Raw genomic sequence first — 72,089 nt, 5'->3', positions numbered from 1 at the left:
ACAGCGTTAGTGCTGCAACTAGCTCCTTGCACGCCAATATATCCCTCTGATCGGCAGTGTCCCTTACTAGCCAGGAGTGTGTCTACCAAGCGGACTGTTATTGGGACATTCACTCTCTGCATCTCCGCTATTTCAACTGCTTCCAAGTGAGATAAGTGTACCTTACTTACATCATAAAGTATTATTGCTGCAGTGATTTTTCTGCATGCTAAACTTACCTCAGTGGTTGGTGGCGTTCTCCGGAAGCCAGGAGATTGTTTATATACATTCCAGTGATCCAGTGTTCTTATTTACTTGTTTATATTGAGTCCATGTTATTACTGTGCCCATTATATGTATAACTGATGTTTATTCAGATTTTTTCTGACTGATTTTAGCAATATAGACTAATTTGATTTTTAATATAATAAATATTAAATTGGTGGATACAGGGCTCTCCTATTTCTTTCCCTTATCTATTTGTTGTCATATAAAGATATCTGTATATAGGGAGCTGCGGTCCATTATTAATTACTATACCATATATGGTCTTTTAACGCCTGAGACTCTGTATTTGTTTGGTTACTTTCAAACAAAGACTACAGCAGATTTAGAAGACTAAGCCTGCCAGACCTATTATTTGTATATCCGCAATAACAATTAGCAATGGAGCTCTCCTCTTTGTGTGTTACCTATATAACACAGTACAATGTGACTACAGATTTACACCAAGCCTGCCAGCCTAGTATTTGTATTTCAACAATGACAATTAGCAATGGAGCAATGGAGCTCTCCTCTTTGTGTGTTACCTATATAACACTGTACATTATGGGATTGCAGATTTAGAAGACCAAGCCTGCCAGACCTATTATTACATCTATTTCAGCAATGACACTGTAGACTTTGAAGAACACTGCAACCCCTCCTCTTTCTATTCTACCTATGATGCTGCCCAACTGCTCTACAGACTGTGCTACCCCTTCTGTGTCCCTCTGTGAAATAGCGCTAGATCGCCGTGGAGGGCTGTACTTATAGAATCCAAAACTTCCAAGATCCGACAACGCAACGATGACGTTTTGCCTCGTCTTCAATTCCGAAATTGCGGAAAGTACCTACCGACTCGGCTCAGTACTCAGATCTGCTAAGTTTGGGTGTGTTCGGTTCTCGAGGTACCGAGCCTCTACTTAATACCCACTACACCTATACATAATTATAAATATGTTCTCTATGTTGATGATGACACAAAACAGGAAAGAGAAAACTCTGGACACTTATTGGATAGAAAATCTGTTAATATATAGATTCAAATTGACAGTTCTAATACTATGATTAGATATAACACAGATAATAAGCTGAATAAATTGCCCATAAAAGATATCTCTAATTTAACCATTAAGGAAACCCCTGCTAAAAACGCATATGAATGCCTAAGCAAAATACCTACACTGGGCCTGATCTATGCTCGGACGCACTTCGCTTTGTGCAGCGTATCTTGTGTGAAATAGCTCTGTGCATGCTCAGAAACAGACATCACACCAATGATCGCAATTGCATGCTGTTCATGCCTGAACACAAATGACACTTATAACTTACTACAACTTGAGAGACAGAATTGGGGATGGAAGGGACAGACTAATGTAGGCCATGTACATTAACGGTGTTCCAATGTAGATGTGGCTGATTCAAGTCCGGTGTTTGTCATAAGTGTGCTTGTTTTCACCCACATCATGTACACCCACTACGGGACAAATACGAGCTCCTACAGACAGGAGCTGTCCAATGTCGGACTGGGGCACAGGGGGAATACAAAGGTAGGGGCCCACAAGAGGGGGTGTGACCAGTCACTAGAGAGGCAGAACCAAACTAGGGTGTGATAACCCGACGAAGGACAGCTAGCACCATAGTGTAGTATATAAAGAATACATAGTCTTCATCTGCCCCTTAGATTAAGCAGAAGAGTCACCAAAGTTCAGGATTGTCCCACTAGAATCAGAACATATGACTATCTTACTCTCTCCTACCTGTTCTTGTAACTTTCACCACCTGTGGTTGCTGGTTTCTTTAGTTGCAGCTTGTCTGGATCCTGGAATGTTGGGAGCCCTGTTTGAAAAAAAAAAAATGAGGTACATTTAGAAAATTCCAACCAGCCCTGGTGTTAAATCAATAGGACTCACGATTAATACTTAGGCCTTCTTCCAGCCCCAACATTAAAACAATAGTATTCACATTTAATAAATAGATCTGTATCCCTCCAACCAACTCCAACATTAAAGTAATAGTATTCCCATTTAATAAATATATCTATTTCCCTCCCTCCACACAGCCCCAGGAATAAATTAATAGCGTTTACGTATTATAAATATACCTATTTCCCACAACCGCCACTACCATTAAATAATTCATATTCACATTTAATAAATAGACCTCATGATCCTCAAACTCAACCCCACATTCAATTAATAGACCCTAAAGCACCTCATCTTAAATTAATAGTCCCCACTATAAAATGTTACTGTGCCTCTATATCACCATGCTGTGCCCCCTTATGATCACACTGTGCCCTCCATGCTGCTTTTGATCCCCCCTTCACCTGCCCCCTTCATCACCCTGTGCCATGCTGCTTTTGCTCCCCCCTTCTCCTGGCCTCCCTTCATCACCATTTGCCATGCTGCTTTTGCTCCCCCCTTCATCACCCTGTGCCATGCTGCTTTTGCTCCCCCTTTTATCACACTGTGCCATCCTACCCCCTTCATCACACTGTGTGATCCTGCTCCCCCTTCACTCTGTGCCATGCTGCCCCCCTTTCATCACTCTGTGTCATGCTGTTCCCCCCCCTTTCATCATGCTGTCATGCTGCTCCCCCTTTCATCACTCTGTGTCATGCTGCTCCCCCCTTCATCGATCTATGTCATGCTGCTCCCCCTCCCTTTCATCACTCTGTGTCATGCTGCTTCCCCCCTTTCATCACTCTGTGTCATGCTGCTTCTCACCCCTTTCATCACTCTGTGTCATGCTGCTCCCCCCCCATTTTCATCACTCTGTGCCATGCTGCTTCTCCCCCCCTTTCATCACTCTGTGTCATACAGCTCCCCCCCCTCCCTTCATCACTCTGCACCATCCTGCTTCCCTCCTCATGCCTCCATTCCTTTTCTTACCTTCTTATTTGCTTTTCCCTTCCCTTCCCTTCTCTTCTCTCCTGTCTTCTTTCATCTTTCTTGCTTCTCTCTGCCCAGCTACTCACCAAATGTCGGACGTGGCGTGATGACATCACGCCCAGCATTCAGTGAAAACAGAGCAGAGAGGAAGGAAGAGGGCGCCGCGATCACATGAGTTTTTTTGAGTTTTTTTTTAAAAGTACCCACTCCCCCCACCAACAAAGAGGGGAGTCATCAGGGGTCGGGGCCTATTGGGGGATACAATTTTGTGTTGGTGCACTATAGGGCACAGCAGGCTCTGGGTGCATGCTGGCACCTGTGATTCCCCAAAGTACAAGCATGCTATGGCAGCCATGTGTATGCTGGTGCTTTTAGTACTACAAGCATCAGCATGACCAAACTGTTAATGGCAGCTTGGCTTGCTGTGTTACCTGTAGTGCACCAACACAAAATGGTGTCTTTATTATTAAAATCTATTTTATTACCCCACACCCACTGCTCAGAGGTGTGGAAAGAGCCCTAGTGCCTTCAGCGCAGGGCTGGATATCCCTATGGAGGGGCATATTTCTTTTTGTGGACCACATCTCCCTAGGGAATCCAGCCTCATGTTATAGTGCCACTAGCCCTGACTGGCTTATCCTTGTGCTGGTTCTAGTATTAACAATTTTGATTGCACCAGCACTAGGCTCTCAGGAATAGGGTTAATCTTAGTGGGGAGGGGGGCATGCTCTTATTTTTTATTAAATTTAAAAAATTCTGGCTGAGAAGAAACTTTCATGTGTTTTGTGAGGGGTGAGGGTAATTTGCAGTTTTAATAATGGTTTGCTTTATTCGTTATAACTGTTTTGTATATTCTTCATTTAATGTAGACATTGTTACTGTCCATAATCGCAGTATCTATATTGTAAGTACATAGACAGAATTAATCTATCAACAGGTAGACTGTCAACATTTTGTTATTGACAGCCTAACTGTTGACTGATTCAATGTTAGAAATTCGGACCCAACCTTTTTATAAAGCCTTTTGTAACAATAACAGCATTGAGGCTTAGGTGGCAACACTATAATAGACTTCATCATTTGTTTCTTTTATCTAAAATGTCCGGGTGCCAACAACTTTCTTAAACTAGTGTTTAATTTTTAAAGACATATATCAGGTTTATCTGCAATTATAGGTCTTAGAATGAATTATTGTACATGTTTTTCAAATTATGTTTTACTAGTTTGTTAATTATTAATCTAAATGTAATCACAGATAAAGGGGATCAGACAAAAAAATCTACCATTTTTTGGTTCAAGTAAAGATTTCCTATCGAGGGTCTTGGTAGGTTTTTGTGCTAAATTATTTTTAGGAAATTATTAATCATATGCTGTTCTTATAAACATTGTTTTTAAGGTACAGTTACTCTTCAATGTGTTCAATAAGCCTTACTGTATTTTATTGATCCAGGATTTATAATGACTACTAGGAAAATGTAAATACATATTATTGTATTTGGGTTTACAATACTTTGAAGGGACGCTATTGGGAGATGAAGAAAAAAGACAGGGGGGTTGGTGTGATGGTTTACTTTTGGGTAGTGGCTTACCATTGGGGTGTACTTTACCTGTATTTCCTTGCCCCTCTATGGTGGGTGATATAAATGCAATAAGAGTTTTTGTGCTTTCTTGAAGTTGATGAAAGTGATGGAGTTATCAATTTTCTTTTTTGGTATGTATCAGTTATACTTGTAGTTTGGCTCTGTTTTCCTTGAAGTTTTCTTTTTTTTTCTTATTTCCCAGTTTTTCTTTCTCTCTATTTAAGGCGCCTCCTTAAATTATCCCTTTAACACCAGAAATAATACAGTTGCCTTTAAAAGTGATGCATTTACAGCTGCCGTCATGTTATGTCATCGGAATTCTTGCAAATCACTTTAATAAACATTCGGCTTTACAACTATGTAGGAAAACAGATGGTCGGGTAATGCATTTCGGGGTAAGTCTTATCGGGTTTTTGGTAGTTGGTATAATCTACCCAACCTGCTTAATTTATATCAGTGGTTATAGCTATATCAGTAAGTGTATAGCAGTGTTATGATCATAGCTCTAACCAAGGAGTGAATAAAGCTTCCAACTACAGTATTTGTATAGCTCTTGAAATAGGTTAAAGAAGGGAAGATGGGAGAATGATTTTGCTCTCTGCATAATAATGTATACTGCTTTTATATATGCTTAGCATTGGTATGTTTATAGCTCTGAAATGTGGCAAAGTAGGGATGGGGAGGGAATGTGTAGTGTGATGGGAAAGCTTTGCTCTTCACTTTCGGGCTTGTGTGGGGTGAGTAGTTGAAAAATGTTTATATGCTGCACTCTGAATAGAGCAGGAGGTTTATTTTGCTAACTTGCTCATAAGAAAAGCAGTTAGTTTATTTCTAGAAGAGCTATTGGTAGTGTTAAATGGCTTATATTGCATGTAAGGCTCTGGGATCCAAGATGGCCCACAGTGGAATGCAGATCAGCTGCAGTGGAGCGCATGAGCTGTCTCATTCTTTTCTTTAGCAGTTTTCTTGTCTGCTCATGTCTAAAGGACCAGTTGGTTAGTACAGTAGTTGTGAGGCATATGTGTCCTTAATCCAATGCATTTCATCCAGTACTGTTATGAACTTCTTCTAGGATTACCGTCTGTGTGGCTATTAAGCCTTCTCGTGGGTTGGCTGGTGGGAGGGGCGAAGGATGGGGAGTGGCAATGTGATTGGATGAGCAAAAAGATTGGGTTTTATTGATGGAGTGGAGGGACTATTGATATAGGATATACTAAAGTAATGGTAGTATTATGTAACACAGATAATAATCTGGTGCTAATCTAGGTTGGCGCTGGCCGACCAGAGGTGCAGAGTCTAATGAGCTCCCCGGTGTTCACCAAGAACTGCCGCAAGGCGAGATGAACTAAGCTGCCGAGAGCTCGCTGGTCGCGGTCCACTTGCATACCCCAAGAAGTAGTACTAGTGGAATGATTGCATGTGGTAGTAGAAGGAAGTGGAATAGAAATCTCATAGTCAGACAAGCCGGATCTGGTACACAATCGGCAGACGCTGTACAGAATCAGTAGGCGGTCTCCGAGTGGGTAGGATCCGGGTTTGGTACACAATTGGGTGGCAAAGGCATAATCAGAAGTAGGAGTATAGGGTCAGGACAGCCGGGTCTGGTACACCAGGAGTCAGCAGCGGGTAGTCAACAAGCTGGATCGGTACACAAACGCATGAGAACAAGAATGGTCAGACAGTCAGCACTGGTACACCGGAGTCAGGCAAAGAACCAAGTAACACAAGGAATCCACCAAGAGAATGGAGCCAGGAAGCATACACGTTGATCTGAAACTAACCGAGTGCAAGAGTGAAGTTTAAATACACTAGCAAGTTTGAATTTCCTGCCGTGAGTTGCGGTCATGTGACCACTGATCCTCAGAAGCACGTCTCTGACAGCATAGAGACCGGCGCTAGAGCCTGGAGTGGTAAGTCTGTAACAGTACCCCTTCCATCCTAAAAAGGCTTGTTGGGAAATTTCCTATGAAATTGTCTAAGGAGACAGGGAGCGTGAAGATCAGTTACTCTAACCCAGGAAGGTTCCTCGGGCTCATAACTGTTCCAGTCCACAAGAAATTGTATGGAAACTCTGGAGACACGAGAGTCCAAGATTTGTTTCACTTCATATCCCAGTTGATCCTGATCCACAACTGGTGGTGGAGTTTTGGAGGTGGTAGAAAATTGATTAATGACCACAGGTTTCAAAATAGAGATGTGAAAGACATTGGTTTTATGCAGTGAGGGAAGAAGTTTCAATCTGAATACCACAGGATTGACAACTTCAGAGATCACAAAGGGTCCAATGAACTTTGGAGCTAGCTTCTTACTGGGAACCTTCAATCGGATGTTTTGGGTGGACAACCAATAACTAATCTAGCGCCTGCCCTTCTCTTCTTGTCATAAGTTTCCTTAGAACAAATAGCCGATTATGAATAATCATAAACAGCAGCTAAGGATCTACAGGTTAAAAAACAATAGCAGGATTGGGCACTGATGTTATCCACAAAGCTGCCCAAGATATACAAGAAAGGCCACCAAATTCCTAGTAGAGCAATGCACACAATAAAAATTGGTATACCTTATGATGCTAAGTGAGTCAAGAACAAACACGATCCCTCACAGTGGAAACATTTCTCAAGGAGGAGTACTAAAATAAAACTGAAAAAGTACATACATAGAGTAGTATTATAACAATAACAGGTAAATTCTATAGTGTCACGTAGGAATGGACCCTCTTCCAGGTGAATCCTATCCTAATGGCCTTCTAAAAATCATGAATCACGTGAAGGGGTCCCCTCAGGTAGTCTGCTTACAAGATTCCTCGTAGATAAGGCGCATAAATCACATCAAATCATGAATGCATGTCACTTGCTTCCAGAAATCTCCAACGATCATCACACATGAATGAAGAGATGAAACAGGCATAGCATAATACCATTTAATAAATGAAAAACACCAGAGATGTCCAAAACAAATAAAAGCAAGAGCTAGTGTACTCCTATATGCGTACCAGGAATTATCTTTAGTCCAATGCACATAACAAGGGAGCAAAGTAGATTACCCCGATCCACAATCCTCCCAATGGTTAGTAAAAATAGGTCCCAAAAGATAGCAGGTACTACCGCTCCAGCCTGCCAACGCGTTTCGATTAATTTGCAAAAAGAATTGGCCTTGGAACCAAAAACAGTTGTGTTTGATTATGAGTCTGATACTGTTTAGAATAAACCCAATTTGTTCCAAATTGTTGTCCTGATCTCGTCAAAGATAGTAATAAATACTAGCTAAGCCTTGGGAATGGTTCATTACTGTATACAGTGACACAATGTCCCTAGTGACTAAACAATAGTTGTCCTGCCAAGTTAAGTTCTGTAGAATCTGTAGTACTTGTGTGGGGTTTCAAAGGTACAAAAGTTGTACCTTCACATACTTTTGTAGGAAGAAATCTATATATTTGCGGTAAGTGAATTTATTCCCCAGATGATTGTTGGATTATGTACATCTTTATTTATCTTGGGCAAATGGTAAAAGACCGGAATTACCAGGGGCCTGATTCATTAAGGATCTTAACTTAAGAAACTTCTTATTTAAGTATCCTGGACAAAACCATGTTACAATGCAACGGGTGCAAATTAGTATTCTGTTTTGCACATAAGTTAAATACTGACTGTTTTTTCATTTAGCACACAAATACTTGATAGCTTATTTGTACACTGAAATTTAAAGTTGATATTTGTGTGCTACATAAAAAAACAGTCAGTATTTAACTTATGTGCAAAACAGAATATTAATTTGCAACCCTTGCATTTGTACCATTGTTTTGTCCAGGAGACTTAAATAAGATTTTTTTTAAAAAAAAGATCCTTAATGAATCAGGCCAGAGGTGTTTGGTGTATATGAAATCAAACCCCTTTTTTGGTGAGGATGCCTTTTTCAAGGCTACCTTTAAGGCGTTTACTCAGAAGATCCTAATAACCACTCGTGGGATCAGATTTGAGGTGTTGATAAGTGTATATGTCTCCTAGTAGATTCATGGCTGTGCAATGTAATCAATTTTGTTTAGCACCACAATTCCCCTCCCCCTTTATCTGAAGGTCTAATGACAAGGGACTCATCTTGCATAAACAGAGAGAATAGGACAACAAATTAAGCGCTATCCTTTTCACATAGATTAATAAGAGATAGAATAATTTTGTGGTGAGTTGGATGATTTCCACATATTTCTTATAAGCGATCAACACTATGTATGAGATGGTGTTGTAAGTTCCATAGGGCATCCCTTTCTTTCTAAGTCAAATTGGGTCATTTAGGTTTCTGTGTGATCTCTATTTTTATCAATTTCTTTCATGACCATTCTTTATGTTGCTGTTTCCCTGTGTGTGATAGCTCCCTGCTTTCAATTTGTTTGAGCTGCAATGCAGGGGTGCTACCTGCATGTGTTAGGGTTCTGCTATTAGATGTCAGGTTCCTGCCTGTGTATGAGAGCTCTCTGCTTTTATTTAGGCTGAGCTGCATTACAGGTGTGTTACCTGTATTATTCTGATTGGTTCCCTACACTATTTAAGACCTGTCCTATTACCCTTTTTGAGGTCCATGTTTGAGAATATATAAAAAAATGATTAATAACCAATGCATAGCTGTACTGTTGTCCTGCACAACCCCATTAGTATCAATATCAGAACTCTTTTATCAATTTTAAAGATCAACGAATCTAAGCCAGTCAATTTTAAAATCCAAATTCCAAATTCAGTCCACCTGGAATTTAAAAAATGAGATGTATATGACATTACAAAACCCCATTTTTTTATTAACCCCAAATCTTTAATCATCTGAAAATTTTCTTGTTGGACTATTAATGAATAGAATTGGTTTCTCTGTTGTTGCTCCCCCATCTTGTTAGTGGGAGATCTCCTCTCAAGTCCCCACTTGTTTTTTCTTCCCTTCAACGTGGACAGCTACAAGGATGTCTAGGCCTCCCTGCTACCCCTTATGCAGGTTGCGGCCCTCCATACAAGTACCAGATGTAACAGGCAGCTAAGTAGAGTCAAGAGTGACTTTTATAATTTAAGTTCCTTAGAGAGTTCAAGCATGTCCTCTTTAACTGTTTTAAGTAGAGATGGTCACTGACTCCCGTGTTTTGGTTTTGTATTCGGTTTTGGATCTGGATTACCGTCGTGTTTTGGTTTTGGTTTCGCAAAACTGCCATTGTGTTGTGGTATTGGTTTTGTTTGGTTTTGTTTTGCTATTTTGCTGGAAAATCAAAGTTTTTGGGCCTAAAATAACCAAATTTAGTGCTCCACTTGTTTCTTGGATAAGTAATGTAATTGTAAAGCTAATAAATTATCAAAAAAACTGTTTAATTCCTGGTCGGTAGGCCTTCATTAATTCTACACACAAAACAGATTGTCTTCCTCTCCATCTATGCATATTGGCAATGCAGCCATCATCTTTGGATGTATATTACACCCTACACTTATAGTTAAATATGTAAAGAAATGGACAAAGGTGGTTTGGTTTCTGTCTCTCTAGGCCCCACTCCACTTGTCGAAAATACCGAAAAATTCAGCCGTTATAGACTGTACAATATTAATTGAAATGGAGAAAGCCATTTTGGGGTTACTGTGTGTATGACACCCTACCCTTAAGGATAAATTGACCCAAACAGCAGCCTTTGAAGACGGTACATGATATGGAAATGCCCCAAGTCCCTTTCCTCTTTGGGGGTAGATTGCACCCTAGACTTAAATAGAAAGTTTTAAAAAGATGTTATCGTCATCATCTGGATCGTCATCCTCACCCTCATCAGTGTGTACGTCATCATCACAGACTATCGATTCATCGCTGCTTGAATCCGCCATTAGAGAACAGTCAGTGCTTGGATGTCTTTGATGGTGAAGGCCTTCCTCGTGGAAGATGTAGTTCATTTTTATAAACATCATTTTCTCCACATTTTTTGGAAGTAACCTTCGACGGTGATCACTGACTAAGTTCCCTGCTGTGCTGAATACTCATTCAGAGTACACACTGGAGGGTGGGCAGCTTAGGTATTGCAAAGCAAGTTTGTACATGGGTTTCCAAATGGCCTGCTTTTCCTCCCAGTAAGGAAAGGGACTGTCTGACATTTCCATATCAATTACCTCTTGAAAATAATCCTCCACCATCCTTTGCATGTTTATACTCGTATTGGATGGAGTTATGGGCAAGGTGACACATTTTTTTGAAAAATCCTTCAAACCAGCCCAGATGTTAAATTGTTCTGGTCTGCCCTTTGCATCTTCACTGCTTCTTTTTGGGAAATTACATTTTTTACGAGCAGCAGCAGCTTGAGAAAGTGAAGGAGGACACGTCGTCAAGCCGAGGCCCAAATCAGCGGCCAACTTGCTGAGCAATAGCTCCTTACAAAAGTTCACATATCGCTCATTTACAAGTAAAGACTCAATGTAGGTCTTAAACCTTGGATCAAGCACAGTGGCCAAAATGTACTGATATGAGTTCAAGATCCTAATAACTCGAGGATCATTGTGAAGCGAATGAAGTACTAGATCGACAAGGCCAACATACTTTGCTGAATTGCTTGCTTTCAGCTCCTCCTTCAGTTTCTCTAGCTGCTTTTCCAATAGTCTAATTAAAGGAATGACTTGGCTCATACTAGCAGAGTCTGCACTCACCTCACGCGTCACAACTTCAAATGGTTTCAGCACCTTGCACAGCACTGAAAGAATTCCCAACTGTGCAAAAATGAAATACATCCCTCCTTTCCCAATGTCATGGCTTGTGCAATATGCTTGGATGGCTTTGCGCTGTTCCTCCATCCTCTGAAGCATGTAGAGGGTGGAATTCCACCTAGTTACCACCTCTTGCTTAAGTTGGTGGCAGGGCAAGTTAAACTGCTCTTGGAACTGCTGTAATCTCCTACATGCTGTGGCTGAATGCCTGAAATGGCCTGAAATTTTACGGGCCATCGAAAGCATCTCCTGCACCTCACGGTTATTTTGTAGGAAGCTCTGCACCACCAAGTTGATGGTGTGAGCAAAACAGGGAATGTGTTGGAAATCACCCAGCTGTAATGCTCGCACTATATTGTTGGCATTATCAGAAATGACATATCCTGGGAAGAGTCCAAGTGGTATAAGCCATGTATCAATCACATCTCTTAGTTTGCGTAACAAATTGTCAGCTGTATGCCTGTTAGTGAAGCCGGTGATACAAAGAGTGGCCTGCTTGTGACAAATGTTACGTTGTGGTGTAAATACTGCTGCTGTTCCTGCTGGTGAAGGTGAATGACCAACCCAGTGGGCTGTCACAGTCATATAGTCTTTGGTTTGGCCACTTCCACTTGTCCACATATCTGTGGTTAAGTGGACAGTGGGCAGAATGGCATTTTTCAGTGCAATCTCTACATTTTTACACACTTTTTGGTATAGTTGTGGAATTGCTTTACAGGAGAAATGGTGTCGCGATGGAATTCTGTAATGCGGACACAAAACCTCAATTAACTGTGAAAACCAGCTGCGTTTATTGTGGAGATTGGATGCAGATCTAACACTAACATGGCAGCCATGGCGTCTGTGATTCGCTTGGCGACTGGGTGACTGATGTCATATTTGCTTCCCCTAGCAAATTATTTTTTCACAGTTAATTGCTGAAATGTAGGACTGCTCATTTTCTTGACCTGCCTCTGGGCTGACGAATCACCCCAAGCAGCAGTAACAGCAGCAGCAGTGGGACTAACGCTTTCTTTAGAGGAATCAATAATAGTGCAGGAGTCATCCAGCCTTAATAAGTGTGATGGTGGGCTATCTCCGAGCGCTACTGAGGATATTGATGAGAATGGTGTGGTGGGTGTATTTTATAGCCGTCGGGATGTCGGTGAGCGGAGGATCCTAGCTGATGATGGAGTGCTTGTAATTTTTTTGGAAGAACTTTCAGCTTTTCCCAACACTTTGCCATGAACTCTCGTCAAATGGCGTAACATAGACGAGGTTCCAAGATGGTTAAGGTCCCTCCCTCGACTGACTGTGGCTTGACATACACTACAAATGGCTATACAATTGTTGTCTGGATTTGGGTAGAAATAATTCCACACATAAGAAGTGGATTTTTTTGTTTTATGCCCAGGCATGACAATGGCCTTTTTCTTGTCACATGCCAGAACTGCTGCCACTGATGCAGGACTTACACAAACAACCTCATACTCATCAACATCCTCATTAGCGCCCTCGTCGCCTACACAAATCTCCCCCTCATCCTCTTTTAATTTAATAATTAAGTGGCATCCTCAATTTGGTTATCACCGGCTACACTTGGGCTGTTAAGGCACACATCAGCAGAACTGCTGAAAGGGCCCTTCTTTATGGGTACACTAACAGAATGCTCACAATTAGACATCCCACTGTTGGATGGACTCTCCACAGGGACTGGTGTCATTTGTGAATCAGAGCAAACATTATCCTCTAATCCCTTACTGTTATCTTGCAGCTCGGCTTTGACGCATAACAGTAGTTGTGCACCAATTGTAGGCTCAGTAACTTTTTTGGATCTGCCACTAATAGAGAAAGGTGAAGGCCTCATTCTCTCTTTGCCACTGCGTGTGTAGAATGGCGTGTTGGCAATTTTTTTTATCAGCACTTAACTTTTCCTCAGTTAGACTTCTTTTTTGCTTCAACACAGTAAATAATTATTTGGGGTGTGTTTTTTGGACTGATTTCGAAACACTGTGTAGTTTGACATCACCTTGCCCAGATGACGTACTGGGAACACAACCATCAGGACTGGTGACAGAACCTGGTTGCTCATTCTGATCATATGTGGACTGCTTTGAATCCATTCTGAGCCCAAAGCACTTGTAGTGCTACAAATTGTTTTAGATACTGCTGACAAATATGAGTTTTGACAGCCAGAAATATTTATGCACAATTATGGGGGACACCCCAAAAGCACTTGGGAGTGCTAAAAATTATTTGGTAGATACTGCTGACAAATATGACTTTTGACAGTCAGAAATATTTATGCACAATTATGGTGGACACCCCAAAAGCACTTGGGAGTGCTAAAAATTATTTGGTAGATACTTCTGACAAATATGAGTTTTGACAGCCAGAAATATTTATGCACAATAATGGGGGACGCCCCAAAAGCACTGGGGAGTGCTAAAAATTATTTTGTAAATCTGCTGGCAGATAGCAATTTTGACAGCCAGAAATATTTAGGCAAAATAATGGGGGACATCCAAAAAGCACTTTGAGTGCCAAATATTAAAAAAAAAAAAAAGACTCCTCTATCCTCCTCTCTTCTCTATCGATTGTTGTTATCAGAATTGGAATCAGAATATTGTATTGTCTGTCCCTGCTCTAATCAGCCTGTGGCTACACCCTGTTCTCTCCCTCTGTCAAATGGCGATGGATTGCTGTGGAGGCGTGTATTTATAATCTTCAAGTATCGCGAGAACCGAGCCCCGAGATCCGACGACGTCACAATGACGTTCGGCCTTGATTTAGATTCCGAGCGGGCGGGAGAGTACCGAGCCTTCTCGGCTCGGTACTCGGATAGGCAAAGTTCGGGTGGGTTCGGTTCTCGGGGAATCGAGCCCGCCCTTCTCTAGTTTTAAGTGCTGGTTGCAGATACTGTAAATATACCAATTAATGCTGTTCTTATTTCATATCTTTCTCCATAGGTCATTTAACTCCTCATTATTCGAACATAACAAAGGGACAAAAGACACTCACATTCCTCTAGAATTCTTTGGACCTTTAAATATTTAACAAGTGTAGAACTATGCAATGGCCACTGTAATTCTTTCTTAGACAGTGACTGCAACTGTTTAATTAAAACCACACAAATATAGAACTGTTTTACCCCCAAATATAAGATCCATTCAATTGCTGCACAGTTTGACAAGGTTCTTTATTTCTGAAGGTATAATTCTGCACATGATATAAACCCATTGCCCACAATTTTGAAAATAAGTAGCATAGCAATTTGTTTGTTTTTTTATTACATATTTGTAAGTTATGATAAAAAAAAAAAAAAAGCTTTGGGCATCTTAAAGGTACGTGTTTTTCTGTCTTATCACTTGCTCCAGCTACAGGTCAGGTGTAAGTACCAATTAATAATGATGATGGAAGTGTGTGCATGCTAGAACATGTGTTTGTAATCATAGGCTTTCTGAGGAGTATAACGGAAGAAAACACTAACCGGTATTAGCGCCACAGAACTAGCAGGTGCGGAGTCTAACGTACCCCTGGTGTTCACCAGGGACCCCCGCAAAGAGGTTTGGACTTCGCTGCACAGGATACGCAGGTCGTGGTCCTACTAGCCAGTTGCCGGTGTAGTGTAGAAGGGTCAGACGGTCCGGGTCAAGCAAATCAGGAATGTACGGTACCAGGGAGAATCCAAAAGGGTAGTCAACAAGCCGAGGTCGCAGTACAATATGAGTCACACAGATAATAGGATGGTTGCCAAGCTGGGTCACAACGGAGAGCAGGAACAGAGGAAGCACAATAGGGAACAAGGGAGCAGGAGAACCAGGATACTAGGTATAGAACCTGTTACTCTGGCACCCTAATGGCGCCAGAGCCAGGTTTAAATAGGACAGGTTAGGAGATGATTGGAGGAGCTAGGAGGCGGGTATCCCGCAGGACAGGTAGCGCCCCATTGGTAAGCAACGGGACGAGGCAGCGCGCATTCGCCCGACAGACCCCTGAAGCGGGCTATGGCCCGGAAGGAAGGAAGGCGTCCGTCCCTGACTGACAGGGGATCAGCGGGGACGGCGCCTGACACTATTTTTCTCTTCTGTTCGTTCTCTTGGGAAGATATGTATCCTGTAGTGTATTGTGTCTGTTAAAGCAAAGTGCAAGTAGACCTGTATTCAACAAAAGACATTTCTTCAGATCTGCTTGTAGCTGAATACGGATGCGTGTATACCTGATTTACATGCATTTTAAACAAATGCAATTTACGTTTGTTTTGTTTTCCTTATTGAATCAAGCCTAATATACTTTATCTAGAAAAGGTGTGCTTCAGACATGTAATCCCACTGCACAGGAGCACATGTTAGTCAAATGCAAATGTAGAGAACACAATATTATGATATTATGTGTCTGATTTAGAGTTGGATATAATTACATTTGAAGGGTATAAATATACACAATTCCATATCATGCATGCTTACGAAAATGTGTCCATGGTTAGACTTGAGAATATCGTAGACATGCGGCCACTTGCCCTATGGAAATACAACCTAATGAGACAATGGTCACATTTACACATATAAATCTTAATATCACAGTGCTGGTTTCTCTCAGGAGAGAATAACTTGGTTGGGGCAACTGTCAGAGACAAACCACATCTGGCCAAACCGCATAGACCTCAGAGGGTAGATTGTTAGGGACACAGTTGAATTTGATGTTTTGGAGAAGGAATAATTCTGAGGGATGAAGCTGAAGTTAATGTATTGGAGAAGGGAGAATCGTTAGGGACAAAGCTGAAGTCAATAAACAGGCAAACAAAACAAGACTTTTAGAAGCACTAACAGAGATGCGCAAATTCACATTTGCTCATACAAAGCTTTGCAGGAATGAGAGCTTTATAAAGGCTGCATACGGGTGAGGTTTCTTAGTCCTCAATGTCTTGACCAATAGCAGAAGTGCTGAGTGTATTGAATGTTATATAATAGTGCTGCAGTTGTCAGTGGTGACAATGCACTCCAATATGTCATCCATAGCTGATATTGCGGGGGATTCTCACACTTTGGAGGCATATATTTTGTAGCTAATGATGAAAAGTAGATGTTTTTGGATGTTGATACTATTGATGTATCTGCCAGTGATGTTGGAACAGAGCAGAGAATGTTTTGGATGTTAGGATAGGAGCTTGGACAGGCAGTGCTCCCAGTGTTCTTTTTGTAAGTTTGTTTTGTGCATAAGATAAAGCAAGATAAGATGCTTTGCATCAGACACTTTAACCCTTAGTCAAAAATATGGTGCAAGGTGAAAGGGCTTGAACACTTCAGTCATAACAGCAGATTTTGAAAGGATATAATGTTTTTCAAAGAGATTACATGCATCGTACTCCCCAGGGATCAGATGTACTTAATGAGAAGTTGAGAGGTTTGGGGTTATTTAAACTAGTTATGGATGGGTGGGGAGGCTATGAAATTCCTCTGCCCCTAAAGATGATAAAAAGTGTGTACAAATATAATCGTACAAATAAATGCAGTTTAGGAAATAAGCAACCTGAACTGATTTCAGTCATGTCAATGAATAGTTTAAATTTTTTAGCTATTTCTGAGTCGTGGTAAACTGATAATCATGACTAGGGCACAGTTATTCCCAGTTATAGATCATTTAGTAAAGATAGCCTAAAAAAAATTGGAAACAAAGTTGCTTTATTTAGAAATAATTACTTAAAAACAACTTTAATACAGGGCACTGACTTTAAGATCAAGATAGTAGTTTCAAATAGAAGCAATTTATAGATCACCAGGACAAGATGATGAATTGAAGATATATTAAGAGATGGAATCAATGATGTGTGAATGCAAGGTAATAGGATACTTATGGGAGATTGCAATATGCCTCATATGGACCAAAATCTGCCACTTACTAAATCAGCCAGATTCTAGTTTTCATTTATTTAGTACATTCTACAAAATGACAGCTAGAAGCTGATTGGTCGGATAGGCAACATCTCCACTTTTTCAAACCCGCAGTTTAGTAAATCTAGCCGTTTGAATTACTTGTGTGGTCCTTATCTCAAGTAACTAGTTAGGGAACCAACATGCAACAGAGAAAAAGAAATTAGGGCTCATGTAGAGTTGGTCTGTTTTACTTGTGTAAGATAAACATTTCTGTACTGCACATGGACACCAAAATTTCAGACTGGAGAATGACCATTTTAGTTCCACCACACAAAAATGCAGCATGGAATAATGTGAGTATTAAATCAAATGTGGGTAAATTAATGGAATAGACTTTAAAAAAGCAATTGTTGATTGTTTGGTGTCAAACAAATTAAAATGACTTTCCTCTAGTCTTCAAACCTTCAAGCATTCACTGAAAACCCACCTCTTTAGACAAGGTTATGATATTCCTCAACCATCATCTTAATTTCCCTAGATTACCCTATTACCATCCTCTACACTGCTAACGCAAGACAACAACCCTCTGACTAACATTGCAACACACACAGCCCACTTAATACTTTTACCTTTGCAGTCTAGCTGGTCCATTGTGCAATATGATGTAGCACATGCCATTGTGTTTCTAACTCCCATTGTCCTATAGATTGTAAGCTTTCGAGCAGGGTTCTCTTACCTCTCTGTCTGTATGTATTACCCAGTATTGTCTTATCAATGTTTGTTCCCAATTGTAAAGTGCTACGGAATTTGCTGGCGCTATATAAATAAATGTTGTTGATGATGATGATGAAGTACATGACTTTGCTGCAGAAAGATCATGTCAAATAAGGCTAGAGGACTTTTGTGACTCAATAGCAAAGTAATAGATTTGGGTGATCAGTGAACATAGCTTATTTAGAATTGTTACAGTATTGCACAGTAAATTATAGAACTGAAAATCCTTGGATTTGGCTAGAGGACAGGAGAAGGAGGGTTGTAGCAAATCGAGCATTCAAACATTGAATTCAACCCAAGAAATACACACCTAATTCTATTCTGCAATGTATACCTTTATACAGAGATGTAAAGTATGTGAACTTTGTTGGAGGTTAGGCATGTTTAAGGGCCATAACAAATGTATAGGCAAACACTATATATGTGTTAGGACATCTTACATAAATTCTCCAGGACTAGTGAGGGACACAGTTGTCCACACATCCTCTCTGATAAGAATAGGTGAAGTGTGTGCAGCAGAGCAGCGTCAGAAGGGCCCAGCAAGAGGTGAGTGGGACAGTAGGGCATGAGTGATATCAATGTATGAAAATGGCAATGAAGCGTGAGATGGGGCAGTTGGCTGGCATTATGACATCAAAAGTGGCAATGAGACATGTTAATAATAGATATAAGAAAGTGAAGTAAGGGTGGTAATGACAGTTATGAGAGGACACTGAGACAAATAAAAAGGGACAATGAAGGTGACAATTAAGTATTTTTCCTTCTTAGAGAAAAAGGTGAACATGGAAGAAATTAAACAAACAATGGCATTATCAGGGTGGGACACATTTGATCACTCTTTGGTGCAAAGGCCTGAAGTTCATACACTTTAAGCAATTATTCGACTACATAGAGGTTGACTGAGGGCTTACTAACACTGTATCCATGTACAATAACAGTAGTTATACAAAAAGTACAAATCTTCAATGCTTTCCCTTCTGCCTTCAATAATAGGTGTGACTTGAGTGAATGTGCTGGTAGGCATAGGTGCTTTCACAACTTCTATTGTATGCACAGGACTGCCAAGAGGAATTCAGGGATCTGGTACAACAACTTCATGGGGCCCCCCTTATAGCTACGTGGCCGCACAAAAATTTTTTGTACAGCCCAAAAAAATTTGTGTGGCACAAAAAAAATTGGTAAGACCCAAAAAAATTTATGCGCACAAAAAATTTGTATGACCCCACCCACAAAAATGTGGGTGTGGTCGTAAAATTGGGGACATGGCTATGAATCCCTTGGCATGCCCAGGAAACCATCTTACAGAAATAAACTTGCATTGTTGAGTACACCATTAAATGGTCACCAAAAATTGGGATTGTCGCACTAGAATCACAACATTTCACACTCTCCTGCTCTCTCCTACCTGTTCTTCTCATTTTCACCACATGTGGCTGCAGGTTTCCTTAGTTGTGGCTTGTCTGGATCCTGGAATGTTGGGGGCCCTATTTTGAAAAAAAATGGGTACATTTAGAAAATTACAGCCAGCGCATACGTTAAATCAATAGCACCCACAATTAATAATTAAGCCTTCCTCCAGCCCCAACAATAATAGTATTCACATTTAATAAATAAACCTATTTCCCTCTCTACAAACAGCCCCAGCAATAAATTAATAGTATTTACATTTCAGATATATACCTATTTCCCGCAACCATCACTGACATTAAATAATTCACTGGCACATTTAATAAAGAGACCTCATTCTCACCCACATTCAGTAGCCCCCAAACAACCCCATCTTAAATTAATAGTCAACACTTTAAAATTGCCCAACCATTACCCCACAAACAAAATTTCACCCATTAATTAGAAACCACCCACCTTACACTACATTCCCACAAGCCCCCTGTACCATCACACACATATTACTGTTCTCCTTCATCACCATGTTGTGCCCCCTTATGATCACACTGGGCCCTCCATGCTGCTTTCCTCCCTTCACCTGGCCCCCCATCATCACACTGTGCCATGCTGCTCCCCCTCTCCATCACTGTACCATCCTGCCCCCCCTTGTCTATCACTGTGCCATCCTGCCCCCCCCCCCTCTCCATCACTTGGTGCCTTTCTGCTCCCCTTTTTTTCCTCATACTGTGCCTCTCTCTCTCCCCTTTTTCCTCATACTGTACCTCTCTTTCCCCCCTTTTTCCATCTTTCCTCATACAGTGCCTCTTTCTCCCCTCCTTTTTCTTCATACTGTGCCTCTCTCTTTCCCCTTTTTCCTCATACTCTGCCTCTCTCTCTCCCCCTTTTTCTTCATACTGTGCTTCTCTTTCCCCCCCTTTTTCTTCATACTGTGCCCCTCTCTCCCCCCTTTTTCCTCATGGTGTGCCTCTCTCTCCACCCTTTATCCTCATGGTGTTCCTAGCCACCCCATTGTTCCTCTGTGCTTTTCTCCCTTTCTTTTTTACTTACCTAGCTGTTTTCCTCTCTTCTCTTTTCTTCTGTCTTCTCTCTTCTTGGTTCTCTCTTGGTCCTCTCTGTGCTGCTCCTCACTGACTGTCAGGCCTGACTTGATGACATCACACCCGGCAGTCAGTGTATACAGAGCAGAGAGGAAGAAGGAGGAACGCCGGTGCTGCGATCACGTGAGTGGAACCCCGAACCGCCGGCCCCCCCTCCTACACAAAAAAAAAAAGGAAAATAAAAAAGAGAGTACGTATAAAAAAAAAATGCCTGGGTAATTAGTACCCGCTCTCTCCCCTCTCGGCGGCCCTGTGCATGCATATGCAGGTCAGCCTAAACAACACCATGAAGTTTTGTTGCTTGTTGCATCTACACTAATTGCACATTATAGAGCTACATTTTCTGTTCTATACACCTTTCTAATATAACAATAAATCACTCTATTTAGTATCCTTCTGCCACTCTCACTAAGGGTCATTATATATTTTCAGTGTGAATATCCTGCCAGTGTTATGGTGACTTTGCAAAATCTATTCCAGGTCCACCTGGTCTATGATATTGTGACTGTGTATAGGGGAAAGAGAAGCAACAGGAAGCTATATTAGAAAGTCTCATATGCCTAATATACCATATGAAAGCCATAAACAAATATATTGGCATTTTGCTTTAATTGGGGACATATTGTTTACATTATATATGACTATATACTAGCATTCCTGTAGTGCACTGCTCTATAATCACTGTAAAAAAATCAAACTGGCCGTTGTGACTGAGGCAAAAATGGGGGTGTGCTGCAGTAGCCAGATATTCTGCTCCCCTTACATACTACTCTGTATGTACTGTATCTCTGCCTTAACATATTTAGTTGTTGAGGATAAAACCTGTCAATTCCAGGAGAACTTGACTGCTCCCATTATCTATCTTTAATTTTGTGCTTTCCTGCCTGCCTACACTATGACCCGAACCTGATTAAGGGTTGCAACCACCCTAGGCTAATGCACCAGTAGCCACACAGTGGTCAAAGTGGAAATTTAGAATAGTTTTACAATGAAGACAGTAGAAGTGGCAGCATGGCATGGCAACCATATATATATATATATATATATATATATATATATATATATATATATATAATGGTTTCTTTTATTTAAATAAATATACACAAATCCTTCATTGCTGTTATTCAGAAAAGTCTTAAATACTTTTCAGTACATTATACAAAAGAAACTACTAATAAGAACAGCGCTTTGAAAAAAATGTAGATGTTTCACTATACAATATATATAATATGCATTGGCAGAGTCTTATTTTTATTAAAATAATAATAATCTCCAGTCTTAATAAATTATATAGTATTAATTAATACATAAAACACATTTCATTCTGCAAACATATTAAAATCTCATACTGCACACAGGAAGCTACATGTTGACAAAACTCATTAGAGTAAAATTCAGCATTCAAATTTTAGGCAAATTGTGACTTTCTCTCTTACCTTATCTTGCAGCATTGACTACCTTATGTTCTCTCTTGCTTGTTCTTGGTGCTTTGTTGTCAGTAGGCTGGCTTCTGAAAACTTGTAGTCCTGTATTGAAAATGTGCAAAATTTGTATTATAATTCAAAATGTGAAGAAACCCTGACTGATTAGCCTGTTCAAAACAACACTCCATTATGGTGAAATAAAACAACCCCCTAATACAGGCATATATAGACATTAAAATATATGACAATTATTTATAATCACTTACTAACATCTACCAGCTCCATTTGTCTAGCATTTAGCACTCTAGTGACTGCTGAGACCACAGAGAGCATCCACATGAATGGCACACAATGCAGAGATCATGCCCACTCACCAGCCATTTCTTCACCCATTTCCACAGCCAATTCATCCCACCCCTCAGCCATCAGCCCCCAGCAGATAATTTATGACACCCTTAGCCATTTCATCAACCATCTCCACTCCACCAGTTAATTCATCACCCACACCCTCCAGTCAATTCATCTCCCCCTTCAGCTATCACAACCAGTGGCAAAATCATGACCCCACCCCATGAAAATGTATCACCTCATCCCTCCTGTTTTCTAAACAGAAGGTTAAACTTGGTGGACAAAGGGATTATATCTGCGCTAATACCCAGTTAAGTAGGAGGTGGCTGCCGAAAATGGGGACAGTGTAAAAGGGGGGACCCCTCCCCCTGGTTGGATATCAAAGGACCACAAGAAAAGACTTGAGGTAGTCCCTAGGCGCCTGTTTGTTGTAATAATTAAGGTATATGTAAGAGAACAATAGGTATTTAATTAGGTCCATACAAGAACACAAGGGTTGAATGGAGATGTATACTCCATCTTCCAATAGCATGGTACTGGTTAAATATATAATAATACATGCAGCAGGTAAGCTGACATTAAAAGTTTTGATTCTGAAAACGAACACAATCCGCTCGTTTTATAGTGATGGTATAAAGTATATAGTGATTTACAGCAATCTTGCTGATATAAAAGGTTCTGTTTATGAACACAAATTACTCACTTAAACGTGATAGTCCAGGTTGATAGTACAAGTAATAAAGTTCAGCCCGATGGTGTGCATCGATTGAAGCAGGTCCCGAAGGATAATGATTAATTGCAGTATCACACGCTGTGGGTAATATTCCCCGAACTAATCGCACAATAAAAAGTCAATAAGATGGATGCGAGTCATTGAATATCAAAGGTGTACAAAGCTCCGGTGTGTCACAGGAGGGTAAAGAAGGTGAACTTACCCCGCTCCTGGAGGGCCCGCTCTGCAGATGCCTGTTCCAGGAGGCCGCTCTGTGGTTCTCCGTCCGTGTTGCTCGGCATCCAGCTGTCAAGTGAAAGTACGTGATCCGTGCATGCGCATGCAGCAGTGTGTATCCAATCTGTACAGACGCGCGTTTCGCCCAATAATAGGCTTCCTCAGGGATGTGTCCACACATCCCTGAGGAAGCCTATTATTGGGCGAAACGCGTAGGTAAGGAATTCCAAACGGATTTACCAACATCAACTATCATCTACACTTTTGTATTGCCACATCAACTGCACGTCTGTGCGATTAGTTCGGGGAATATTACCCACAGCGTGTGATACTGCAATTAATCATTATCCTTCGGGACCTGCTTCAATCGATGCACACCATCGGGCTGAACTTTATTACTTGTACTCTCAACCTGGACTATCACGTTTAAGTGAGTAATTTGTGTTCATAAACAGAACCTTTTATATCAGCAAGATTGCTGTAAATCACTATATACTTTATACCATCACTATAAAACGAGCGGATTGTGTTCATTTTCAGAATCAAAACTTTTAATGTCAGCTTACCTGCTGCATGTATTATTATATATTTAACCAGTACCATGCTATTGGAAGATGGAGTATACATCTCCATTTAACCCTTGTGTTCTTGTATGGACCTAATTAAATACCTATTGTTCTCTTACATATACCTTAATTATTACAACAAACAGGCGCCTAGGGACTACATCAAGTCTTTTCTTGTGGTCCTTAGAAGGTTAAACTTACCTTCCTCTCTTCTGACCCTGCTCCTCTTCTTTTTTAGTCTTCAGCAAAAATTGTAAATGTTTTCTGTTAACAGACAGCCGGCAGCATATGCGCTTGTTGTTAGCTGCCCCATCAGTGCAGTTGTGCTCTGTACTTTGTCTGGTCTTGTAAATTGTGGTAATCTCATGAGACCAAACTAAGAGAACCGCAGCTGCACTGGAAGGGCAACTAACAGCATCATATTTGCTGTTAGCTGCCTCGCTGCAAAGTGACAGTTCGGGGCAGCCCCGTTGAGACTAGATACCATGACCTGACCAGCAACCACTGACAAAGGGAAAATAAAACACTTGGTAAAAGGATGTAATTTCTGCCATCGATGCACCCCACAGGACTCAGCATCCCAGGCTGCAGCTTGATCAGCCTATTGGTTGATCAAGCCCTGACTATGTCACTATCCCTGTTATCCCTGACTTCATAGCGTCCCATAATTATGTGAGTGTCCAGAATTCTAGAGGCCATTCTGGCAACATAAATCTTGAGCATATTAGTTGATTTGACAGATATAATAAAAAGTTAACATTCAATTAACACTTCTCTCCGGATACTCATTTATCTCAAAATAAAAACAAATTATTACGGTTTAGTTAAATTATTGTAAATCCATTTATGCTTTTGGTAACTTATCTGCAACAACCAATAAGCTAATAAGCTTATAAAAAATGTAATCCAATTTTATTATCTCTATAAATTTTGAAACCATCGTTAAAGTAAATTTCTGCAGTTTTCATATAATTTCCTACTTAGCCCTCTTGATCAAATGTAAGCTAACAACTTATTAGGATTTATAGTTTTAAAGGTGTATATTATACTTTCTGCACAGAATACTACTTGTTCAATCTGAATTCTATTCTTTAAAGATTAATTAAAAGCAACAAATACATTTTTTTATTTTTTTTGGCAGTATACACCATAGCTCACACAGAAAAAGTCTATGCAATGATTGATTCTGTATTTCATTAACCTAAGTGCCCAGAGAAAATTGGGTCATATATAAAGTGAAGCATGTTCTGTCATTAAAAAACAAGTTATTAATAAATAGTCAATTTATTTGTATACCTATTATAATGAACACACTCAAAATATTAGGTCAATGTAAATGCCATGTAATCGCCTGTTTTAATCTGGTTGTATAAATAATATCAGAGTATATGTGCTTCACACTTGGTCATAGATAACCTGTTGAGGCTTTTGAAGTATTAGGCCTTGATTATTTAGCTAAACGCTTGCTGACAGCATGCTGAGAATTGTAGTCCAACAAAAGCTTGTTTACTTCTGATCTAAGTTTAAATTCTATAAGCTTTTCTTAAAGTACACTGGATAGTTTGCATGATTAATTAAAGAATGGTTCATATATATTGAAGGGACTTCAGCTCATTACACATGGGTTAATCATATTTTCATTTATCCCAATTTCACAAAGCCCATCCACTCAATTCTCTAGATAATGTGTTTTTGTCTCTTTTATGAATAACTACCACTTAATTCTATAAGACAGATTGAAGGACAGGAGCACCTTCAATCATTGGATGAGTTTATTGTTGAAATTCATGAAATGTTCCTATTATTGACCCTGATAGCGAGTTGGACGTTTGCCCATATGTGTAGTGCACATATCCACACCTAATTATGACTGGGAGGTGGGATGGGGGAGGGACTGGTCAGTTTAATGTATACCAAGTACAGAAAGGGGCAGGTTCATGCAAATTCGGCTGAGATAGACCAGCGCAGAGACACATACATGCTTATCAGCAGCCGTATTGATATTCTGGTGGTGCCTTTGAAAAAGTCTCACTGAGTCAGAAAAAACGTATCAGAAATACCACTGTCATCGTCCACCTGATTTTCTAGAGCTATAATAAATCTGTATATTTAGATATACCTGTATAGTTCATGCTAGATTAATTTCCAAAAACTATGATTTACTCAGCAATGTAAAAGTCTGGCAAAAACTATTATGGCATCACACAGCTGTTTGAGGACTTTGTGCTGTTGTACATGGGGTTGCCCAGCAAAGTGTCAATTTTCATAGACAGTAATATTTTTGTTATATATTTCAGAAAGTAGACATTCTATAGGATTTACACACACAAACAGTGATTTGTGGAAAAAAAAAATATCCCTTACATGGCACTTAAATGAAACCCATCAAAAGATAAAGTTGTGAAGATTGTATACATACCTCACATGTACAGGACCTTACCATAATTTGGATTACAGAATTTGAAGTCATGTAACTGTAGCCCTTGTTCACTGGTTGTGTGAGGTAGGTGCAAGTGGGATGCATTGGGCACTAGCTCAGTTCTTCTCCTGTCATTTTCTGGTGGGTTCCAGTGAACAGGTGTTCATGCACAGGTACGCTTGTTGACAAATTAGTTGTTTAATATACAGACACAGGTGTAATAGTGCAGTACACACACAATTGTTAAAACGAATGGGCACCAGCCCATCTCTCTTCATCAATAAATGCACAGCTTAATTTCCTTGCCCCTTTCTCTCTCCAGCACATATTTTGGTTTACTACAGTTCACGGCATAAGGTGTAAAATCTAGTGAAGCCTCCTGATAACTTACACTCCTACAACCACTTTTAGGTATCAAGAAAAGGATGTCCCCCTCCCCCAAATCCCACACAAAGTAAATCCTGTTCTCTCAGCCTCACACTGTGTGCAGTTTACTGTTATATTAATACATCACTAATAGAAAAATGTATTGCTTGACTATTAAGATTTTTTTTCTATTGATGTTTATTTGTGTCTGTAATTGCTTTGTTTCTAGCCTTCATGAAGAAAGACAATGCTTAGTTAAGCACACAGATACAGAAGCTTGCCTTCTGCAAACAATTTGTAACCATTACATAGCATTTCCCATTTTGATTTTCTTTCATTAGTTCCAGCAGTTTGAGCATAAATCAAAATGACAATGATTGATTAATATTAAGACTCTGAAAAGGAAGTAGTTATTTTGAGTTCATTCGGAAACTTGAATAAGGGAAAAAATTGCTTTAGTACCAGAAATACAAATGTGAAAGTAATTTAAAAAAAATGTAAGTGTCAACAGTTTGTGACATAGATAAGGGAACACCAAGCTTTCAATTCTTAACAACATTTCAGCAGAGTACCTTTCATATCAACTACTGTATGTGCAGCAGAATAGCCTCTTGTGTTGTGGATTGGCATGCATTGTCATTGATAAAACACTGAAGTGATTCTTCATACAATTTTTCTTTAACTTGATTCTTGTCAGAAAATAGTCACCTTGTCCAATGTGACAAAAATGCAGAAAAATTAGAGCTTTTGGATAATGAAACAAAATGTTTTGACTGTCATTAATTAAATCTACCACAAAGTACTTATGCACACATTATCTATTAAAAATATTTGATTAAAACAATATGTAAACCACATAAAAGAATGGTAATGGATTCTAACCACATAAAAACATGTGAAATTGTATCGGTGCCACATAGGACAGATCACAACGTAGGAGCACCTACAAAAATGTCCAAAAATAAGTATACAAATATAGTGCAGTCCAGCTACTATTAATGATACACTCCCATTATTGGTGCATTATATCGCAGGAGGATTCTCCATCAACCAAGCTTTTCTCACACCGCATATACCACTGCAGTATAGAGCTGTTATTAAATGTTTCAGAGGAGAAAAAACTACAACGCTGTTGACGGATCTCACTTGATTCTATACGAGGTAAAAACAAGTCTCTTACCAGGTTCCTGGCGATATTGTAAAGAAAGACCGATACCTTTATTCGGTTGTGGATCCTGCAGTTAAATTATTCTCCTTGTTCTTAGTGAGTATGTCCAAGAAACCGGAGCTCCGTGGTATGCTCTTACTGCTCCACACTATTAGCGGTGGAGGGCGCTTGATTCCAGTGTGCAGCCAATGTCAGTTAGGTGCGCACCAATTGAAACGGGACATCACGATCCTCTGTTACGATTTCCACATCAAAGAGTGTAAGGTTATTATTGGAACAAAATCCTAATAAACTAATAAGCACTGAATGATGAATGGCAACTATGTTGCTACTTTGTATTTACTGACGCGTTTCATCCCCATAAAGGTGATTTCCTCAGAGATATGGTTAGCAATGAACTTAACAGTCCTTTATACACACCACAAATTGCAAACAATTACCACATGTTGGGAGTTAACCCTTTTCTCTCTGTGCACAAAAGTACTTTGCCCCTACTTCCCTAGAGGATATTACAACAACTTTTAAAACAACTTTAACACTTTATATTCTAACTTAACCTTTCCCAGAAGGGGAACTGAAATCATTCCAGCACATATAATTCAATACTTTAAAATCCCGTTTTGTTAATACCCTAATTATTACTTTTTTCTCTACTAGTCTAATAGTAAAGCATTAATCCATATTCTATTCATATTCATTCGAGAAACAAATAAACATTGTCTTAAACATATATAAACCCTCTTTAAGCTATGTAATGGATTCCGAAAAGAACCCACTATCTTATATCAAACATGTATATAGTGTGTGACCAATATCAAATGATCACTCATAAACAATTGTGGTCTATTATCACACTTTTAAATAATATCATTTAGCTCAAGTGACTCATTCAGACCCGCAGGATACAGTGTATCTAACAAATAAATCCAGTACACCTCTTGTTTGCATAGCCTCTTGAAACGATCCCCTCCCTCTTGCTGTGGGTTTTATAAATTCCAAACCTGTGACAGATAAACTATCTGGATTACTCTTATGTTTCTCAAGGAAAATCCTTGATACACTATGGGATTTCAAACCCTTCAAGATGTTCCTTCTGTGTTCATTAAACCTTAGTTTTAGTGTTCTTGCAGTGCGACCTACATAATATAGGTTGCAACTACACCTTAACAAGTAGACCACATAAGATGAATTACAATTAATTAAACCTTATATATTATATATTCTACCCATGTCCACAGATTCTACTGAGTATTCTCTATTCTTAATGTAGTTACACGTTATACAGCGTGTTCCACCGCATTTGTAAGAGCCATTTGGAATAGATGGAAGCCATTTCAAGTATAATTGAGCACTATTATTTTTTGATGCAGAGTTGGTATCTGTATTCCTAGCCGATGATTGTGATCTCAGAAAACTAGGCGCTAGAATATTTTTCAAATTATTGGCATTTTTAAAGACCACTAATGATTTCTCCGGTAAAATAGATTTCAGGACTGGGTCCTGTTTTAAAATGGAATAATTAGAATGTAGAATTCACTGTATCACTGCAGAGGATTCATTATATTTGGAAATAAATGCCCACTCCAAATCCTCATTATTTTTAGCTTTTTTGTCTCCTCTTTGTCTATTTTGTACCTTGGAATTCTCATCCAGTTCCAAATGTATATTTCTCTTATTGGGGATCAATAAGGTCCCTCTCTCCATTTTTCCCACTTCTTCAATTGCTTGTTGGACAAGCGAAGGAGGATACCCTCTATCAAGGAAATTTTTTGACATTATTTTAGCTATTTGCAAATACATATCGTCATCTGAACAATTGCGACGTATGCGCATAAATTGTCCCTTCGGTATGTTCTTCTTCCATTTGTGATAATGAGCACTTTTAAAATGAAGGTAATTATTGCAATCTACTTGTTTAAAAAAAGTGGAAGTAGAAATCACACCATCTCTAGCCATAAGGGATAGATCAAGAAATTCAATATTAGTTTTATGATATTTAGATGTGAATTTAAGGTGATAATTATTCTGATTCATGTAGTCCACAAATGCTTGTGCTCTTATTTCTCCCCATTTCCAAATAAAAAAGAAATCGTCGATATAACGGCCATAGAGGACGAGGTCCGCCCCGAACTCGCCAGCCCACACATGGGACTCTTCAAAGGCTCCCACGTATAGGTTGGCGTAGCTCGGGGCGAAGCGCGTCCCTATGGCCGTCCCTCTAATCTGCAAATAATAACTCCCATCAAATAAAAAGTAATTGTGTTTTAAAATAAAAGATATTGATTCCACAAGGAATTTTTGAAGTTTATCTGATAGTTCTCCATTGTGTTTTAGAGTCTCCTCAATTACCTCGATCCCTTTCGTGTGGGGAATGTTTGTGTATAGAGATTCTACATCCATTGTTAGGAATGCAAAAGTCTCGTCCCACCTAATGTCCTGAAGTAGGCCCAATAGATGTGAAGAATCCCGTATGTGTGACTTCATTTTAATTACTAGGGGTTGTATATAAAAATCCACATAACTTGAAAGGTTAACCGTTAGTGAACCAAGACTTGAAATTATAGGACGTCCTGGGGGTGATTGTAATTGTTTGTGGATCTTAGGCAAGTGATAATATATTGGTGTAATTGGTTGGGATATGAACAGAAATTCCATTTCATTCTTTGAGATTGTACGCTCCTCCCTAGCTACATCTAGAAAATCCTTCAATAGCGATTTATATAATTCACCCGGGTTATTTGATAGCTTCTTGTAAAACACCTCATTGCACAACTGTCTGTGCGCTTCATTTTTATAATCTGTCAGGTCTTGTATTACCACCCCCCTCCATTTATCGTCATTCTTGATAATAAGGGATGGGTCTTGTTGTAGCATCCTCAGAGCCTCCTGTTCCTTAAATGATAAGTTGGTGAGTCTCTTCCTCTTTTTATTTATGTTTTTATTATTACTTTCCTTTCTATTCTTTCCTTCTCTAAGCCTACTTTGTTGGGAACACAAATCTCTAAATTGTTCCATAGTTACTTTGTAAAAGCAGTCCATTTGTGGACTTTTCATATGGACTGGAAAAAACTCAGATTTCACTTTAAACTTTGATCTAACACCTGTATTTTGTTGGTTCACATCTAAAATTATAACAGAGGAATCTGTCTCACGGTTATTTTGAGCCCATAGTTCTCCTAAAGCAGCAACATAGTTGCCATTCATCATTCAGTGCCCATTAGTTTTTTAGGATTTTGTTCCAATAATAACCTTACACTCTTTGATGTGGAAATCGTAACGGAGGATTGTGATGTCCCATTTCAATTGGTGCGCACCTAACTGATGCTGGCTGCACGCTGGAATCAAGCGCCCTCCACCGCTAATAGTGTGGAGCAGTAAGAGCATACAACGGAGCTCTGGTTTCTTGGACATACTCACTAAGAACAAGGAGTATAATTTAACTACAGGATCCACAACCGAATGAAGGTATCAGTCTTTCTTTACAATATCGCCAGGAACCTGGTAAGAGACTTGTTTTTACCTCGTATAGAATCAAGTGAGATCCGTCAACAGCGTTGTAGTTTTTTCTCCTCTGAAACATTTAATAACAGCTCTATACTGCAGTGGTATATGCGGTGTGAGAAAAGCTTGGTTGATGGAGAATACTCCTGCGATATAATGCACCAATAATGGGAGTGTATCGTTAATAGTAACTGGATTGCACTATATTTGTATACTATTTTTGGACATTTTTGTAGGTGCACTAACGTTGTGATCTGTCCTATGTGGCACTGATACAATTTCACATGTTTTTATGTGGTTAGAATCCATTACCATTCTTTTATGTGGTTTACATATTGTTTTAATAAAATATTTTTAATAGATAATGTGTACATAAGTACTTTGTGGCAGACTTGGTGATACCATCGCAATATTGTGGTTGTTTATATATCTATTTTTTGGGGTGCAGATCCCCAGCGCTGGTGCCTCGTCTGAGCAGCCATTCTCAGTACCGGACAAAGATTTACATTTATTGTCATTAATTAAATGCTGCATATAAATTACATGGTGGGTATAAATATCTTATTTGAACAATACATATATAAGGATAAGTGAAAAGAGTATTAATAACTAAACATAGTGTTATGGTATAATGTAAAATATCTCCTTAAGGTACAGGGGTAGTGGTGTGGCTTCTACCACCTCCTTCACTTAAGCCCCTGGGTGAAGCTCTAGTGGGTCTCAAGGCAATGGACCACTCAGCCCTTACAGCAGAGACTGTCTGAATATGAATTGCAACTGCTGGAGAAGTTGGTATTGGTGGTGGAAGTGTAAGGGACCTTCCTCTTCAAGGAGATCCTGAAGATTCATGTCCCAAGCACAGTCTTTGCAACTTTTTGGGCAAAAGAACACTGAGTAAATGCACTTTGGACTTTCAATATAAAAAAATAATAAACCAGCGGACTTGTATGGATTTGCGTTTCTGCCATGTCCATTGTAAAAATGGGATTTGCATTTACTTACCAAAAATTCTTAAGGTAATATTAAAAATTCTACTGTTAGCTCTGTGCATAATAATGATTGTTACAAAATAACTGCATAAATAGTTAGGTGAACTGATAGTGAGATCTCCTGTGAAGTGAGCAAGGCAAGATTTAATTTACTTTTTTTTAACATTTTTCCTTATCTTCTTACACTGCCGCTACTAAATTTCTTGGCCTTAGGACATAACATGGCCAGACAGGAACAGATTTGAATATTTTAGCCCCTAAGAACTCCATGGACACAATCACCAAGTATATTGGTAAAAAGAAATTAAATCTATTCTACCAGTTATTCTCATGGCTTAATATGCTGACACAAATTTGTATCCAAAAATGTGCCGATTATCCCTTCCTGAAGTCCAAATACATGTAAATTAAATAAAGAGTGAATCAAGTTAATGGAGGAGCTATGCACCTCTCTGCAAAACTGATTCTAATTTTAAAAAGATGTGGCTTCGCTGATTTCTATTGAACTCCATTGATTCCAAGATCATTTCTGTAGTTGTAATCCCCACTGTGATACAATATATGGACAAAAGTATTTGGCCACACCTGTTAATTATTGAATTGAGGTGTTTCATTCAGACCCATTGCCAGAGATGTATAAAATCAATCATATAGCCATGCAGTCTACATTTGCAATGATTTGTAATATAAAATGGGTCGTTCTGAAGAGCTCAGTGACTTCAGGCATGGAACTGTGATAGGATGCCACCTTTGCAATAAGACGGTTCATGAAATGTCATTCCTTCTGGATATTCCACGGTCAACTGTAAGTCATATTATTAGAAAGTGGAAGCATTTAGGAACAACAGCAACTCAGCCACAAAGCGGAAGCCAACGTAAAATTACAGAGGGGGTGAATAACTCTTAAGGCACATGGTGCATAAAAGTTGACAATGCATTGCTGATTCCATAGCTGAAGAGTTCCAAATTTCCACTGGCATTCATGTAAGCACAAAAACTGTGCGGTGGGAGCTTAATGGAATGGATTTCCGTGGCCGAGCAGCTGCATGCAAGCCTCACATCACCAAGACCAATGCTTAGCGTTGGATGTGTTGATATGAAGCACATTGACACTGGACTGTGGAGCAGCGGAAACGTGTTCTGTGGAGTGACAAATCATGCTTCTCTGTTGGCAGTCAGATGGGTGAGTCTGGGTTTGATGGATATCTGGAGAATGTTACCTGCCTGACTGCATTATGCCAACTGTGAAGTTTGGTGGAGGAGGGATAATAGTATGGGGCTGTTTTTCAGGGTTTGGACTAGGTACCTTATCTCCAGTGAAGGGTAATCTTAATGCTTCAGCATACCAAGTCATTTTTGACAATTTTGTGCTTCCAACTTTGTAGCAACAGTTTGGGGAAGGCCCTTTTTTATTCCATTATGACTTTTCCCCAGTCCACAAAGCAAGGACTATAAAGACATGGTTTGATGAGTTCAGTGTGGAAGAAATTAACTGGCCTGCACAGAGCCCTGATATCAACTACATCGAACACCTTTGGGATGAACTGGAATGGGGATTATGAGCTAGGGCTTTCTCATCCCACATCGGCGCCTGACCTCATAAGTGCTCTACAGAATGAAAGGGCACAAATTCCCATAGAAACACTGAAACATCTTGTGGAAAGCCTTCAAAGAAGAGTGGAAGCTGTTATCACTGCAAAAGGGGGACCAACTCCATATTAAAGTATATGTATTTGAATACAATGTCATTACAGATCCTGTCAGTGATTAATGGTCAAGTTTATGAATACTTTTGTCCATATAGTGTATGTAAAGTCAGGAGTCTTCCCTGGGTCCTGGGTTAAGATATCTTTCCTCAACCTCCTTTTTTATTCTGTCTCTTTCTCCTACGATTTAAAATATGTAACAATGCATTCCAGGAGATTTTTCCTGGCTTATATTTTGGCTCCATGTTTAAGCTTGAATCTGCATCTTGTTTATGTTGTTACGTAAGATATGTTGAATGCAGTTTAAGTCTAAATAAATGACACTATTTTATTATTCCTTAAATGGTTTATTTTTTAATCTGTATCATCCATAATAAAAACTTTTAAAATAAATACAAAAATAAATAGTTGAAATACTCTAGGCTGATTGACCGTCATTTAAGCCCTAACTCCTAACTCTTTTAGGAGGATCCCTGGGTCTTCTCCACAAAATATTGGGCCAGTATCTTCACCCTTCTGCAAATGCATAGGATGCTTCGAATTACCTCAACTCTACAGTGCACATAGGGGGAAGCTAGACATAATAATTCTAAATCCCTCTAAAAAAGGGTACTCCTGGATTAGAAAAAAATAATTGGAAAATGTATTTTTTTTATTTAATATAACACAGATATGTTTACTTTTATAAGCTGGAAAATGGTAAAATTGCTATTTAATATGAGATAAATTTGCATAGCAACCATTCAATTCTCACCATTTCATTCATTAGTGAATGTTTCTGAGCTAAAATTGTTTGTTCCTTGTCAGGATACAAGGGACTTAGAGCCTGAGCTCACTAGATAAGCCTGGCACTTTAGGGTCCTTTGGGTAGCACAAAAGAAAGGAAAGATGGAAGATACAACAGTATCTTTATTACAGAATGTAGACTACAGCTCTAAATAAAACCTGTAGCAATGAATAAAGCAATTCAATAACAGCCAAAAATATCATCAAGCTATAGTTTTAAAGACCGGCCTGATGCAGGTGCTGGAACAGCTGCAAGAATGGTACACAAATACGGTGAGAGAAATGCTTTTTCCTGACCAAGTTCTTAAACCAAATACAATTGACCACTTTCATACACTATCTTTAAGTCGCTATATAGCCTATAAGAAACTTCATCCGGGCCAAGTTGTGATTCTGAAACTCTGGGCCAAAAAAGTAATAACACATTAGTAGCTATTCTCTAAACTCATCTATACTTAATGCTAGGTCAAAAATGTAAAACATTTAAGTAACACATTAACCTGTAATTATAGCACATTTTAATAACATATTCAGTTCAATAAAGTCCCTTTTTTGGATTTGTAGGGGTTTTTTTGTAATTATATTTTCTTATATAAGATAGCCCTACTACCTGGAGCTAATGATATCTTTTCCATTACAGAGCCCTGGGGACTGCTCCATGCAGCTATTTTTCCTGGGGGTCTCTTTGTTTATTATCTCAGCCCTGGCCTAAAGCCAGGTCAGTGTGATCCTGCAGAGGTTGTGGGCAGAGTGTGTTATTAAAAGGTGCTGTGAGAAGATACAATATCTGTGATTGGTCATTGTCTACCACCCCATTCTGCCGCCATTTTAAAGTGGTGAACAAAAATATTTACCATTTTAGGAGGTGGTGGAGCTTTAAGTAAGCTTTAGTTAATCTGTCCTTTTAGTCCCATGGTGCATCTCTTCTCATCTACCTCAACATCTTTCCCCATCATCATTCTTTTCTCACTCATAATTTACCTCTATTATTACCATTTTTGCCCATTCTTCAAGTACTTTCCCTGATCTCACTCATTCTTATGCCTCTCTCATCACCCCTTATATCTTTTAACCCCATCATTAAATTCCACTGACTTTATCAAACCATACCATCATCATTCCCTTATATCATGCCCACATTAATCAGTCCCCTTTAATAATGCCCCTTTTTTTCATAACTCTGTGTATAATTATCCATTATATTATTCTATTCTCTACAATTCATAGAGATTGGCAGGCTCGGTTCCCCGAGAACCGAACCCACCCGAACTTCGGGTATCCGAGTGCCGAGCAGGCCCGCTCGGAATCCAAATCAAGGCTGAACGTCATCGTGACGTCGTCGGATCTCAGGGCTCGGTTCTCGCGATACTTGAAGATTATAAATACACGCCTCCACATCAATCCATCGCCGTTTGACAGAGGGAGAGAGCAGGGTGTAGTCATAGGCTGATTAGAGCAGGGACAGAGAATACAATATTCTGATTCCAATTGTGCTAACAAAAATCGCTAGAGAAGAGAGAAGGATAGAGGACTTTTTTTTTTCAATATTTGGAACTCAAAGTGCTTTTTTGGGTGTCTCCCATTATTTTGCATAAATATTTCTAGCTGTCAAAATTACTATCTGTCAGCAGTATCTACCAAATAATTTTTAGCACTCCCCAGTGCTTTTGGGGTGTCCCCCATTATTTTTCCTAAATATTTCTGGCTGTCAAAATTACTATCTGTCAGCAGTATTTACCAAATAATTTTTAGCAATCCCCAGTGCTTTTGGGGTGTCCCCCATAATTGTGCATAAATATTTCTGGCTGTCAAAATTACTATCTGTCAGCAGTATCTACCAAATAATTTTTAGCACTCCCCATTGCTTTTGGGGTGTCCCCCATTATTTTGCATAAATATTTCTGGCTGTCAAAAGTCATATTTGTCAGCAGTATCTACCAAATAATTTTTAGCACTACAAGTGGTTTGGGCTCAGAATGGATTCAAAGCAGTCCACATATGAGCAAAATGAGCTACCAGTTTCTGTCACCAGTCCTGATGGTAGTGTTCCCAGTACTTCATCTGGGCAAGGCAATGTCAAACTACACAGTGTTTCGAAATCAGTCCAAAAAGCACACCCCAAAAAAAATTACTGTGTTGAAGCGAAAAAGAATGTAACTGATCAAAATTTAAGTGCCGATAAATTTTTTTTTTCCAACATGCCATTCTACACACGCAGTGGCAAAGAGAGAATGAGGCCTTCACCTTTCTCTATTAGTGGCAGAACCCAAAAAGTTACTGAGCCTACAATTTGTGCACAACTACTGTTACGCGTCAAAGCCGAGCTGCAAGATACCAGTAAGGAATTAGATGATAATGTTTGCTCAGAATCAGAAATTGCACCAATCCCTGTGGAGAGTCCATCCAACAGTGGGATGTCTAATCGTGAGCATTCTGTTAGTGTACCCATAAAGAAGGGCCCTTTCAGCAGTTCTGCTGATGTGTGCCTGAACAGCCCAAGTGTAGCCGGGGATACACCAAGTGATGATGACACTTTGTCTTTAGAAGAGGATGAGGGGGAGATTTGGTTATCCGAAGAGGGCACTGATGATGATGCGGTTGATTGTGTAAGTCCTGCACTAGAGGCAGCAGTGTGGCACCAGTGGCAGCAGTTCTGGCTCGTGAGGTTCTGGCACCAATTTGCACTTTCCAAACACAAGCAGGGATGACGCAGGTGGCAGACCACAACAGTTTGACATCTGGGCTGGTTTGAAGGATTTGTCAAAAAAAGTGTGACCTTGACCAAAACTCCAACCAATCCTACTATTAACATGCAAAGGATGGTGGAGGGCCTATCAGGGATTAAATTGTATTTTTCCTAATTTTCACTAATAATGTTTGGGTGTAATATACACCCAAAGACGAGTGCTCAATTACTAAGAGTCATTGATGAAGAGGAAGACAAGCAGGCTTGTCTATAGATTTCGCAGGCAAATTGTGCTGCGTTATATAGGTAACACCCAAAGAGAAGAGCTCCATTGCTCCATTGCTAATTGTAATTGCTGAAATAGAAATAATAGGGCTGACAGTCTTGGTCTAAATCTGCAGTTACATTTTATTGTACCATAGCTCACTGCGAAACAGGAGAGGTGGCATGGTTTAGTGATAATCTTCCTCAAACAATACTAATTCATCCCACCATCATAGAAGTCTGTGTAGTATAATGTAATTGACGATAATGGCCTTCCAGAGGGAATGACTAGTTGATTTAAGGGCAGAGCTGTCACGATTTTTGGACAATTCTTTTACAGCAGAGCAAATATCAAAATGTTGTGCGGACTCATCTGCATCACCACTGGGGGTCTTGGGAAAGCAATTTTTTTTACAACAAGCAGTTTCCAGAGAAACTGAAGGAGAAGACGTCCTAACAAGATGTTGATAATTCTGGGATCCTTGCAAAGAAAATTAAGTATTTAATCGACAATTAAAATATAGTTAGCACATTTACACTATAATTTTCTGTAGCACCTTTTCAAAATGTATTATTAAGGCAATCACTTGACTCAAGCTAACCGTGTCTGCACTTTCTTCACAGGTAACTACTTCGCTGGACTAAAGTATATTCCCCTTAAATGCTAGTCTTCTTGCAGCTGATGCATTCTCCTACATGCTGTTGCAGAAACCAGATATTGACCCTAAATGTTTCTGGACACAAACAGCACCTCCTGCATGTCATTTTTAAAAAGTTCTGTAACACCAAGTTGATAGTGTGTGCAAAACAGGAAATGTGATGGAATTCAACCCCGCTGTAATGCTTGACCAATATTGGGGTCGTAATCAGAAATGACATATCCTCAGGAGAGTCCAAGCAGGATTAGCCATCTTTCAATGACATCCCTTAGTTTTTGGAACAGTTTGTCAGCCTTATGCCTCTTACTGATGCCGCTGATACTCAGAGTAGCCTACTTCTCAAAAATGTGACGTACCTGGGTACATGCTGCTGCTGTCCATGCTGGGGAAGGTGAATGACCAACCCAGTGGGCTTTCACAGTCATATAATCTTTAGCTTGCCCAGTTCCGCTTGTACACATATCTGCGGTTAAGTGTACAGTGGGTAGAATGCCATTTAGTCGCCCAATAATTACATTTTTATGAACTTTCCGGTACAGGAGAGAATTATATTTTCTATGAAAATGGTATAGTGATGGTTTTTGCTAACAGGGACAGAACACCTCAATTAAATGTCTTAAACCAACTGTATTAATAGTGGACATTGGACGCAGATCTAAAACTAGCATAGTACCCAGGGCATCTGTGATCCGCTTTGCGACTGGGTGACAGGTTTCATTCTTGCTTCCTCTTGCAAAGGATTGTTTAACTGCCAATTGTTGGTTCAGGGGATATTGATTATGAAGATGTTGGGGGAAGATTGCAGGTGCTGGGATGTAGATGAGAGAAGGGAGGTAGATTATGCTGGACTGCTTTTTGTTATTTTTTTTAACCTAAGTTTCTGATTTTACCAACAGTTTTCCAAGAACTCGCTGAAAAATGATGAAACATGGATGAGGATCCCAGATGGTTAAGGTCCCTACCTCTACTGAGTGTGGCTTTAAAAACGCTACAAATGGATAGACAACTCTTGCCAGGATTTGTGTAAAAATAATTCCACACTTAAAAGGTGGATTTTTGGTCTTATGCCCAGGCATGACAATGGCCTTTTTGTTATCACTGGCAAGAACTGCAGCAATTTTTCTTTTCAAGTGTATGAAAATCATATTGTGACATAGGAGGTGGTCAAAATTGAATAAAAAATGACTGGAAATTAGTGTTACTGAGGTTAATAATAATGTAGCTACAAAATAATACCTAAATGATGTTATTTTAGCACCAATAAATGTAATTTTTTTAACAAATTGCAAAACAAAACCAAACAAAACCAAAACCAAAACCAAAACAAGCAAGGGCGGTTTTGCAAAACCAAAACCAGATCCAAAACCGAATACAAAACCAAAACACGGAGGTCAGTGACCATCTCTAACAATTCACCTATTTTTCATGCTGCCTTTTTATAATTTCCCCATTATCATGCATCCCTTTATAATTCTCTTATTTCATGTTGGCCAACTATAAAGTTCTCCAATTTATCATGCTCCCCTTTTGTAATCACCCTAATTCATGTTCCTTTTCATAATTTCCCCATTTATCATGATCTACTTTCAGAATCCCCCCATTCATGCTGTTCCTTTTCTGTAATTCCCTAATTTATCATGCTTATCTTTTAGAATCCCCATTCATCTTGATCCCCTTTTATAATTCACCCAATCATTATAATCTCTTTATATAATCCCCCCTTTATTCATGCTCTCTTGTATAATTCTCCCATTTATCAACCTCTTCTATAAACCTCCTTTCTTCATGCTTCCCTTTTATAATTCCCATTTTATACATGCTCCCCTTTTATAATTCTCCCTTTAGTCATGTCCCCTTTTATAATACTCCCATATATCAAGCTGACCTTCTACAATTCCCCTGTTATTCAGGGGGTTAGGTACGAATTTATGACGGTGAAAATACTAATGAAAATATTACTGCCACAAAAATCCAGTCTACAGTCTACTGACATGGAGGAAATACCTACATGGATAAAATACAAGGTGGTAATCGGTTTTCTGATTACAGGAACTCGGACAAGGTTGTTTAAACACTTAACCTACGGGGTCCACACATTGCCGCTTTAAATTAACCTAAATCTAAGTCGCGCTGACGTCACACTGAAGTGCCGGACAGCTGGGTGTTCAGAATCACTGGCTGTCAGCATGCCACTGCCATCGGACATCTGGAGCTTCAGTTTTCAGGCAAGTCTGTTTGCATTCTATTAGTTTTTTTAGCCAGTCGGATTTTTCTGTAGGTGTCAACCTTGTCACAGTTCTCGTAATCGGTAAGCTATACCCAACCCAAAATACTGACAGTGTGACTACTGACAGTGAAAATGTAGACAGTCATCAAAACAGCAGTACCAGTGCAGGCAGTAAACAGGGATAAAAATAAATAAATGTTTTTTTTTTTTTTTTAAATGTACCCCCAGTTATAGTAACCCTCGTGCTGGTCAGAGGAAAATTGGGGGGGACAAACAGCGTGGGGTCCACCAATTCTCATAGAACCAGCTCTAGGCTTAGCCAGCTAGGGCTGGTGACACCATAGCAGGGGAATCCACAGCAGGGAGTCTCCCTGCCAAGATTTCAAACAGCCCCAGCTGGCTAAGCTGGTCAGCACGGGGCTGCCATGAACAGTCAGGAACGCACTTTCCTATGCTGTCAGAGATGCAGTCCAAGATTATTTGCAGAAGGTTGCATGCAGAAGCTGTTGCAGCATCTCCTGAATACTTTTTTATTGCCAAGCATGATCCGGCTGGATTATTTTGGGGATAATGCTGCCAGAAGGAAGATTTTTTTTTTCATCCCTTCAATAGTTTTTGAGCTTCTTTTTTTTACATCCTTTGGAATATTGTTTGGACGTCTTTTTTTTCTGATAGCAGTTGGAATATTTTTGTGACTTCGTTTAGTGACATCCCTTGAAATATATATATTTTTTTTTTACAGCAATTGGAACATTTTTGTGGCTTCTTTTTTTACATCACTCACTTTGGATTAAGAGTTTACAATGGTGGACCTCTGGCATTTCTGTTTTTGTGACTGTTGACAGTTTCACTGTCGGCAATCACACTGTCTGTATTTTCTCCATGTCGCTATTTCCATTGTAGGGATTTTCTCCATTTCGGTATTTAGACTGTCAGGATTTTCATGTCAGTATTATTTCCGTCAGGATTTTCACCATCGGAAATGTCATATTACCACCGTATTCAGGCCCCCCACCTTGTATAATTCCCTTTTTTTCATGCTTTCCTTCTATAATTCCATTATTTGTCGATGCTCCCATTCTTTTATTCCCCATTTATTTATGATCCCTTTCTATAATTCAGCATTTATGCAGCGTACAGAGCAGCAGAATGTGACATCCTGCTGAGAGGGCAGCAATTAGCCACCTCTGATCAGGAAGTATTTACTATAGAGCTCAGCTCTGCACTCAGAGGAGGCTGAAGATCACACATCAGTCCCCGCTGAATACAGGGCTTAGTACAACAGAGTTGGATAGTCAATATAATGCTTAGAGAGGACCATCAGTTTTGTTTTCCACCCCCTTGTATACCAGCTGCATTCTAGGGCGCACATATGGCATGTGATGGTGGTGGTCATTTCCCCAGGACATAAGTTTTTTAGAATTTCTTAAGTAAGGTGTTCCTAAATACCCTCACTTAATGGACTTTAGAACATCTGAGCCAATGTATTTTACCTTCATGGTTTGTATCAATTCAAATATGGGGGTTTAAGGGTTTTTAATTGATTAAATAGGAAAAATGTATTGGAAATTTGAAAAAGAAATTTCTTAACAATAATGTTTATTTAGCTCATCTCAAATATTCCCAAAATACTCAGGGTTGTGAAGGTATTTTACTCTTCAAAATACTAAATATTTTGTATACTTTTTATTTGCACTTCAGTGTCAAAGATTCTTCTGGAGTTATGGTTTATTCTTGAGAACTCTAAAATGTTTGATGCAACGTTGTATCCAGTATCAAAGATTTGAACACAATGGGCCTGATTCATTAGCAATCGGAACTGCCGTTTTTTGCGAATGTTACGAAAATCTACTCTACGCATGCCCAGAAAAGAGCGATACGATAGAAATTCCGTTGCGTATGCTAAGAATTTCTTAAGTTAAGATGAAAATCCATCATAACTGCACTTTTCTGACCACTTAAGAAAAAAGGGTTGGAAATGGGAAGGTAATGGACGGAGATCCGAAAAAAGGTAAGAAGAGTAGGCATTATTTGTACTGGCTTAAGAAGAGTAGATGTTGCCTCCGGATCCTTCGGATAGTTAAGAAAAAAACCTTTGAGTTTTATCTTAGCTCCTTGCTGAAACGTAAGGAAGCTCAGGGTTATGTTCAGAGGCTGGCTGGCAGGCTTTAGCCCGGGGGAAATCAAACAACACTGGCTTATAAGTAGCAGTCCATCCTTGAAGGGTGTTTTTCGGTACAATATATATTTATCAATATAAAAATATGCTATTTTGTGTTTGTTAATCCAGCGATACTTTATTATTATTCAGAATGAGTGGGCCTGACAAACCATAAGGTTAGGCAACATATGATCCTTACTGTTCCCTAATAGATATGTGGTAGACACAATGCAAAGTGCTGCTAACGTGGGTGGCAAAAGTTCTCAGTGTTCTTATAGTAAAAAACTCCAAAACCAATGTCTTAGGTAATTAAACAAATACATTTTAGAAGTTACAAATTTTATACAATACACATGCAATACCGTGTGTACTATGGATGGGTGCATGCAGTCTTGCCTTCAAGAATAGTATAGTGTGAATCGGGACATACCTGCCAACTGTCCTTGCTGTCGAACCAAATTCTGACTAAGTGAGACATTCACTCAAATTCGGGACTGTGTTTGGCCCATCACTGAGCGGAAGGGGGATGAATCAGAAGGATCTGCGGCCAATATAGAAGGTGACTGATACTGGGGAGGTACCAGCCACCAAGCAGTAGAGCCACCGGCCGAAAAGACACTTTTTTCTGACCGGCCCGGGGGGCACATACTCCCCTGCCCCACGGGCCAGCCCACCCCTGGTCATGTTTAAATCCAACCAGCCATAGCAGCAGCTATAAACTGTTCTAAAAGCATTGTTCATTTAAAACACTCACAACTAGCACTACATATATCTTAATACACTTCACCAGAATTCTTTTTTTAAAATAATTTAGATTTATATCAAACATTAAGCATTGTGTTCATTTTTTAAAAAGCAACCTCTTTTTAATTTCAACCACCATTGTAATAAATCACATTGTAAAGTGGCTAATGTGTCAACAGTTTGTTACTGATATTTGTTAAAAACAGCTAACATTACGCTAGTAATAATATTAAAGCATAACAGCTTACTTGAAAAAAATTAAACGGTGTGCGGACTTAAACCAAGCGTACGCTTACATAAGGGACACATAGGAAGGATATATATAAACTCCAGAGGGATAAGGGCTTTCGTGAGAATTCAAACTCAGGTCTCCACTGTTGAAAGGTGGATTGTCTAACCACTACGCCAAACGTGCAAATGGAATCAATACGTGCATGAAATAGACCAGAAGGAAAAGCTGACCATCAACTTCTCTCATAACATGCAGTTTCCCTTTTTAGTTTTTATTAATGTCAATAATTATGCTTTGAAATATTATAGCCAGAAATCCATTGTACATGCACATTTAAAAAAAAAAATATTTGGAAAGTCAGTCATGTATACTAATAATAATAATAATAATTATTATAATAATAATAATAATTGCACTTCAAATTGATTGTCTTTTTTTAAAAAAAATGTTTGGCACTTAGTTTTTTTTTTAATCTTTCAGCTGTGGATATTATCTCTCTGCAATCAAGTTATTTTGAACAGCTGCTTCTCTGTGTTGTAGTTGCACACAATTTTCAACATGCCATTTAGCCATATTGAACAAAATGTAGCAGGAATCAAACTCAAGAACCTACTGATAAAAAATGGATTGTCTAACTACTACACCAACGTACTAGTGGGAACAGTATGTGTATATAACAGACTAGAAGGAAATGCTGACCATCAATGTCTCTCATAACAAACAGTTGTACTTTAATAATTTTAATTAACGTAACAATCAATCAATTAGATTATTATTATTATCAATTCTACAATGAAATATTGGAGCATTCCTTGGTACATGCACAATTTAAATTTTGGGACAGGGAAATTCCCAACACAACACGTGCATTACTGCCAACATGAAGGTTTAAGGATAAGCACTAAGAAACACACACACACATTCTCTTGTTCTCCATCACGAAAAATGTGGCATAGGAAATTTATAAATGTGGATGCGAATGTAACGGCTAACAATTCACAATCATAACTATACACAACACTAGCCCTTGCAAATGGCAACACATATACTAGCGCACTCTTCTATAAGTGACACATTGGAGTACATCCACAGAAATGTGGGGATATACAAAGTCAGCACAGATACAGGCTGGAATTTGGTTTCAAACTCATGAACCTGCTGTTGCCAGCTCATTTCTCTAACCCGTAAGGTATACTTCAGATTGAAACAACATACAGCTCAACACATGCATTACTGCCAACATGAAGGTTGAAGGAGAAACAATAAAGAATTATACACACATTTCTCTTTTTCTCCATCACGAAAATTGTGTTCTAGCAATTTTAAAAATGACAATAAACATGGATACGGATGTAAAGGTTAATAGTACGCAATGTAAAGTCCAAATAATTAAACAAATACATTTTAGAAGTTACAAATTTTATACAATACACATGCAATACCGTGTGTACTATGGATGGGTGCATGCAGTCTTGCCTTCAAGAATAGTATAGTGTGAATCGGGACATACCTGCCAACTGTCCTTGCTGTCGAACCAAATTCTGACTAAGTGAGACATTCACTCAAATTCGGGACTGTGTTTGGCCCATCACTGAGCGGAAGGGGGATGAATCAGAAGGATCTGCGGCCAATATAGAAGGTGACTGATACTGGGGAGGTACCAGCCACCAAGCAGTAGAGCCACCGGCCGAAAAGACACTTTTTTCTGACCGGCCCGGGGGGCACATACTCCCCTGCCCCACGGGCCAGCCCACCCCTGGTCATGTTTAAATCCAACCAGCCATAGCAGCAGCTATAAACTGTTCTAAAAGCATTGTTCATTTAAAACACTCACAACTAGCACTACATATATCTTAATACACTTCACCAGAATTCTTTTTTTAAAATAATTTAGATTTATATCAAACATTAAGCATTGTGTTCATTTTTTAAAAAGCAACCTCTTTTTAATTTCAACCACCATTGTAATAAATCACATTGTAAAGTGGCTAATGTGTCAACAGTTTGTTACTGATATTTGTTAAAAACAGCTAACATTACGCTAGTAATAATATTAAAGCATAACAGCTTACTTGAAAAAAATTAAACGGTGTGCGGACTTAAACCAAGCGTACGCTTACATAAGGGACACATAGGAAGGATATATATAAACTCCAGAGGGATAAGGGCTTTCGTGAGAATTCAAACTCAGGTCTCCACTGTTGAAAGGTGGATTGTCTAACCACTACGCCAAACGTGCAAATGGAATCAATATGTGCATGAAATAGACCAGAAGGAAAAGCTGACCATCAACTTCTCTCATAACATGCAGTTTCCCTTTTTAGTTTTTATTAATGTCAATAATTATGCTTTGAAATATTATAGCCAGAAATCCATTGTACATGCACATTTAAAAAAAAAAATATTTGGAAAGTCAGTCATGTATACTAATAATAATAATAATTATTATAATAATACTAATAATTGCACTTCAAATTGATTGTCTTTTTTTAAAAAAATGTTTGGCACTTAGTTTTTTTTTTAATCTTTCAGCTGTGGATATTATCTCTCTGCAATCAAGTTATTTTGAACAGCTGCTTCTCTGTGTTGTAGTTGCACACAATTTTCAACATGCCATTTAGCCATATTGAACAAAATGTAGCAGGAATCAAACTCAAGAACCTACTGATAAAAAATGGATTGTCTAACTACTACACCAACGTACTAGTGGGAACAGTATGTGTATATAACAGACTAGAAGGAAATGCTGACCATCAATGTCTCTCATAACAAACAGTTGTACTTTAATAATTTTAATTAACGTAACAATCAATCAATTAGATTATTATTATTATCAATTCTACAATGAAATATTGGAGCATTCCTTGGTACATGCACAATTTAAATTTTGGGACAGGGAAATTCCCAACACAACACGTGCATTACTGCCAACATGAAGGTTTAAGGATAAGCACTAAGAAACACACACACACATTCTCTTGTTCTCCATCACGAAAAATGTGGCATAGGAAATTTATAAATGTGGATGCGAATGTAACGGCTAACAATTCACAATCATAACTATACACAACACTAGCCCTTGCAAATGGCAACACATATACTAGCGCACTCTTCTATAAGTGACACATTGGAGTACATCCACAGAAATGTGGGGATATACAAAGTCAGCACAGATACAGGCTGGAATTTGGTTTCAAACTCATGAACCTGCTGTTGCCAGCTCATTTCTCTAACCCGTAAGGTATACTTCAGATTGAAACAACATACAGCTCAACACATGCATTACTGCCAACATGAAGGTTGAAGGAGAAACAATAAAGAATTATACACACATTTCTCTTTTTCTCCATCACGAAAATTGTGTTCTAGCAATTTTAAAAATGACAATAAACATGGATACGGATGTAAAGGTTAATAGTACGCAATGTAAAGTCCAAATAATTGCGTACCTTTCTTTCAGGGACGCATATGGTGACATGCAAGTCTGTACAAGTTTATTTAGGATGCAAACCAAGTATACTACTGTTGCCAGATGGAATGTCAAACCACCACACTAACGTCCAGACTAAAGAGTACATATGTTATATAGACTATACTAAAACAATAGATAATGCAACATATCTGCAATTGCGAAACCAGATTCTTTACACAGAAGGAACACCTAAGTATATTAGCAAAAGATGTAATCAAACAAACCGCATACACTTACATAATTTTTTGCAATCCAATGCAAAAATATAGATTGCGGTCTTTTTAGGCCAAAACAAACACACTGAGCAGCGTCAGCTTATGCACATGCAGATACTTCTTTACTTATGCTATACCTTAAAACAGCATTTGCTACACTTGTTTTTTGTTGGAAGTTCAGTGGTTTTGGTGAGTAAGACAGATGAAGAAGTGCTGCTTAGAAGTATTTGAAGCAGTATCTTTCACAAATAGGTTTGTTTTATGAGCTAAAATAGCTTTGCGATGCATTTTATTGTTTGACACACCAATGCTAATTTAACTATAAACATCTCTAGTTTGCAAAGTAAGGGGTTTACTTTTGCTTTTTTAAATTGGAATTTGCATGGTAGGAGTAAAGTATTGAAAATTATTTAGGATTGACGACCTTCTTGCACTGTGTCTTGTCACTTTGACTAGGAACTGCATCTTTAAAGAATTATATTTAGTTTGCTTTAACTTGTGGCCCCTTTTCTTATCTCTCTTTCTTACCTGCTCCCCCTCCCTAACAGATTATCTGAGACAAAGTTTCTTGAAAGATTTTGGGATTGCACAATGCGCATTTTGTGTTTTCGTGTGTGGTAAGTATCCAGTGCCACCCACTCTTATGTCTGTTGTGTTTCTATTTCTGTTTCTTTATGGTAAGGTGATTTCTGATGTGGTGTCTTTGCTCATTCACTATGGCTTAAGTATTGACGCAAGTTTTGGTTTTATTTTTATTACAATAATTCCTGACTGTACTTGCAAAAACAAAGATTGAAGATGAATCACGATTTTGTTGCAAGTATAAGTTTCATGTTTGGAGTCTACAGTGAAAATGCAAAAGCTGTAAAGGCCTCAGCTAATCTGGTTCTCGAGGAGGCTGATCATCCACAACGTCCGAACCAGCAACTGGTACAACATCGCAGTCCTAGGGAGCGTGTCTTCAGGCCACGTGTCAGCCTTTTTGGGATGTCAGATGCTGAGGTTGTCCTTCACTATCGGCTTACTCCTCATGTCATCTTGGACACCCTGCGTTGTGCAGAGTGACCTTGAGCCATTGCGCCACATCCTGACAGCAGTACCGTCTTTGACCAAACTGTTGGCGGTACTGTACTTCTGTGCATCTGGTTCCTTTTAGACCACATTGGAGGTCGCGGCAGGTATGTCACTGGCCACCTTCAGTCATGTGATGAAGGTTGTGCTCCGGGCCTTCCTGTTGCGACTCTCCCAGTTTATACATCTGCCACTCGATGAGAAGTCCCTTGTGCGGATAAAAAAGCAGTCTGCCACCATAGCTGGCTTTCTGCACGCCATAGGGGCAGTAGATGGGATGTATGTGGCCTTTGTGCCGTCGAGTGGGGATGCTTCAATATATTTGAACAGGAAGCATTTCCTCTCGATAAATGTCAAGGATATATGTGATCCGTCTCTCCAGAATCGTGCCCTGGTTGCCAAATGGGGTGGGAGTATGCATGACTCCTTCGCATTTAGGCAATCGGGGATGTGGCACAGATTGAGAGGCAAGGAGCTGCAAAACCACATGGAGACGCGTGGCTTCTAAGTAATTAGAATAATGTATTTACTCAATTTATTGCTAACCTTTTTTCAACAATCATCAACTTCAAAGTTACTGTACTCTGGATGTGATCTTTGTCCTCAGTTGTTATGTTTCCACATTATGTCATATAGTGCATGTGCCCTTTCTTTATAGTTGTTACAACACTGTGGATTTTTTAAAAATGTCCACGTTTCTAAATGTTTCTGGTAATGTAGCCAGATTTCATAAACAGACATAACATATGGCAACATGGAGCTATGGCGTTCACTGGATTGGTGACCTCTTCCCATAGGCGGGTTTTCTCAAAGGCGACAAGTCGTTTGGTGCTTGTATGGAATTTTTTGACCACTAGCTCCACAAGCACCTGTAATTCCAGCTCCGTAAAATTAAGGCAATGCCTGGTTCTTTTCACTGGACCAGGGGACGAGCTGGGCACAGCATCAGACATTGTTAGCTATTATAGAAAACGAGTGTAAATATTGACAAATCAAACACTCATGTTAAACTTTGCAAATGTAAAAATCCCCACCCCCTTAATCCACTTTATTGCATGCTTAAGCTAAACAATGCATTTCTCAGATTCCTACATAGTTTGCAAGTACAAACACATTAATATATAAATGCTTGTGCTTTCTAAATATACACCTGTAACTTATAAAACAGGTAAAAAAGGGGTTTAGGGAAAGTCACATTCTCCTTTTCACTCTCACTCTTTATTGAGGTGTCACAAGGCTCCTTTTTGGGCAAAACATTGTACTTTAATATTGTACATCTCTTGTGTTGGGGTACTAATTTGGTCATTTGCCTTAAAATACCATCTCTATGCAAAGGACTCCATGTTTTAGATTTCAGAAACATTTTAAAATATAAGTAAATTACTGTATGCTTTTACTGGTAGTTACCTCAAAATCTTACACTTTATTTATACACTTGCATTTAAAACTCAGCTTTATTAAAAACTAATGCTCTTATAAATCTAGTGCCTATAATTGCAAATAGAGGAGTACTATTTCCATTGGGCCGCCCCCTGTTTGCTTGGATAGGAGGAATGAATGAGAAGCCGACATTTTGCAAAGAGAACTGACGTAAGCACGCCCACACATACTTACAGATCCAAGGACACAGTTCAATACTTTAAAATATTAAGAGGTAGAGCTAAGAAGGAAAATGAGGTCTGCTACTCTTACACGTAGAGAGCTGCATGTATTGGCGGAGGTCATGGATAGCATGCCCAGTGGGAGATACGTGAATAATTAAATGAATCTGAGGCCCTACTGAATGGTTTGCCGCTTCATTTGGCTGCAATTACACCGCCGCAGGTCTGTATTATAGCTGCAGCGGCAGTGGAGTGATTTACGGTGGCACAAACCACAGCTCTTGGAGGAGCTCAATGTCAGTTCACATTATTATATGACTACCTTTAGGTAACTGTGCAACAAGGAGTACATTTTTCAAGAAACTAATGTGTTATACTTATTCAACCAGTATGTCAGAGCCGTGGTACCATAGCAGCCAGGGTTGAGGTGGAGGAGGTGGAGGTGGTGGAGGCAGAGGAAGAGGAGGAGGCAGTGGAGGAAGCCGAGGTGACGGAAGACACCCAAGATGTAGATGTCTTTGGTAGATGGTAAGTATTGACATAATTTTCTATGATTTAGACGTCCATTGTACTGTTTAAAAAACCATTAATTAACACATGATCAATTAAAGTAGACATACTTAAAATGTCACAGATTTCCATCATGAAGGACATACAAAGAATTTATGGAAAATACACTTTCCACCACCTCTCTTTCATGGGCACAACAGAAATGAGTATATATAAATCTGCAACCAAAAAGCATTAGGCCTCTTGCTCCTAATGTATTTTGCATACCATTAGACATTGCTGTAATTTGAACGTTATGTAACATTACACGTCTCTGCTAACTCCTCTGTTTTCAACATTCAGTAATAAAGTATTCCAATTTTTGCTGCTTTTTTTTTAATTTTCAGTTCCCGAATACATGTCCATCAGGCCGTGGCAGCCACCTTCACCGATTCAAATATATGCCCGCATCAGGTGAAATAACAAAAAAATTCATAAACATAAAAAAAAATGCAAAAGATTTAAAAATATTAGATGACCTGTATGGTCAATAAGATTATTTTGTTTTATTTATACTTTTTTTTTTGTATTATAGGTTTCTGTTAATATATTAGTTCAAACACAATCATTGGCGTATGTGTCTTTATTAATATAGCACATTTGTACAACATCATCATCATCAACATTTATTTATATAGCGCCAGCAAATTCCGTAGCGCTTTACAATTGGGAACAAACATTAATAAGACAATACTGGGTAATACATACAGACAGAGAGGTAAGAGAACCCTGCTCGAAAGCTTACAATCTATAGGACAATGGGAGTTAGAAACACAAGGGCATGTGCTACATCATATTGCACAATGGACCAGCCAGACTACAAAGGTAAAAGTACTGAGTGGGCTATGTGTGTTGCAATGTTGGTCAGAAGGTTGTTGTCTTGCGTTAGCAGTGTAGAGGATAGTAATAGGGTAATCTAGGGAAATTAAGATGATGGTTGAGGAATATCATAACCTTGTCTGAAGAGGTGGGTTTTCAGTGAACGCTTGAAGGTTTGAAGACTAGAGGAAAGTCTTACTGTGCATGGGAGGGAATTCCACAAAGTGGGTGCAGCCCGGAAAAAATCCTGTAACCGAGAATGGGAGGATGTGTTGAGAGTGTAGGAGAGACATAGATCTTGTGCAGAATGGAGGTGTCGAGTAGGGAGATATTTTGAGACAAGTGAGGAAATGTATGTCGGTGCAATTTTGTTGATGGCCTTGTATGTTAGTAGAAGAATTTTATATTGGATTCATTGAAATACAGGCAGGCAATGTAGAGACTGACAGAGTGGCTCAGCAGAGGAATAACAGTTTGTAAGGAAAATCAATCTAGCCGCTGCGTGCAAAATAGATTGTGGGGTTCAAGTCTGACTTTGGGAAGACCAGTAAGGAGGAAACTGCAATAGTCGATGCGGGAGATGATGAGTGCATGAATTAATGTTTTTGCAGTGTCTTGTGTCAGATATGTGCGTATTCTGGAAATGTTCTTTAGGTTATGTAACATGATTTAGATATAGAGTTGATGTGGGGAATAAACGACAGTTGTGGAGCAAGGATTACACATAGGCAACGAGCTTGCGGGGTGGGATTTATGGTCATGTTATCAACAGAAATAGAAATGTCAGCAGGAAGCTCTGTTTTTGGGTGGGAATATTATTAATTCAGTTTTTGAAAGATTGAGTTTGAGTTGGCGAGAACACATCCAAGATGAAATGGCAGAAAGACAGTCAGTAACGCGAGACAACACAGATGGTGAAAGATCAGGAGAGGATAGATAAATTTGTGTATCATCCGCATAGAGATGATACTAAAATCCAAAGAAGCTTATAAGTTTTCCAAGAGAAGTGGTGTAGATAGAGAATAGCAGAGGACCTAGGACTGAGCCTTGTGGAACTCCAACTGCTAAAGGAAGCGGAGCAGAGGTGGATCCAGAGAAATTAACACTGAAGAGTGATTAGATAGGTAGGATGAGAACCAGGATAGGACAGTGCCTTCAAGACCTAGGGATTGTAGCGTTTGTATGAGGAGAGAGTGGTCAACAGTGTCAAATGCAGCAGAGAGATCCAGGAGAATTAGAAAAGAGTATTGGTTATTATTTTTTGCTGTGATCAAATCATTGACAACTTTGGTCAGCGCAGTATCTGTGGAGTGTTGAGAGCGAAAGCCTGACTGAAGAGGATCCAATAGGTTGTTTGCTGTAAGAAAGTGTGTGAGGCGGGTGTAGGCAATTCTCTCCAGAAGCTTGGAGGGGCATGGGAGGTGGGAAATAGGGGCGGTAATTTATGAGAGAGGTAGGGTCAGAATTCTGTTTTTTTAAAATGGGAGTAATCACTGCATTCTTGAATAGTGATGAAAAAATACCAGTAGAAAGAGATAGATTACAGATTTTAGTTAGAGGGGGAATGAGCACAGGAGACAGGGACATACCTATTTGTGAGGGAATGGGATCAAGAGGACAGGAGGTAGAGTAGGAAGATGAAAAGAGAGTAGAAACTTCTTCTTCATTTGTGGGATCAAATGAAGAGAGAGTTATTAGAGCATTTACGAATGTAGATGTTCCAAAAAAAAGATTTAAGTTCTCTTGTTTTCTTACTACAACATCATCATTTGCAACATTTATTTTTATAGCACCACTAATTCTGCCTCACTGTACAGAGAAGGCCTTACTATCCAAACAGAGATTGCAATGTCAAAGCCATAACACAAACAGACTGGGGTCAATTTGTTAGCAGCAATTGAAGCAACTAGTATGACTGTGGGAGGAAAGGCAAACTAATGTGGAGAACACTAACTCCACATAAGGCAGGAAACAAACTCATGACCCCAGCACTAGAAGGCAGAGGTGCTACTCACTAAGCCACTGTGCAGATTCAATGTTGCCTGCAGTGTTTTTCTTTTCCAGATGGGGACATAACATACAAGCAGGAGGTGAAAAACCAAGGTTGGCAGATGCTACTGCTAATTGCATTTCACAACCACACCACCCCTCCAAAAGGCAGGCCATTCATAGTAATATCATACACATAAGGTGCCCTGGGGCCCTAAATCATAAAGAAAGGTATATGCTAAATGCCCCCCTAATGCTGGTCCTTTTTTTATGTATTCTGCGAAAAGGAGGCTTCCACGTTACCTCCTCACAGACCCTGGGACTGCAGCATTGAACTCTTGTCAGACAAAACACCTCGTGGGCGAATCTACCCACTGCCTAAATCACAGGCCATGCCCACTTATACTGAGAATAACCTTAAGTGGGGTTTTGTTACAAAGAAAAATGGTGGTCTCCAGCCCTGTATTGATTACTCCATCACCGTGCAGAATAAATACCCTTTGCCTTTCATTTCTGAGTTGTTCAATAAAATTAAATGAGCCTCAATATTCTCCAAGCTGGATCTCAGAGGTGCATATAATTTAATCCATATCAAGCGTGGAGACGAAAAGTTTTTGAGATATTCTTTATCAATTTGGGGTAATATACTTGGATGATTTCAGGCTCTGGTCTTCAAATGGTCCATGAGAAGCTTAAGGCAATATTGGAGTGGCCCTTGCCTATGGGTCTTAAGGCGGTTTAACGTTTCTTGGGGTTTGCTAATTACTACAGACAGTTCATTAGGGGTTCTCTTCCATTACCGTATTAACAAAAAAATCCGCCAATTCTTATCTTTGGCCTCGTGAGGCTGTTGAGGTCTTTACTTCACTTAAGAAAGCCTTCCTAACCTATGATAGCCTGACTCTACTATTCTTTTTTTCTTTGAAGTTCTATTGGTGTTGGAGCCATATTATCCCAAAAGAACTCTGCAGGGAAACTTTCTCAGTGTGGTTTCTACTCCAGAAGATCTTCTGTGGAGAGAAATTATGGTATCGGTGACAGGGAACTTCTCACTATCAAATTGGTCCTGGAAGAATGGAGAAACCATTTGGAGAGGGTCTTATTTCCTATAACTGTCTATACAGATCATGAAAAATCTGCTTTATCTACAGTCTGCATCTTGTCTTAATCCTCCGCAGGCCCGATGGTTATTATTTTTATTTTTATTTCTCTTTTTGATATTATTATCACATTCAGGCCGGGTTATAAAAACAAAAAAGTGGACTCACTCTCTCATTTTTTGACACTACCTATTCCGAGGTTTAGACCTATCATCGATCCAGAATGTATTGTGGCTACCACTCCTACTCACCTAAGTATTCCCCACGGAAAACTTTTTGTTCCTCTCCATCTGCACCCTAAACTTCTCAGGTGGGCTCATGCTTCTCGTTTTGACGATCATTACGGTCCTAAGAAGACCAAGGAACTAATATATTGTGGTTATTGGTGGTCTGCTTTACACTTCGATGTGCAAGATTTTGCAGCTGCATGCTCTACTTGTGCACAATATAAAGTTCCTTGGCAATTTCCCTATGGACTGCTGCCTCCCCTTCCCATTCCTGATTGTCCTTGGAGTCATCTCTCTATGGATTTCATCTCTGATTTGCCTAATTTCAAAGGATTCACTGTTGTATGGGTTATTACTGGCCACCTTTCCCGTGCATTTCATATTGTTCCTTTAAATGGCCTATCATCTGCCCCTGTTCTGGCTATTTATAAAATAAGTCTTTCGTCTTCACAGTTGGCCAGACATGATTGTTTCTGACCGTGGAACTCAGTTTGTGCCAAAATTTTGAAATGCTTTCTGTCGATTTGTGGAATTAAGTTAAACTTTTCATCCGCCTATCATCCCCAACTAATGGGCTGACTGAAAGAACCAATCAAGAGCTCGAGAAATTCCTCAGATGCTATATTTCGGTTAAGCATGATGATTGGGTCGATTTGTTACTGTGGCCTGAATTCGCCCATAATAACCATTGTCATGATTCTACTTTGGTTTCTCCTTTCTTTGCCCTTCAGGAATTTCATCTTAAACTTCCCTTATTTCATGACTTACCTCTGTCTGGAGTCCTCCTGTGGATTCTATTTTGCAAAAATTTTCTTCCAGGTGGGCCCAAATCAAACGCAGATTGTTTCAATCTTCCACTTTATGTAAAAAGTCCTATGATAAAAAGAGACGACCAACTCCTCTACTCTCTCCCTGTGATAAAGTGTGATTGTCCACTCAAAACCTTCACCTTCAGATCTCTTGCAGGAAATTCTTTCCTTCATTCATTGGTCCCTTGAAAATCTTAAAGTCGTCAACCCAGTGGCATTTAGATTAGAAGTACCTCACAACATTTCTAATGTTTTTCATGCGTCCCTTCTGAAACCACTTCTTATTAACAAGTTTTCATCTTCTAAGAAGCTGCCTGCAGCGCTCTCCATACAAGAGTAAAGGGTATATTTACAAAACTGCAGGTTTGAAAAAGTGGAGATGTTGCCTGTACCAACCCATGAGATTCTAGCTGTCATGTATTTAGTACATTTTACAAAATGACAGCTAGAATCTGATTGGTTGATATAGGCAACATCTCCACTTTTTCAAGCCCACAGTTTAGTAACTATACCCCTAAGAGTACAAGATTAACAAAATCCTAAACTCTTGTATTTCCAGAGGTTTGTTGCAATTCTCAGTAGATTGGAAAGATAATGGACCTGAGGAATGCTCCTGGATTCCAGCTAGAGATCACCATGCTCCTGATCTCTTAAAAAGTTTCCACAGAAAAATTCCACATAAGCCTTATAGGGTGTCCGGAGTCCACCCCTAAGGGGAGGGGTGCTGTAAGAAACTTATCTGTCCACGTTACTGTACCCAATTTCAGCCGCCACTCTGTTCTTCCAGATGGGAGGCGCGGCTGAGGTCATGTGACACAGGGGCGGGGAATTTCAATTCCTTTCTCCTATATAGCGCGCTCTGACACACTGCTTGTGTTACAGCAACAACTTACCACTTGGTGTTTGGCTGTCACGATCTGCCTGCAGCTTGCTGCTTTGTATTGGCAGCTCCTTCCTCCAGGACTATTAGACTTTATTATTGTGTGTTTGCAGCAGTACCTCTGATCACCAGAGGTGCTGCTACTGTGCCTGCTTCATGTCTTTTAGGAGTTACCCTGCTGCACTAATTATTCCTTGCACCTGGGTGTTTTCCCTATTTATACCTGTCACTCCCAGCATACATTGCTTGTTATTGTTGTTACACTCTGTTGTCACTTCCTGCTGTTACATGCTTCTGCTTCCTTTCCGCTGTACTTGTGGTTTGCCTGCTACCTGGGATCTCTCCATATGACTGCTTACCTGCATTAGCCATCTACCCAGTATTTATTTATGCATTTACCTGTATGCTCATTATTACACCATCAGATTGTACTTCCAGCAATAAACATTGTGTGTTATCACCTCATTCCTGGCTCCTGAGCTGTGTTTTGCATTGAACCGTAACACTGGCTTTCCCTGTGTATCTTGTGCTACTTTCTGGTGTTTCCCTGTGTATGATATTTGGCTTGTTAGACTGCTGCTTCTGGATCCACTCCTACCTTTGTACCTGTGCATCTGACCCGGCTATCCTTATTAACTACGCTGCTACCTGTGCTCCTGTGTATCCGACTTGGCTATCCATATTGACTATGCTGCTGCCTGTGCTCCTGTGTATCAGACAAAGCTACCTTTAATGACAACTCTACTGTCTTCTTACCAGTGTATCCGACCTGGCAACTCTCCTGAGTGTGGTGTATCCTAAGTTTATCCGACTCGGTTTTCCACTATATGCGGCTTGAATTCTTCTGAGTGTGTTGTTTTACTTCAGCTAAACAATCCTGCCCTACTGTGCTGTACTACACTAACCTTACAGAGTCTACTCTCATTTATTCTGACGGATCTCTTATCTACCCTCTATCACCTATCACTTCAGTGGGCTAGTCTAAGGGCCGCGACCTGCGAACCTCCACCAGCAAAATCCATCCCGCCTTACAGCAGTTCTTGGTGAAGACCGGGGGGTTTGTTAGACTCTGCACCTTGGCCTGCATTAACACTGACTGATAGGAATCTCCCATGAGTAGTGACAGTACATGACTAATTAGGATGTGGATGAATGTTACTGTAAATGTTCTCATTGTTTTAGCTAACATTGAAGAAAAATGAACATCTAGAAACAGTTTGATAAAATAAAAAAAAGAAGCTACTGAAAGAAATGAACTGAAAAAAAGTCAACATTTGCTTGGATAAGCTAAAAATTAGAAATCCTTTTCCCAGTAAAATGGACATCACCACAATATAAAAATGTATCTGGTTATTCCTTGAAACAAGCAAAGATGGGTGGAAGAGGAACATGACTAGAGCTGTGAGTAAGCACAAACTAAGGTGTGAAGATAAATGGAAGTTGCAGGTTTCAATAAAGAGATGTGGAGAGTGGCTTCAGGCCATGTTGCACAGACTGAGGGCCTGATTCATTAGTGATCAGATCTTATCTTTCCTCATCTTAAGTTTTGATGAGTACTTTAAGCAGAAATGGGGAAGTTCAGAAAATCGCAATTCAATAAGGGGCGGAAAGTCGAAAAACACAACTTTTGCGCAACGGAATATAAGATGCAATGGACCTTAAGCAATTAACACATCTTAAAGAGCCGTATTTAAATTTTTGCTGCTTTAAGATAAGAAATTTGCTACGTCACGCCAAATGTGGGAGGTGCGACGAGTTTGTTTTAAAAAATAATATTACTTTACAATTCTATCCCAACTGGTACAAAATGCATAGTGTACTCTTCCATAATTGATACATAGTAGAGTACATACAACCTCCACAAAGAGAAAGGGCATGAGTCAGGAATCAAACTTATGACTCCATTGTTTAAAGGTGGATTGGCTAACCACTAAGGCAACTTTCATTTTGAAATATATATATGCCAATTATGATCCGCACAGATACCTTAGAGGTTAGCATTTCTGTCTCATCCAACTGGCCTCATGAGTTTGAATACCAAGCATGGCCATAGCATCTGTGTGCAGCTTGTGGCATTTATTGATTAATGAAAGAAACACAAGAGGAACTTTGGCCAAACCAGCCCATGTTTTGTTTTTGCAAGGGCTAATATTAGGATAGTATTTAGCTAATAAGTAAAGTAATGGTTTGTTACAATGTAACACACAAATACTTGTTAGCTTGTTTTTTACTTTGTTGTTCAAACGTGATCTACTGCATACTCTACCACAATTACAAATCTGCCCTCATATTTTACATGTATCTCCCCCTCAAATGCAACTTTCTTAGGGAAAGTTGCATTTTTTCTATCTGACAATGTTTTAACTTTCCAAAAGGATGATGCCCCGCATGTCACATGCAAATTATTATGTGCATGCTGACATTTATTACTATGAATGGCCTGAGACGGGGGTGGGGGGGGTGGGGTGTGTTGATTTGGAGGGGACAGGGTCCTTGGAGCTAAATGCAACATTGTCTTGAAACCTTGTTTTTTCTGCATCTACGGCTTATATGTTGTTATGTACTCAGCTTTACAAAAAAACAGGCAGAACGCAGTCGAGCAGCATGGTGGTTTAGTCGCTAGCACTTCTGCCTTACAGCACTGAGGTCATGAGTTCAATTCCCAACCATGGCTATATCTGTGTGCAGTTTGTATGGGTTTCCGCTAACATTCTAAGTTGATGTACGATATGCTTTTTCTCACATTTGGCTCCTACTCCAAATGTGATTTGGAGTAGGAGCCCCCTGATTTTGGCCCCCTGATTTTGGGAAGCTGTTCATTTTGTATGGCATTTGGCATATACCTTCCTTAATGATTCTGACCCCCAGGGCACATTATGTGTATGCTATTACTACAGATTGGGTACCTCTTGGAGGGGGGGATTGTTGTTTGAGGGCACAGGTTCCTTTTTGTGTAACGCAACTAACAACTGCAAACCTTTTTTTCCTCATCTACTGCTTGTATGTTATTTACTCATCTTGTACAGAAAAATACTGGGTTAGCATGGTGGATTAGCACCTCTGCCTCTCAGTGCTGGTGTCATGAGTTTGATTCCTGAACATTGCCTTATCTGTATGGAGTTAGTGTTCTCCCCATTTTAGTGTGGCTTTCCTTGCAAAATCCAAAGACATACTAGTATATTCGTTTGCTGCTAACAAATTGACCTGAGTCTGTCTGTGTTACGACTTTTAGATTGTAAGGTGTTTTGGGACAGATTGCCTTCTTTGTTCAGTGAGGAAAATTAGTGGTGCTATATACATGTGGAAATGATGAAGTTAGTAGTAACAAAACTATCTACCTTAAATGTTGTTATTTTTTTATTTAAAATCTCCATTCTTTATTGACTTAATCCCCACATGCTGTGCAATTGTAATATCTTAATAAAGACAAACACACTAATGAATCTCTTTTATTATATTATATTAATTTGAACATTTTTGGGAAAAAAATATATTGAATTGTAAAACAAAAAATTAACCATAAAGTTCATCCAGGAGTTTTAAATGCGCCCGGATTTTTTTCTCCTATTTGGCGATTTACCGCCAGTGTCGTCTGATTCTGGCTGTTATTTTGGCTAAAGAAGGAGGTTCATGAGGCCTGATTGACCTGGATTCTAGAGCTCTATAAATGAAAAAAATAAAAATTAATTTATGTCTACTGAATTTTAACAACACACAGGAGTTAGCAGACACGTGTACTGTTACATAACTTTCACATTACACCAATGTCTAATGGGATGCAATATACATTTGGAGTAAGAGGCCTTAGTCTATTGGGTTGCAGATTTATATATCTACACATTTTCTGTTGTGGCCAAGGAAGAGGGGGGAGTGTATTTTCTAAACAGACTTAGTAGGACCATCATGATGAAAATGTGTGGCATTTATAAGTATGTCGAATTTCATTGTCCATGTGTGAAAACAGGTATTTATTACCAATACAATGGACGTCTAAATGTGAGAAAAATAGGTAAAGGCTGTAATGTCCATACTTACCATCTACCAAGGTCCCTGCCTCTTGCCTGTCCTCCGCCACCTCCTCTGCCTCCACCACGGCCTCCATCACCTCCTCCTCCTCTGCCTCCCCCACCGCCTCCGTAACCTCATCCTCCCTTGCCTCCACCACTGCCTCCATCACATCCTCATCCTCGCCTCTGCCGCTGCCTCCGTCACCTCCTAATCATTGGCCTCCACCACCGCCTCCATCCCCTCCACCTCCTAAGCCTCCACCACAGCGTCTGTTCTCTCCTCCTCGGCCTCCACCACCGCCTCCCTCCCCTCCTCATCTGTCGGCCTCCATCTCTTCCTCCGCCACACGTCTTTCACGACGTCTATGGTCTGTTAGAATAAATATAACATATTAGTGTATGTTCAAAAATCAACCTGGCTAACAATTATACAGATGTAGTCAGATAATATTGTGATCAGACATTGTGAATCATTTTTTTGGCAACACAGATAAAGCCAATCTTTACCAAAAGGAGAGAAACATGACAGACATGCATCACTTTCACATGGCCTGTAGTAATGTTTGCTTTAGGCTGAGGAGATGTGGACTGGGCCCATTACAGTTGTTTGGGGAGTGTCTGCGGCTAATCTAAATTACAGACACCTGGATCTATAAAGTTAGCAAACTTTCTCGTGTGGACTTTTTAACTAGTGTTGTTTTGGTTACTCACTCCTTTCCTCTTTTGTGGTATTGCATTTGCCCATTTTTAAAAGGATTTGCTTTCAAAACCTATCGGGGTGATAACAATGTAATAAAGGCATAACTGAGTAGTGGAAGTGTTTTGCAAATGATGATTCTGTGGCTTTCTCTAAACCCCTTTTTTACCTGTTTTATAAGTTACAGGTGTATATTTAGAAAGCACAATCATTTATATATTAATGTGCATGTACTTGCAAACTATGTAGGAGTCTGAGATATGCATTGTTTAGCTTAAGCATGCAATAAAACCGATTAACGGGGTGGGGGTTTTCAAATTTGCTAATTTTAACATGAGTGTTTGATTTGTCAATGTTCACACTCAATTTCTAATATACCTAACAATGTCTGATGATGGGCCCAGCTCGTCCCCTGGTCCAGTGGAAAGAACCAGGCGCTGCCTTAATTTTATGGAGAGGGAATTACAGGTACTTGTGGAGCTAGTTGTCGAAAAATTCCATACAAGCACCAGACCACTTGCCGCCTTTGAGAAAACCCACCTATGTGAAGAGGTCACCAATCCAGTGAACGCCATAGCTCCGTGTCACCATTAGCCACATGAAGTTCAGAAACGGTACTCTGAAATTGCTTGGTACACAATTTCATTTTGATGCCTTGAAACATAGTACAAATCTGCCGACTGTGACCTTGACACATATTGTGCCTGTGTAAGTCATTGTCTGTTAAGCCCCTTTTTTTAACTAGCAAATGCCTATGGTTGGCTCAAAGTTTACTTATACAAATTTACTTGTCACTTTCGGTCCATTATCCATCATGGAAAAGCAACACACATTTAATAGTGTTGTAGTGTGATTCCTGTGCGTAAATAGTAAATTTACTCTATTATGTACCATGTTTTTGCCTATCAAACCATTTTAAGGCTAATATTTTGGTTAAATTTCTGCAGCTGGGCTGACTATAAGCAAAGATTAAAGAAGAAAATAACAGTTGGAAGGAGGCACGCTCAGCAAACCGGTGGGGGTCACCCTGAAGACCTGCGCTTAACACCCATAGAAGAGCGTGCTACTGTCGCCATTTCCGAGGAGTCTCTTGTTGGGGTTGGCCCGACTTGATACAGTCTGTACCCCACCCCTAACTCGGCCGCTATCTCCCCTAGGTACATTAGGAATATTTAATATTTCTGTCTGTTAATGTTTATGTTGGGTTTAGGAACATGTGGCACCTCTATGAGTATGTGCCTTAATGCAATCTTTCCATTCATACTCTGTGCACCACATTATAGGGAATGAAATGTCCACACTGATTTGCAAATGTGTTAATGTGTTGTTCCAATCTAATTCAAAACATAAATATTGCTCTTTGCTAATGTCCAAACCACATATACTCCCTTCTCTGACTCTCACACCCCCCTCGGCACGACCAGTAGTACACCCTTCTGGCTATCCTGCTGCCTATCCCCCTGCCTAACCCCCTGGCCCTTCGTCACGCCGTCAGTCACACCATGCTGACCAAGAGAGCTCTGATGCTTGCTCTGAGCCCTCCACATCATGGGTGATTCGAAGCCAGGCACAGGTTGTGAGACGTCTACGGGGGGAAAAAAAATGAAAAAAAAAAATAATGTTTTTAGTTTATTATTTTTTGCATTTTACAATTTCGCATACTACGTGAAATACATAGATATTGTAATTAAAACTAAATTACACTTGATTTTATAACTGTTTGGTTGTTGGTTATTGTAGACATATTAGGGTTTCAGTACAAATACCCACATATTGGCGTTTGTCCTTACATTGTTACATCAGTACACTGAGTCTACATCACTTAAAGTACTCATCTCTAAGTGTCTTACAATACATTTCAGTTTAAAATGGCCTACAAAATGTTTGCAAACTCTAATTTTATGTCTTATTTGGCCAAAGTTTGGGTGGAGTGAAATCATACACATACATAAGCATCCACCCACAACAAGACAAAACCCCCAAACTACAAGGTACATAGTAAACTACGAAGCATACTTTAGGACACTCAAATTGTTTGCTCCACAGGGACAAGAGTGTAACGTCAGAGTACACTACAACATTTAAAAGTGAGTATCATGGATCCTTAACTGACGCATTTCTGACCAATCTCAAAACATTTAGAGCTGTCTATCCCTTATTGCGTGGTACAGAAATGTGTGTACTACTTAGATGTAGTGCAAGGAAAAGTTTCATTGTCCTGGGCTCTGTGTTGCATGTACATGTTTATGTTCGGCCCTTATGTCCCTAATTTAGTACTTTAAAACAAAAATCAATAGTCAGTTTAGCCAAAAAAGGTGGCCTTGTAGTGTTAATTGTGTGTGTTAATTGTTAATTGTGTTGTGTGAAGGCCTGAGACATGTAGTCAATTGTGGTTAAACTGTCATACTGTAACTTAGCTTAACTTATGGTTTGTGTGAAGGAACAGTGTCTACCAAAGGCTGAACAGCCTACAGTGTTCCCCAGTACATGTGGAAATACTTCCACCAAGGCAGATATCCTACTTTACCAATGGTATCTTTAATTAATGTAACACCAACAACAGGCACAAAAACAACATATGGTTCAGGAATATCAATTACAGGTATGCACAATGGACATAAGAGTCGTACATACAATACAATACAATGCTGGTCCTATTATGGGCATCTTTGAAAATCCAAATAAAGGTTTACACTTTCCTGGTATTGCGAAGCCCCAGTGCATACCAGCAGGGCACTGGTCCGGCTTTACTGTCACCTTGCTTTTGGCAAGCACACAGAATCATCAGACCTGGGGTAACTTTAGCCAAAGGAATAGGAACAATAGTCGTTGCAGTCCTTCTTCCAATCTCCATCCTCCGTCAGCTGGCTGGAACCATTACCTCCTACAGCAGCCAGATATTTCTGAGAACATCCTCAGGCTGTAGGGGTGTGTTGACTGTCTGCTGTGTCTCATGATATTAAGGCATAGGAATACAATACACATTTCATAATTAAGATGATTACATCAGGCACAGAAAGCCATCCTGTTGTGCTTGTAAATACACTACGAAACATTATCTAGTTTGCCTAGTGATGTATCACAAAGCACACTATTCCAAAATGTCTTTGTTAGCCTGTAATGTGTTTCTAATTAGCAATGTTAATAGCAGGGCTAAATATACACAATCTATATAAATGGTTACAGCATAATGTAATGTTTTCTATTCACTCCATTGTGTTTGAAACAAAACACTTGCCTGACTAGATTTTAACAGAGGACAGGTCACTAGCCCTAGCTGGATCTTCTGTTGTTTATGTTAACAAAGATAGGTAATGTTAAGCCAAAATCAGCGAAACCTGAAAATAGAATTATTGATGTATGTTTCTACAGATCGAGAATACAAATACACTTACCCTTTTGCCATAAGTGAACAATAGGAAGCCTCAGACTAACATGAATACATGACCTACAGTGTAATAGATAATGTTACACCGTCTCATATATGACCAATCTTAAGGCTCATATCCAACCACAATAAGGTGCTGAGCACAGACACACTATGGGAATGAAAGCAGACATACTGAAATCCCAGTGTTAATGTATGCTAGGGCAGACACTCTAGGGGGACATAGGGATAAAAAGTACATCTTAAACGTTATAGGGACAGTTTGGTCCATGAGTTAACTTGTATTAAAATATATTAGAAAAATACTTATGGAATGGGTGGAAGATTTGGAGTAGGGTTAGGGCTTGTCCAAGTCTAACTGTACAAATTTGTGTTGAGTGCTTTGGGTGGACAATGTGATTTTGTTTTTCATATTTGTGTTACATTTTTGGATTTTCCTTTTTTGTGTCTCCATTGCTTTGTGACATGGTTGCGCACAGTTAACATTAGCCAGATTGGTAGTGCTTTCTTTTCCTTTATAACTGTCAGGCGCTGTCCCCGCACTGTCAGGAAGTGGCGGGGATGGGTCCCTTCCTGCCCGACTTCCAGTTGCCTAGCAACGGGACGCATCTATGCCCGGCAGTTGCCAGCGCATGCTAGGCAACGAAATGCTCGGTTCTGCTTCCTCTTGGCGGTCAGCTGATTCTGACCATCGATCCCGCTGCCACCAATGAGGCATCATTTCCTCTACTTAAGGGAGTCTCTGGCACCGGAAGGGTGCCAGAGTATCAAGGTTTCCCCTGTGCTCCAGCTCTATCTATTTACTGCTCCTGACTGTTCCTTGGTGTTGACGTGGCTTGCCTGACCCATCTTTTGGAAATTCTTGTGGACTTATTGGATCTTCTGGTTTGACCTAGGCTACCCTGACGTCGTCTCTGCCTGCTCCCTTGTTCAATTTTCCTGCATGGTGCCGACCCGGATTGTATGTCTTTGCCTACCTCTTCACCTATCTGGTGGTTACCTTGAAGGGCTGCGACCTGTGTGCCTCTGCCACAAAATCCAGACCTCCTTGCAAGGGTCTCTGGTGAATACACGTTTAGACTCCTCGCCTCCCGGCATAGCGGTGCCAATACTATAGGGTGAATCCATTCTCACGTCCAGCCTCACAATAACACAGTCCCTCTAGGTCACAGGATGGCCATGCAACCATGGCATATTGCTCACCTAGTGTATACTTAGGCACACAAAACTTTGCTTAGTGAATGGAGATAATTATAAATGTACCTGGGTGGAAACCCCTATGTTGGGGTTGGGGTTTGACATCTCCCGAGTGGTCAATACTTACTGCTTACTGCTTTTCATTCTGGAGGATGGCCACTATGCTATGTGAGGAGAATGAAATTGTTGCTCATAGTGCTATTATGTCTAACACTTTGCAAGTACTTGTGATAGATTACATTTAGACACATGTTGAAGCAGGCATTGGTCTTACTATGGCAAAAAGTGGCCCAACCAATTAATTACACACACACACTTACAGACCCTAATTGCAGATATTCCCATCCTGATTCTGGCTTAAGTCAATGTTTGTTTCTTTCCGGGATCATTCGCAATGTGAATGCTATTGAAAATCAGTTTTAACTTCTGGCACCCAGATCCGATATGAACATTTGAGTTTAGATCAATACCACTTGTCCAAAAACACGAGTCATGTGATACTGTGAATACGTTGACACTATATATTCTGTCTGGTTACATCATTAACCATCGTCAGCCCAAAAACTTTTTACAAAATAAAAAAAAAAGCAATACAAATAGCCCACACAATAATGGCCCTTAAACACCAAGGTCATTCAGGCTAATAATACATAGCTAAGTGTAAGTGACAAAGTGCAGGTTTGTTGAGATTTCATGTTGGTGAATATAACAAAATTCACCCACAAATTAGTATGCTTAGAAGTGTTTATATGTGTGTGGCTGGAATGGAACATTGCACGACTGGGAAAAAAACCATTATAATTGATGTGTAGCAGTTCAAAAATACCTTAGGAAGGCGGTCAAATCTGGGTGGTTAGTGTCATTGTTTAACTGCTGGACAAAACCGGATTTAAAGGTAATGTTGATAAGGACTCCAACAGATGCTGAACTTGCGTATGACACCAAGGCATTGGACTGGATTGTGTGGAATTTGTGCTTTACATTTGTCTGTGGCCAGGATTTCGAGCAAAGTGGTGATTGTGTCTGGAGTCTAATTTTTGCATTGTGGTTTGAACATGTCCTAGCCTAGGAAATGTTGTGGGCAACAATTCTAACATTTAAGGACCCTACTTTGACCACATTTCAGGAGGTTACTGAAAAAAATATAGGATTAAGTTCACATACCATACTCATACTCTGTGTGTGTGGGCTCAACATCGGAGTGAGGAGCCTAGGGCGTAAGGGATAAGCATTGTCTCCTATATAGAATGAGAAGAAAGACATAAGAAACAAACATTAATACACTGTAACACAAACAAATGACCACCTTCAAAATGCTACCATTCAAAAATCTGTCTAGTACTATATAGCGAAGGCAAATTGACAGCTAAGTGAGGAATATTACCTTAAATCAACAAAACATTGTAAACTAATCACATTTGGGAAAACACAAACCTTGTCTCAGATAACCTGTTAGGTAGAGAGAGCAAATATGAAAGAGAGACAAGAAAAGGGCCACAAATTTAAAGCAAACTAAAAAGAATTCTGTAAAGATGCAGTCCCTAGTCAAAGTGACAAGACACAGTGCAAGAAGGTCGTCAATCCTAAATAATTTTCAGTACTTTACTGCTACCATCGAAAATCCAATTTAAAAAAGCGAATGTAAACCCCTTACTTCGCAAAGTAGAGAAGCTTATAGTTAAATTAGCATTGGTGTATAAAACAATATAATGCATCGCAATGCTATTTTAACTCATAAAACATACTTTAATTTGTGAAAGATACTGCTTCAAATACCTCTAAGCAGCACTTCTTCGTCTGTCTTACTCACCAAAACCACTGAACTCCCAACAAAAAACAAGTGCAGCAAATGATGTTTTAAAAGTAAACATAATTAAAGAAGAATCTGCAGGTGCATTTGCCGATGCTGCTCAGATGACGGCAGACACAGGTGCGTTTAGACAGCGCGTGTGTTTGTTTTGGCCTAGAAAACCACCATGCATATTTTTACATTCGTTTTAAAAAAAGGATGTAAGTGTATGTGGTTTATTTGATTACATCTTTTGCTAATATACTTAAGTGCTCCTTCTGTGTAAAGAATCAGTTTTTGCAATTGCAGATATGTTGCATGATCTATTGTTTCAGTATCGTCTATATAACAGAGTACATACTCTTTAGTCTGGACGTTAGTGTGGTGGCTAGCCATTCCTTCTGGCAACAGTAGGGTACTAGGTTTGCATCCTAAATGAAGAATGCACCTGTACAGACTTTGCATGTTACCATATGCATCACTGAAAGAACAGTACGCAAGTATATGGACATGTTTCACATTGCATACTATTAGCCTTTACATCCATATCCATGTTTATTGTCATTTTTAAAATTCCACAATTTTCGTGATGGAGAACAAGAGAAATGTGTGTGTAATTCTTTATTGTTTCTCCTTCAACCTTCATATTGGCAGTAATGCATGTCTTGAGTTATATGTTTGTTTTAATCTGAAATATGCCTTCCTGATTAGAGAAATGAGCTGGCAACAGCAGGGTCATGAATTCGAAACCAGAATCCTGCCTGTATCTGTGCTGATTTTGTATATCTCCACGTTTCTGTGGATGTACTCCAATGTGTCACTTATAGAAGAGTACGCTAGTATATGTATCCCCATTTGCAAGGGCTATTGCTGTGCATATTTATGATTGCGAATTGTTAGCCACTACATCCACATCCATGTTTAGTTACATTTATAAATTTCGTATGCCACATTTTTCGTGATGGAGAACAAGAGAATTTGTGTGTATTTCTTAGTGCTTATCCTTAAACCTTCATGTTGGCAGCAATGCACATGCTGTGTTAGGAATTTCCCTATCCCAAAATTTAAATTGTGTATGTACCAAGGATTGAGTGCTCCAATATTTTATTGTAGAATAATGATAATAATAATAATCTAATTGATTGATTGTTACATTAATTAAAAATAATAAAGTAGAACTGTTTGTTATGAGAGACATTTATGCTCAGCTTGTCCTTCTAGTCTGTTATATGCACATACTGCTTCCACTAGCACGTTGGTGTAGTAGTTAGACAATCCACTTTTCCTCAGTGGGTTCTTGATATTTATTCCTGCTACATTTTGTTGAATAGGGATAAATGGCATATTGAAAATTGTGTGCAGCTACAACACAGCTGTTCAAAATAACTTGATTTCAAAGACATAGAAAATATCCACAGGTGAAAGGTAAAAAACCTAAGTGCCCAAAATTTTTTAAAAAAAGACAATCAATTTGAAGTCCAATTATTATTATTATTATAATAATTATTATTATTAGTATACATGACTGAATTTCCATATTCAAAAATTTAAAATGTACAAAGGATTTCTGGCTATAAAATTTCAAAGTATAATTATTGACATTCATAAAAAATTAAAAGGAAAAAAGCATGTTATGAGAGCAGTTTCCTTCCTGCACATTTTGCTTCCGCTTGCACGTTTAGCGTAGTGGTTAGACAATCTACATTTCAACAGTGGAAACCTGAGTTCAAATCCTAATGAATGCCCTTTTCTCTTTGGAGTTTATATATCCTTCGCATGCTTGTGAGGATTTCCTATGTAAGCGTATGCTGGGTTTAAGTCAACACACATCAACCGTTTAATTTTCTTCAAGTAAGCTGTTATGCTTTTATATTATTACTGGCGTATTGTTAGCTGTTTTTAACAAATATCAGCAACCAATTGTTGACACATGAGCCACTTTACAATGCGATTAATTACAATGGTGGTTCAAATTAAAAAGAGTTTGCTTTTTGAAAAATGAACACAATGTTTAATGTTTGATATAAAGCTAAATTATTTAAAAAAAACAAATCTGGTGAAGTGTATTAAGATGTATGTTGTGCATATTTAGTTGTGGGTGTTTTAAATGAATGATGCTTTTGAAGCAGTTTATTGTTGTTACTCAGTACTGTTGCTATAGCTGGTTTGGATTTAAACATGACCCTGAGCTTCCTTAAGTTTCAGCAAGGAGTTAAGATAAAACTCACAGCTTTTTTTCTTAACTATCCCACGAATACGAGAACGCCTACTCTTTTTACTTAAGTGGTCAGAAAAATTCTTAAGTGCAGTTCCGATGGATTTTGATCTTAACTTAAGAAATTCTTAGCATACGCAACAGAATTTCCTTCGTACCTCCCTTTTCTGGGCATGTGCGGAGAAGATTTTTGTAAGATCCGCAAAAAACGGCAGATCCAATCGCTAATGAATGTTAATGGGGAGACGAGAGCTACACACACTGGGACAGTCACCTACTGTGTACTCTGCAGTAAAGGCTGCCACAGCATCTACGCTCCTCGGCCTAGCCAGGCTCTGGCAGGTAGAAGATCTTGGAGAGAAACTACCAACTGTTGTGGCCCACAACATCAGGAGCATTCAGCCCATTGAGGGGCCCCAGCTTCTGGGTGGAAGGTAGTAGGAAAGTGTTGTCAGGTTGTCAAAAGAGTACCAGGGATGACTTTCCTGGCTCAGTGAGGGAGTGGGACTCAGCTCAAGAGGTGCACACCAGGACTGGCAGCAAAGAGGAGGTGCAAAGACCAGTGTTGACTTGCAATAGGAGTCAGACAAGAGTGAGTTATTGACTCAGGAAGCAAGTGCGTTTGGATTGGGGGCATGGTAGGAAAGGCTGCAGACTCTTTTATCTCCGAGGTAAAGCATTTCAAATTTTAAACACATCCTACATGGACAGAGGGTTGCTGAATAGGGATATATAGGCAATGTAAGAATATTTAAATGCCATTTGCTAAAGACTTTTGAGGACAAGCCTGGCTTCGGCTGAGAAAATTTATGGATGAGATTTTCCCAAAATCAATGGAATTGGACATTTGTAGATGCTCTGGTGCCACAAGTCAGAAGGTTCATCAACAGGAAGCAAGATAGGAGTGCCTTGGCAGTTTAATGATTGCCAACACAAATGTGGTGCTTTAAGAGGGGAAAGCAGAATAGACACAGTGGGCCTTATTCATTAAGGACAGTAATGCAAAATGAGTAACTTTGAACCTTGGCAATACCATGTTGCATTGGAGATGGAGGTACATTTATAATGTGAGGACAGATTTATAATTGGGTTAGAGCATGTTCTAAATCAACTTTTAATGTCAGTGTAAAAATAAAGCTTTCAAGTATTTGCATCCTACATGAAAAAACATCCAGCATTTTCCTTATGTGCAAAATAAACTAATTTGCATTGTAACATGGTTTTGTCCAGGAGAAAACTTACTAATTTTTTGCTTGCAATCCTGAATGAATCAGGCCCAGTGAGTCTAGTAGCAAGCAACAGGACACCTGTGCAAATTGATGAAATGCCTCCTTGATTTAGGCGCTATTCAAAAAGAAGATGACTGGGCTGTCAGGAGAGAGGTTTTTGATTTTTTTCAGGATCCCATATAGAAATCCACGGATTTTTCAAGTGAATTTTTATTTGAAATCAATTAATCTGACATGGTTAGAGACAAATTGTTAAAGGACATTAGTTTAGGTCAGATGGAAGGCCCATTTGACCATTCACCAACTGAACTGTGCATTTCCGCTTTTGGGTGGTTCCCAAGAGGGAAACCAGTAAATTTTGGAAGATCCTGTTTTAGTTGGCCTGTGTTAGCTGTTTAGCTAGTGTTACGATTGATAAAGCAAAATATGGAGTTTTACCAGAGCTAAACAGGAGGTAAAAAGGGCAAGAACATTCTATCTGATATCACTGCTACAGGGGAACAAAATCTATCCCTCTCCAGTGTGTCCTGTTACCTCCATCTCAAACACCTACTTGTATACTATCTGCACGCTCCCTACTAACCTTTTAGCATGGACAAGGTCACTGCTGATTTAATGAACCACTTATAAAGCTTATCTCTTATTTTGTTTCTTAGTATGTCCAATCTGTTCACCTGTATTACTATGTTATCCATCTGTACTACCATGTACGTCTACCTTCACTATGCTGACTGCTTTTCATGTCTCTACACAAATACCATGTTCCTCTCCTCTCCTCCCTTCTATTCTACCTCTCGTCCAGTGTTCCTCTTCCTACCATCCTCCCTACCCAATATCCTCACCTAATTTATCCCACCTTCCTGCTAGTTCAACTCTTTAGTCTCTAACTTCTCTGCTACCCACCTGGACTTTAGCTCCTATTTTCTCTCCCTAGCCCATCTACCATATGTCTCATATCTGTTAAGTCTCTGTCTTCTTTTTTGTCTCTGTCATGTAATATGCTGAGTTTTTTCTGTATGCCATGTGATTTTTTTTCTGTTAATTGCATCCAAGCATTTATTATTCTGTTCTGTACCCATGTACATTATTATT

Source organism: Mixophyes fleayi, chromosome 7 (genome assembly GCF_038048845.1).
Source record: "Mixophyes fleayi isolate aMixFle1 chromosome 7, aMixFle1.hap1, whole genome shotgun sequence".
NCBI classification, from domain to species: domain Eukaryota; kingdom Metazoa; phylum Chordata; class Amphibia; order Anura; family Limnodynastidae; genus Mixophyes; species Mixophyes fleayi.
Note: the sequence above shows the minus strand (reverse complement) of the source record.